General features: G+C 43.1%; 2 protein-coding genes across 3 annotated transcripts; one reads left to right on the top strand and one right to left on the bottom strand.

Annotated features, from left to right (window-relative positions):
• Window positions 1-26,261: 26,261 nt before the first annotated feature.
• On the top strand, window positions 26,262-42,228 carry foxp3 (forkhead box P3). The gene is made up of 10 exons (XM_031892184.1): window positions 26,262-26,430; window positions 28,090-28,188; window positions 29,122-29,257; window positions 30,588-30,753; window positions 34,045-34,132; window positions 34,501-34,581; window positions 34,753-34,912; window positions 35,579-35,655; window positions 37,290-37,391; window positions 41,899-42,228. The coding sequence occupies exons 1-10, from the start codon at window positions 26,296-26,298 to the stop codon at window positions 42,022-42,024; spliced, it is 1,170 nt and encodes a 389-aa protein (XP_031748044.1). The 5' UTR covers window positions 26,262-26,295; the 3' UTR covers window positions 42,025-42,228.
• A 3,027-nt stretch (window positions 42,229-45,255) lies between these two features.
• Window positions 45,256-61,051, bottom strand: ccdc22 (coiled-coil domain containing 22). 2 transcript variants are annotated; one of them, NM_001004994.1, is given in 18 exon segments: window positions 45,256-45,605; window positions 45,607-45,634; window positions 46,435-46,509; window positions 46,595-46,654; window positions 46,736-46,831; window positions 47,080-47,187; window positions 47,458-47,559; window positions 49,098-49,214; window positions 49,374-49,493; window positions 49,565-49,681; window positions 51,061-51,126; window positions 51,867-52,073; window positions 52,273-52,442; window positions 52,530-52,608; window positions 53,896-54,002; window positions 54,270-54,402; window positions 57,670-57,847; window positions 60,811-60,984. In NM_001004994.1, coding segments are annotated over 18 exon segments (1,815 nt in total). In that variant the 5' UTR covers window positions 60,861-60,984; the 3' UTR covers window positions 45,256-45,603.
• Window positions 61,052-61,269: the final 218 nt, after the last annotated feature.

The following is a 61,269-nucleotide window of genomic DNA, read 5'->3' as shown; positions in this document are numbered from 1 at the left end:
CATGACCCACGTTTCTTATAAGCCACAGGTACTGAATTACAGGTATGAGATCCATTAATCGGAAACCCATTATCCAAAAAGCTTTACTTTTTCTCTGAAATAAAAAAACCAGCACCTCGTGCATGTACTTAATCTCTAATTAAGGTATAATTAATCCGTATTAGAGATAAAACCATTCTATTTGGTTTATTTAATGTTAACATGATTTTTTAGTAAAGTAAACTAAAGTATAACGAATCAAATTACAGAAAGACCCCTTATCTGGAAAACCCCAGGTCCTGAGCATTCTGGACAACAGGTCCCATAGCTGTATCTTGGTCTTGACTGATATACCTTGTCTCCCTTATTTGAATTGTTTTCTCAATAAAGTCTCGAATGCATTAGTAGCTGTGATCTGAATTCTTTTTAACAACATTCCGCTAGAGTCTGTGTTGTTGGATCTACATGTAGTAGAACCCACAGATATGTATGAGGCCTAGAACGTGGTTGAGTGCATGGCTGTTTGTAGCCAGGATCAGATCTGTACCTACAGATGTCTTTGACAAACAATTCCTTTTTTATTGTGGTTTTCAGGCATTTTTTATCCATTTGAAACCCCAATTTGGCTTAAAACAGACTATGTCCAGCCATGTTGATTATAGCATGGGTTACATTAGAATATGTTGAGACGGTGTTGCGCACTACACCTTTCCACTGCCAGTAAATAAAATATGGACTCCAGAGGTTCTTTGCAAACAGGAACTGAACAATTTTATTTGTAGGGAAATACTCACAGCATCTGAGGTAGTACAGTCATAAGCAGAGCAAAGCATTGTGGCACCACTGTGGAGACCAGCTTGGGGTGTTGAAGGATGTCCCTAGAGTTTCCAACTCAAATAGCCCGGATCCCATGCAGTAGATCTGGATCAGGGATTTAATGTAGCCTGATTCCATTTTCAAGGCTGTGGTCCCTTCTCCAAAGCAGCAGAGCATATGGGAGAACTATTTCCAGCCATCTTCCCCCGGTTGGAGCACACAAGCTGATCTAACTAGCTAATCTGAACTGTCTCATGTTTCTAGAATGTGCAATAAATGGTTCTTTCCCGTACTCTAACTAGTCCTCGATCATGGGGTCCCTGCTCCCCGAGTTCACTAGTGGTTATGGTCCCGTCTAGGACAAGATTAATTCTGGGCCTTGTTGATCCCAAGCTTCCTGTGCAGGAAGTAGTCATCAAACCTATGGGCCAATAAATATACACATATGCTGATAACAAAATAGCAACATATATTTCTGCCTGGTAACAATAAAGAACTAGAAAGCATAGGGATTAAAGCCATAGGAGCTGTTAACCCTATGGGTCCCTGCGTGTTGGTTAGAAACCACCTAGTACTCAAACAAATACCTAGCAAGGAATGGAGATGAATGCTTTTAAGATTGTCAGACCAGTTGGTGCATAGGTCATGGAAGGACACCACATCAATAAACTTGCACTTCTGCCTTCCTCCACTGAGGTTTGTCTACTGGAGATGACCAATGATTTTGTCCCAACTAATGTGGCCAGGGTGAGATATTACACTAGAAAAGAATCAGTCTTTCACCCTAGGCCCACATTCACAGTCCAGAGCTGTCAACTCTCCCTATAATCCCAATGCCCAATTTAGTGGTCCCTCCCCCAGTCTCCCGAGACTCTGAGCAATTCCAAGAAAAATTCCGTTGTGCACATCCACAGTATATGTGAAGGTGTTTTTGCACATGCACAGTAAGCTTTACAAGGCCGGGCCGCTGTTTGCGCATGCGCAATGACATCATAAAATGACATCATTAGGCCGCCCAAATTTGTGGCACTGCGCTTTGAGTGGCACAGGTCCCCCGGGTTATCCCAAAAGTTGACAGCTCTGACAGTTACAAATTGACTTATTCTATATATATATATATACTGTAAATATTCATGACCTGGCCCAAAAGCCCTTTAGCTACTGGTATTTGGTCAACACCAGTGAACGTATGATATATATAAACATATTTAGGGCATATTCATTTCTGGCTGTTGCAAGTATTGGCTTAAATGTTCCTCCATAAAAAATTTGGGAAATGCAATTAAGTCTTAAAAAAGTTGTGCTATCAGAGAATAATAAGGGTGCCAAGGGCTGTATCTTATCCAGAACACTCATGGTTTTCATCATTCCAGCAGCACAACACAAATCTTTCCAAAGATGGTGCCAAGAAAAAAATATAAACAGTGACCACGTAACTAGGGTCATTGACAGTACAACCGAATCTACTCGGTGTGAAAATAATTGTCTTTGGCTGGATTTGGATATGCCTGTGGCGAAAACCTATTCATTTCTGGGGGAGTTTGTAAGCCCCCCTTTTTCACTGAATTTAACATATGTACAGAGAGAGAGAGCATTGTGGGTCGTTAGATTCCTTGAGCCCAACAGAAAAACAGACGTGGCAGGGTGAGAATGGGGTGTCCAGGGCCCAAGGATAGCCAACCCACCGGCCCAGTCCCGTTCTCCTCCTTTATGTCTCTTTGTCTAGTTTAGGCTTTTGGGAAATACCATGTGAAGGAATTTCCCCCCTTTGTGCCTAACTGGAGAGACTTCATAATGTTTTTTTGCATCAACTAGCAGTTAGGCAGGTTATATATGGGCATGAAAGGTTGAACTTGATGGATGCGTATCTTTTTTCAACCTAACTTACTATGTTACTATGTGTATACCATACACATAGTAACATAGAAAGCCTTCTTTTTTATGGGAGGAAATGGGTGGAAAGTTTGATACCTCCATAGTAACTAATAGAAACCATTCAACATGTGGCATTAAGTACTGTGGACATTGTTACCAGGGCCACCATCAGGAATCCTGTGGCCCCAATACTCTCAGGGAGAGTCACTGCCCATCTTGGTCCCCTGGATCGTAGACCCAGGTAACTATAATACAATTATGTGGCCCCAATTCACACTTAGCTACACCCCTGATCTGTTCGCACAGCACCAATGGCATACCCGTGCTGTGCACATTCCCTACAAATCCTGTGACTACTGTCACATGGCACCTGATAAAATTTCCACCGGTTCCTCTGTGATGGTAGCCCTAGTTATATCTCTATTTCAAGTTTAAAGAAGTTTGATCAAGGAATTAAAAGCAAAATAAATATCAATTCATCTCTTACCGTTTTCATTATTTCCATAAGGCAAAAAAAACAAAAACAAAATGAAGGTACAGAAACGAAGGCTCTTTAGAGTTCCATTGAGCAGCTTGCAAAGACATAGATACATTTATAGGTATTTGGCCTGTGGGCTTGTGGGCTAACAGATAGTTGGCTCATTTGATAGGAAAAAGTCTGGATAAAGCCAGTCTAGAATGCTGTTCTTAAAAGTTTTATCTGATAAAGCACATTGCTGGACCTTCCAGCCAGAAATAATATGAAATTCTCCAGCAAGATGTGGAATACATTTTTTTTCCTTAGGCTTTATTGGAAATTAGTCATGTTAAATACAATCCAGGAAGGGCATGAGTGGTGTGAAAGAAATTGGAAAAAATAATTCACCAGAGAGAAGAGTTCCTCAGGGGAAGGTGCTTTAGAAACAACAAGGAATGCTGTAGGCCTTATTGGCATGCAGTATACTAACTTATATGTCCTAACAGCAGACATTTCTATGGTTATGGCCAGTAAGAATAATATGGAACCTGATGCCCATGCACAGGATGCACAATTATAGACCAGGAGGAGGGAAAGGGAATGTGAGGATGGCAGTGACATTTAGGAAGTGCAGAATGAAAAGTGAAAATAATTGCCTGCCCCACCTCTATGCCTTAGGCATGGATGCGGGGCAGGCACACTATCACTGACAGCTCAGATTTTTAAATACATTTATAAAAGGTATGGATGTTTAAATAAACAAAAAACATTTGGTTTAATGTTTAATTTCTGTCTAGGAGACAGAGCCCCTTTAAGGCAAAAAGTGTGTTCTTTTTGGTTCCCTCTTTGAGTGCTCCCCTTTTGCCCCAGGTTCCCGGCAGTGTGTGGATATATACAGCATTTGTTATTCACATAATCATCTGCATGTGTTTTAAGAATGGAGCACAAAAGTAACAAAAACAATAAGTCCAATTTAAAGGCGATGTTGTACTGAGTTTCCCCATGTACTGTATCACCTACTGATATTTGTGTACTTTCATGTCAACTAGGTGATAAAGCAGTTGGAAATGATTTAGTTTGCCAGGGAGTACGACCTTCTTTTGTTTGGAACATTCCCTGACCCCAGCATAACCAGGAAATACAGTGAAAAAATATACAAATAAAATAAAATATACATAGAATCCGTTGATCTTCCATTTCCAAGTCTCAGATCCTATCTTATCCATTTACATTATAACAAGAAGAAACCCCTCCTTTGTTTTTTCTACCCACCATTCACTATATTTCCATGCTTTAATAGTCCAATTTCCTTTAAAATGTGGTGTATTGATTTGCCTTTGCCTTTAAGGCAACAAGTGTGTCTTTCTTGGTCTCCCAGTTGCCCAGGTTCTCTTACCTCATGATAACAGTTCACATTTTACTATATGTCCAGGAGTACACTAATCATTTAACCCAACTCTTAGGCTAACTGGCCTTCAGACTGGCCTGTGTGTAAGGCTACAGAAACAGAGTCGGACTGGGCCAGACCCGAACCCCCCAGGGCACTCCTGAGATCCACCAGTCTCCCTCTCCCAACATGCAGCAGATAAGTTTCACTTAGGCGGGCTCCGGGGAGGGGGTTGGAGGGTGTTGGGGGCTCCTGTGGGGGGGTGTGAAAGCGGCGGGGGCCATTGGGTGGTGCAGGGGTGCCTGAGGCAGAAGCCCTGGTGGGCCCCGCACCCCCCAGTCTAACCCTGTACAGAAAAATATATTCAAGCTGCTTTCAGGCTTTCAGGGAGCAGACCCTTTGAAGCTGTTCATTTAAAAATGGAGCTTCTACTGTCTACAGTAGGGGATCCACGGCCTTTTTCACTTGTAAGCCACACTCATGTGAAAAAGTGTTGGTGAGTCACACAAGCATGAAAAAGACCTTTGGGGATGCCAAATAAGGACTGTTATTGGCTATTTGGTAGCCCCGTGTGGACTGCTGGCCTGCAGGAGGCTATACTTGAAGCAAAACTGTGCCTCTGTGGTTTTTAGACTTGCCTCCAAGCCAGAGATTAAAAAGGGCACCTACTTTGAGGCCACTTGGAGCAAGATCCAAGGGGTCAGTGAGCAACATGTTGTACACAAGCCACTGGCTGGGAATCACTTGTATGCAGGAGAACATCCCTTTAAACTGGTGACCTGGTGCAGACCTGGATCTCAAAGAACTACAAAGTTAATTATTATGGATGATTGTTGATAACTATATTCCAACAGTTTGGTGTGCAAAGCTGGCAGAGATTTTAGGGAAATTTACAAATGCTGTTAGTCATGGGCCAAAAATATTGCTTTGGTTCTGTTCTGTCAGTGTGAGATCCAGAACCATCTGAACTCTGTAAGTAATTGCCTGTCCTTCTCTGCTATGCTAATGGCTGCTGTAGAATTATAATGGTTATATTTTAAAAAGTGATCTCTAAAAAATATATGTTGCTATGATACTGTGCGTTAAGCCATTTGAGTAATGGGAAATTTTCTCTTATAATCAGTAGTTTTGTGCGATGGCTGGCAGCACACAGAATGTGTTTAAGGCGTATGTTTTCTTTTATTTTAGAATAAGAATATCATTAAATGAGTATCGACTGGCTCTGTATTTCTGTGGTACTAAGTATGAAAGTGATTTCTAGATCTTGGTCCAGTCTGCTGTAACATTTTAGGTCTGGGTGCAGCAATCTGTGTCCCTTGATCGGGCAGAATGGGTTGAGGTGACGTCAGCTCTTGGCTTTAAGATGAAAGGGCTCTCTTGAGATGAAAGACAGAGTCTGAACCTAAAAGGGCTACCAGAGCCCAGATGTTTGAGAAGAGCAATGTGTTCACCTCTACTGCAGATTACATTCAAGCACTGTCCTCACTGTCACCAGGCCAGGGTGCATGGACGTAAATGGGAAACAAGGAGACAACTGCAACCAGACTTCAGAGGTGAGCAAGGTTTCATCCAATCCACTGGGAAGAAAGGGAGAGCCTCTTGTCCATCAGTAAGGTCCTTACAACTGTTGTGGGTGGATGATGGGAACATCTGAACAGGCCTGAAGGAAAGAGACGATAGTCATCACAAATGTATTATTCCACAGTCAGTCATGCATTCCAGTCATTAGATCACACTTTACTCTCAGAAGCTTGCTGCCTTTGACCCTTGCGCTTTCAGTCAGTCTTTAAGTCTTACGTTCTGCATTTTAAAGCACACCTTGTACCTTTACACAAATAAATAAGCCATTCATTAATAGAAATATAAAACACTGGACAATGGAGCAGTTGGAGCAGACCTCTACATACATCAGTGAGCTTCCTAGTGGAAAAAACTTAGGATGTTATAAAAGTCCATAGAGCTGTTTCAGTCTGCCATTGGTGTTTACACCACATTTTATGAGCAATGTGAATGCTAATCCTTGAATGGAGAAGTGTTCATTAGTTTTTTCATCTTGAAAACAGAAAAGCAAACTTCTAATCAACTTTTCATGGCTTCAGATATACTTTGTTGACAGCCTTTATACTAATAAGGTTCAATAATGTCTAACTTGTCCTTTCAGAATGAAGATCGGGGTCTGCTAAATGGACAAAAAAAATAGGATATTTCCCCCCGCTGAATTTGGGTACCATGGAAAACACAGTGTTATTTATAGTACAGGGCAAAATCTTGGTTTATCATTTGTCTATCCTGTCCATTTAATTTGGGAATTGTGCCACAGACATTCATTCATTTTAGTCCTTTTTTGACAAGAGAGGGGAAAAACAATGTTGGGAAGGCAGAAAATTTGAGTTGGATCAACAAACTCTTTGGAACTGTTTCTTAACAGTTCAATTTAGTCTTTGTAGCATAGTATATATATAACAAACCCCCCAAAATGCTACAGCAGTAGAACTTTTTTAAAGAAACTTCAACTTACGTTGATCAGAAGTCAAAAGAAGACTTTGGAATATCTACTTTTGTTTAGATTCTTGTAGGAGATAATGAAAACTTTAAGTGTTAAAGCTACAATCATTTTAGGTCAAAATGCAAAAATAGAAAATGTGAATAAAAATATAATTTAAAGTAGAGAGTATTTGAAGATAAGATGAGTATAGATTCCCTCTTCTGAACTTTGTGTCTTTTTTTATGTGATATTTCTCTTCCCCTGCGGTTTCACTGATATTTTTTAACCTTTCTAAGTGAACAACAGTTTTGTCAAAACTATGTAAAAAAAAAATTCTCAAACATGTCGGTTTTGACACCAAACACTTAAATGTCCAATTCCGTGAGGTCAGAGGCAGAGCCTCTCGCGCTATAAGAAGGGGACTGTGCGAAACGCGTTGCTGAAGTCATCCGACCGTCATCAGGAAAAGAGAAGAAGGTAAGTGCTAAGCGATGGCTTTCTTTATGGTGGGGAAAACGAGAAAATGACACTTTCCATACACATATTTTTATGTTTTATATATTTGATGTCCCTTATAACGCTTTTTAGCTGGTCTTTGTATTTTTATTTTTCATTTTAATTATAGAATTACAATTTTAAATTCTTTATGACAAGTTTAGACTTTTTAAGATATATATTTAAGATATATATAAATATATATATACGAACTAAGCAACAGCTACCCTTAGAATGACAATTACCCCCCCTTCACACTGATAAAGTAGTTTTTCCCTGCAAGTTAATTGGTTTTTCCGCAGTCTCCCACTTTACATGCCACTTCTACGTCCATGGCAACCCCTTACACAGAAAGGACAAACACATCTGCCAGGACATAAATTATACAGAAATCAAAGGAACATGGGGAAGGGCGAATGGGGACTAATAAGGGAGCATAATCTTGTAAAATAGGGAGGTTATAATCAGAAGGCAGGCTGTATGGAAATGAATCCCTAATTTCCATTCGACTGATCAATTGGGGTCTCAAGTATTCATTATTTCACCGATTCAATTTAATCTACTAGGAGCTTAGTTTTTTTGTGCCACCAGCCGATTCTTAGAATCTGGTGGGAGGCACGTCCTTTATTTTTATGCAGATTGAGTTTATGGCGGAGACAGATGATTCCTTTCTCTGCGTGAAAGCACATTTAAGTTAATCTTTAGGGAAATGAATCATTTTGTTGCCCTGATTTATGTGTTCTGGTGGGATATGATTTTTTTTTGTATTCTTAACCACGTCGTGTGTCAAGAGAGAGATTATGACCAATTTGCATCATCATCGTCCTTTATTTATATAGTGACTGCTAGTTATGCAGCACTTTGCAATCATTTGATAATAAACAGTGATTTTAGAATAAATTAAGGAAGAATAAAGGAGGATTAAAGGGCCTTGCTCACAAGAGCAGTCTGGTCTAAAAACACTAGGCAACCCTTACTAATCTCAAATGTGTCCTGGTTTGTTCAGGGAGATATTAGAAAGTGGGGAATATGGTACCACTCAACAGATAGTGGAAGAGAACCATGTTAAGAAGTGCCAAGCCTAAAGAATTGGCACTTTTACAGATATTATATGCTGAAAGTATCAAATCTATGCCTTTAAGAGGGGCCTGGATGAGTTCTTGAACAATCAGAATATCCAAGGCTATTGTGATACTAATATCTACAGTTAGTATTAGTGGTTGTATATATAGTTTATGTATGTGAGTGTATAGATTGGTAGGTGTGGGTTGTGTGTGCTGGGTTTACTTGGATGGGTTGAACTTGATGGATTCAACCCTATGTAACTATGTAACTATGGTCCCCCAGATAAGGCAAACTAGTGCACAAATAATGGAGGTCTGTTTTAAAGACCATAACTTCCCTGGGCTCTGAACATATGGTGTAGGCTTCTCCCAATGTCACAACTATGTCCCCGAACCCCACTAGTTTCATAGTCTCAGCTCTTCTGTCCACCTGTATGGGCTTGTGCCTTATTTTCTTCTTATTTAGAATAAAATGTTCACTGTCTCATTCTCATGCCAGAGGGTGACTCTGAAGATCAGTGGTTTTCATGCCACCCATGTACATTTTGGTGTAGTTGTTCAATGACTAATGTGTTTAGCCGAGTGTTTAGGGGTACCATTAAACGTCCTTAGAAGAATATCCGATATTGCTTGTGAAATATAGGAGAAAAAAAACACACACAACTACATTGTAAAGTTTCCATTATGTAATAGCTATAAAGTACAGACTTACTATAGGAGATTTAATCCTCCAGTTAACAATGCAATAAATGTTTTGTTGTGGAACGGATCCTGTGAATGTGCTGGGCAAGCACATCATTTACTTCTAACACAGTCCTTGTTTTGTTTCATTGTTGGCTTCCTGACCTATCACCAAATAGACACACTTGACTCTCACTTGACTTGGACTGTTGTGAAGCCAATGGGCAATAATCACTACTACAAAGCTTAGCAAGAGTGATAAGATGAGTTCCTCTGAAGCTGGAGGGGAGGCTTTCATTTAGATAGGAAACAGCTTTTCAAAGGATCTCTGGAATATTTATTAAAATGCAGACCCACACAAACCTTTTCTTTATTTAATTGCATATTTTCGTTGTTCTGTAGGGACACAACAACCACGGTGGGTGGAATTTATGTTTGGGAAGGCTGCCAGTAGAAGGTTTTCTATTAGAGAATAATTCTGTATATTAGCCTCCATAAATCTTCATTAATCTTCGCCTATTTAGAAGAAGTCATTACAATAAAGTAAATGGTGGTCATGTTTTTGCTGGTAACAGAGATAGCCATGTTCCTAAATAATAAACAGCTGGGTTACCAAAGTGCCAGCTAAACACATATCTAGATGCAGTTCTATATTATCCTGCAGGCTACAAAGGAAATTGAATTTGGAGATAAGTTTTTCTGTCCAAATTCAATCTTTAGATGTATAAAAATAGTTACACTATTGCCTTGAATACAGCACAAGAGACCCACATTCCCAGGGTAAATTACTCATTTCTGACTCTCAGCCATAGGAAATGTATGTCCCCTGGGAACGTCCCCAGTATTTACAGGGTCATGTGTCCATAAAGCAGTTCCAAGTGTCTGCTTACTCTGTGTACTGGTTATAAAAATGGGTGCTTAATAATACAGGTATGGGATCTCTTATCTAGAAACCATGAAAGCTCTGAATTATAGGAAATCCATCTCAACAATTTCCCTTTTCTCTGTAAAAATAAAACAATAGCTTGTACTTAATGGGAACTAAGCTGAGCCATTTATTAGATATGGGGGAAATGTTTTTAAGTTACAGGTATAGGACCCCTTATCCAGAATGCTTGGGACCAAGGGTATTCCAGATAAGGGGTTTTCCCGTAATTTGGATCTCCATACCTAAAGTCTACAAAAAAATCAATAAAACATTAATTAAACCCAATATGATTGTTTTGAATCCAATAAGGATTAATTATATCTTAGTTGGGATCAAATAAAAGGTACTGTTTTATTATTACAAAGAAAAAAAAGATATCAATTTTAAAAATCTGACTTATTTGATTAAAATGGAGTCTATGGGACACAGGCTTTCCTTCTTTCTGGATAACAGGTTGCCAGATAGCGGACCCCATACCTGTATAATGATCCAAATTAGCGAAAGACCCCTTTGCTAAAGAACCCCAGGTCCCAAGCATTCTGCATAATAGATCCCATACCTGTACTTTTGTTATGGTGCAAGTAATATATGATATACATCAGCCAAAAATAATTTTAAAATCTGGCAAACGCACAGCAGAGAAATAGATTTTAGGTGCAACAATTGCCTGTTTTCAGGATCTATTCAGGGCCCATAAAATAAGGTGACCAGATCACTTCAATTCAGGGACATGTCGAAAAAAGCCAGCTAGCAGGGCTAAACAGATTGCAGTTTAATTAAAATGCAGTCAGTGCTGCCCTGTAACATGTTTTATTAGATGTGTCCTTCAATCAAGTGATCTGGTCACCTTACTATAAAAGAGGTAGAATTTTTAATGAAACTTGGTTATGTTCAACTCCTTTATTATTGAAATGTAATGTGAAATTTCTAAATAACAAATGTCATTTTAAATGCTTCAAATATAAATGTAAATGGAACTACATTTATTTACATTAAATTGATATTTTACATTTCTAAATTAGAGAAAAAACAGGTCCAAAATGGCACGTTTTGTACTGCCCAGTGTGCCGCATTTATACTTGGCCAGTGGCTCTACCACGCCCCCGCTAGTAATCTGTGGATTCTGGCAAATGCCAGAGGAGCTGCTGTAAGGTGCCATAGACCAGTGATCCACAACCAGTGGCTCGTGAGCAACATTTTGCACACCAACCCCTTGGGTGCTGCTCCCAGAAGCCTTAAAGTAGGTGCTTATTTTTATGTGTCTGGCTTGAAGGCAAGTTTTGGTTGCATAAAAACCGGGAGTACTGCCAAACAGAGTCTTCTGTAGGCTGCCAGTCCACATAGGGGCTACCAAATAGCCAATCACAGCCCTTATTTGGCAAACCAAAAACATTTTTCATGCTTTTGTTGCTCCCCAACTCTTTTTACATTTGATTATGGTTCACAGGTTAAAAAGGTTGGGGACCCTGCCACAAACAGTCACTATTTATTGGGCTGCTGGGGGGCTGTTTGGGTCTCTGTGTACTTGGAATGCCAGGGCCTATTTTGAATCCCAGTCTGCTGGGCTGTACTTCTTCTTTAATGAACCCTTAAAAAAATAATTACAATAGAATCAAAAATCTTAAGATTCCTGAGAAGAAATGTGTCAAATTGCTCTTAGAATTCTCACACATTTTCTGACGATACAATTCATGGTACCATGACTACACCGGACACCACCAGATGCGCTTTTACATGTTTGTGCCGTAACACTCATTTTTGCTGCAAGTGACGTGTCCCGGAAAGTACCGGCAATCTAATTTCCCGCAACCCCAACGCTACCTCTTCCGCTGCTCTGCAACCAGCAGCTGATTAAAAACAACCGCAATGACGCCACAAGCAACAGAGATTCAAATATCATTGCCGGTACAATTTCTTAGAAACCCCCCCCCCCCCAAAAAATACCATTTTTGTAATTTACGGGACCAAAATCGGCTATTTTTTTTGGTGGTTGAATTTAAATATGGGTTTAATGTCTCTGCTGTTAGAATTTTAATAAATGAATCAGAATACCAGCTGGAATGTTTCACAGTAAAATTATTAAAGGGGAACTCCACCCAAAAACATGGCGTAATGGCAAAAAAATGCAATTCACATAAATAATTTCAGTGGTTTTAAAGTGGTAGTTTACCTTCAAGTTGGCTATTAGTGTGTAATAGAAATGTCCTATTCCTAACAACTTTGCAATTGGTTTATGTTATTTTTTTTTTTTAATAACTTGCTTTTAAACAGGAGTCACTAAACTCATTAGCCAAATACTATTGCTTTATGAGGCTACAGTGTTATTGTTACTTTGTATTACTTCTATTCCTATGCAGGCCCTCTCCTATTCATATTCCCATCTCTCATTCAAATCCCTGCCTGGTTGCTAGGGTAAATAAAACACTAGCAGCCAGACAGTTGCTGAGATCCCAAACTGTAGAGCTGCTGAGCAAAAGCTAAATAACTACAAAAAACATAACAAATGAAGACCAATTGCAAATTGTCTCAGAAAATCTACATCATACTAAAAAATGATTTAAAGGTAAACTACCCCTCTAAAGTAACTTGTAAATGTCAATTGTGATTGAAAACAGTATCTTTTTATCCCTTTCTGTTGTCTGGTTCTGACTCTTGACACAATCTAACAAGAATCAGTTCTCATCTCTGTTCATCAGCTGGGTTCTGCTATATGATTTCGGGAGTCAGAACAAGGAGTGCAGAGAATGCAAACAACCAGGCAGCTTCTGCTTTCATTGGCTATTACAGTTACAAATAACTTTGAAACAACTGAACATATTTAATTATAAAAATGTTTGCAAGTTGCTTAGTACTGTATTTTTTTAATTGTGCAAGAAATACCCAATAAGCAGTTTTTGGGTAAAATTCCCATTTAATGTTTAGAAGTAAACCTTGTGATATCAGTGTTTTTAAAGGGGCAGTTCACCTTTGCATTAACCTTTAATATGTTATAGTGTGGCCAATTCTAAGCAACTTTCCAATTGGTTTTCATTATTTCTTTTTTATAGTTTTTAAGAAGGTAAATACCTTCTTCTGATTCTCAACAATTTTCAAATGGGGGTCACTGACCCCGGCAGCCAAAAACTATTGCTCCATGAGGTTACAATTTTATTGTTTTTCCTTTTTTTTTTTAATTATTTTTCTACCCAGATCCTCTCCCATTTATATAGCAGTCTCTCATGGTTGCTAAGGTAGTTTTAACCCTAGCAACCAGATAACTGCTGAAATTCCAAACTGGAGTTGCTAAACAAAAAGTGAAATAATTAAAAAAACACAAATAAAGAAAACTGAAGACTAGTTGTAAATTATCCTAAAAATAATATTAAGTGGCTCAGTTTTGTGGTAACAGGAGGGGGAATGTATATATATAAGCACCAGTGTATATAATCCCCAGGCTATCTTTCAAAGCTTAATTAAGTGATAATAAGCTCACCCCGTATCTTTTGTATCCGAAACGCGTCAGGACCTTCTTTGTTTTAAGATCTCTGCAATAAAGACAAGTTTTAGTGGACCAAGGAGTGCGTGGCATTTCTCTTCAAACCGATAGTTGTAAATTATCTCAGAATAGCACTCTCTACATCATACTAAAACTTTAACTCAAAGGTGAACAACCCCTTTAAATGTCATTAAAGATCTGCAGGGGTGGGGCACTTAATTTGGGGTTGTAAAGTTTGCGACTGGACCCATGTACTTAATATACTTGATTTATTTATATACTTATATTTTATATATATACTGTATATATAGCCAGACATCAGTCATATTTGGCCTTTGCACAACCCCATACCCTATCTAAAAAGCCTTCCAACCAACCTAATAAATAGCAGGGGGTTCCATAAGTAAATTTGTTATACCCTATAGATCCCTCCTTTTCCTTACCTTCTCAGCTGCCCAATTCCCTGTATATGAACAGATCCACCTCCTCTCATTTCCGCACCCAGAATGCCAATGTTATTGCCCATTGCCCTGCCCCCAAATGCCATCATCGCCTCCCCCCTAGAGACCAGTATAATGTGGGCCAAAAGGTGGCAACCCTAGTGATATAATTTATCTAACATGAATTACTGAAACTTGTGTATTATAAAAAAAATGATGTACCCACCCAGAGGCACCCTTGGCTGGGGTGCCAGTACCTCTTGGCCTGGTTCTGGTGTTACCCAGTACATCTATCTTAGGACAGTGGCACAGAGGACAATACCAAAAACAAATATACTATGTACCCCTCAGTGTACTCTTGCTCCCACTGCTGCTGCTGTTGTTATTGTGCATCTGGTTCAGATGCTTCTAAGGTATAGCTCCAAGCCCTGTGTCCCCTGACAGCTATAGACAAGGAATGTCCTGGTTCTGATGTTTGTGCCCTGTTTATAAGATTTAGCCCCAAGCCCTGTGCCCCCCTGACAGCTATGGGCAGGGGATGTCCCTGGAAGCTCTTGCAACAGCTCGGCCGGCTCAGATATCTGTGGCTTATTCTCAGCTGTTCGCAGTTGGCTCCACTCACGGAACAAGGTTTTCTTTTTTCAGTCTTTGTAATGACAGATATTTGTATTTTAAATCTAAAGAGCACGACTGATTTATTCAAAGGATGCAGCCCCGCCACCCCCACTATGGGTATGGGTATGTGATTAAATGGTAGTATAGAAAAACCAACCCCTGCCCTAATGATATGGCCTATGATATTTGGCTGTATAAATCAGGAGCTTTGTGTCAGCATCATTATTTGTCTTTGGGTGGCAGCTGAGGTTCAGTAGGGAGCGTGGGGCATTTGCAGGGTTATATATTTAGCACCATGGGAAGGGGTGACAAGGGTGGCTCACTACATCCCTGGCTACAATACAGTGCTGACAAACGTTTGGCCAGTGCCACAGAGTTCAGCTCCAGGAGTAGGAATTGCTACAGCACATTCTCCTTAAATCTCATTCTATCTGGCCTTTAGTCTGATCCCCCCTCCCCAAATCAATGTTCGCTGAGGGGCCCCAGCCCCACAGTTAGGAATCCACTGTCCTAAGGGCTGATATATTTGAGCTAGTTATATCAGAATATAGTAATAGTTTCCTACCAGTGGTAAACCACTTGGAAAGCAGGCCCTGAGACTGGAAGAATTATGGCATGGTTAGCACTTGCATACAGGGGTTGCTATCTGGCCATTATTCACAGATCTAGCCGGTAAAACACCTACCAAGTCTGGGGCCAGTACTACAAATTTACCGACAATGTAGTTGTAATTCCCTAATTTTCAGCCCCTGGCTGGCCCCCTTAAGCGCCGATCTGCCTGAAACTTACCTTTTCTCTGTTTTGTCACCACCCCCCTGCTAGCCAGTAAATTTATTCTTGAAAGGTGACAACCCTAGCTGGTATTCAAAATTTACCACCAATGTATTTATCTGTAAATTTGTAATATCCTGCGGTCTGACCTTGGCCTGCCCCACTTACACTCCCAATGCCCAGTTCTACATCTGTCTTACCCCTTGTCTTCCCTGTTCTTTGCAGAATCTGCCCCATGGTCTGCCCATTATCCCATTGCTCCGCACCTCTGCACCCTACCCCATTAGCAGAATCATCAGTCTAAAAGCACCTAGTCTAACATGAGACAGCAGACCCAACAATTCACCCTAAGTAGTCATGGGGACCCAAAGCCAAAGCCCCTTACCACACTTCCAGTCTGTCTGTTATCTCTCAAACTTGTCCTGATTTGCCCAAATGCCCCCTGACAGCAACCCTGCCTGTCCCCCTTGATGCCACCCGATGACTTAACAATATAGAGAGCTTGGTGAGAACACCAAATTAGATCGGCCTTTAGCTGCTCATGTTTGTTGTCCCTGCCCCACTGGTACTAATTGAGCCCACATATTTTTTTATTGTGGGGCTCAGCAACTTCTTATTGTGCCATTGGATAGTCAAGGATGTATTTAGGTCTCGTGCCACTCTAGGCATCGGAGTTAACAGTGACCCCCAGCTGGCAGAAGTGACATCACATGCACAGCTGTATGTGACATCACTTCCTCTGCAATTAATATTGCATCTGCCCTCTATCCTCTTCTGACCCCTTCACCCCCCCCCAGCTTGGCCACTGGATTTATGCACGAGAGGTTGGTGGCATCCAGGGGCAGCCCCCTAAGCCTGCCACCTTAGACACAGGCCCTCAGGTGCCTATATATAAATAATATTAGCAAAGTAGTTAGTCTTTGCTGCCTTGCATCATTTGGGTCTTATGTTTGCTTCTGATCAAAGTATGTTCTGCTTTTCTCCCACAAACCCCACATATTGGTTTTAGTGAAAGTGACCCTTCCGTGTGTTTATGGTAGGAAAATTAGCTGGTGGGCTCCTCTGGGGGTGGGGGCTGAATTATATGAATACACATTCTCTGAAAATTGCTGCATGCTGTAAAAATAAACAGTACTAAGGGGTTTACCTTTTCTACAGTACAATTTAAATCACAGTGCAGCTGCAATATTCTGGGCAGATGAGGTCCTTATTTTCTTACTATTATTAGTAAGGGTGACAGGTAGAATTAAGCCTGGAAATGCGCAAAATCTTTTTTTTCTGACCACTGATGGAGATATGACCCCTTGAGCCTTTATCTGTTCTGGTTGCAAGTTTCAGTGACCATACCAGGTCAGCAGTGAAATGAAATAGGAATTAGTCTGAATATAGAAAAAGATATAAAAATAGGGGACTGGGGGGGGCTATGGATGCAGATATTTAAAGGGCAACTATACCCTCCATTTCCTGCAAAATTGGGCTCAGTACAGGGAGGCACTGTCTGTGCTGTCATAGTTTTAATAGTGCAGTAGTGCTAAGGCACAAGTGTCGATTACCCATGGGTGGGGGAGCTACAAGGCACTGACTTTGCTGAGAAGAACAGCTTGGCACAGCTTCAATCGCTGGGGGGCAGAGGCAGGCTCCTCTCCGCTACAGCTTTTACTTTGAGCTGGTAATCCCATTCCACAAAACAGGTGCAAAAGATGATCCCTCTTCAGGCCTGGCCTTAGTGAAAGGAAAACAAACAAGATGTTGGGCCAGAGGGCAGCTGCCGCTTCCCTGTCAGTCCCAAGTATAAGAAAACCTTTTACATTTTTACATTACATTAACATTTATTTATAAAGCGCCAACATATTCCGCAGCGCTGTACAATAAGTGGGTTACATACATTGGACATACAGAGTAACATATAAAGCAATTAATAACCGATACAAGAGGTGAAGAGGGCCCTGCCCAAAAGAGCTTACAATCTACAAGGAGGAAGGGTTGAGACACAAGGTGTGGGAATGGGCATGACCAGAGTTGTGAGAGGTTTGGCACAGGGTATTGCTAAACTAGATTAGGGTAAGCCTCTCTAAATAAATGTGTTTTTAGAGATTTCTTGAAGGCAGAGAGATTGGGAGAAAGTCTGACAGATTGTGGGAGCAAATTCCAGAGAAGGGGGGCAGCCCTTGCAAAGTCTTGAATGCGAGCGTGTGAGGAGGGAATGAGAGAAGAGTTGAGGAGCAGGTCAGTAGAGGAGCGTAACAAGCGGGTTGGATGTTACCTAGAGATGAGTTTAGAGATGTAGGGTGGGGCAGAGTTATGGACTGCTTTAAATGTGAGGGTCAATAGCTTGAATTTTATCCTGGATGGTAGGGGAAGCCAGTGCAGGGATTGGCAGAGTGGCATGGCAGAGGAGGAGCGGTTGGAGAGGTGTATGAGCCTGGCAGCAGTATTCATTATGGACTGGAGAGGGGACAGTCTTTGGAGGGGAAGGCCAATTAAATTTCACTTATTCATATAAAAATTGGGTGAAAGTAGATTTGGGTAGAAAAATTTATGTCTAAGTCATATAATGGCAGACTTAGAAATATCAGTACAGGGGAGCACTCACCAGATGGGTTGAACTGCAACTGGATGCTCAGTGCTGCCATGTCTTAACAAACCCCTGATCCAGGCATAACTTTAACCAATATCAATAGATTGTAGACGGAGCACAGGAACATCCTTCCATTAAAATATCACCTTTATTCAGTCCATTAAAACCTTCACAGAGTTAAGCACCTACAGCTTAATGCATTTCATGGCTTCTGATGAAATGGCGAGAAGCCATGAAACGCGTTAAGCTGTAGGTGCTTAACTCTGTGAAGGTTTTAATGGACTGAATAAAGGTGATATTTTAATGGAAGGATGTTCCTGTGCTCCGTCTACAATCTACTGATATTGGTCATATAATGACAGCACTACTGTATTTGCAGTCAAGGATGACTTTGACCCCCCAGAAAAATGTGTTGTCATATTACCTTTTCCCTGTTAACAAGGTATGGTGCCTTCACTCTCAGCCTTCCATTGTTCCCTGATCACTTTGTCGTAATCTTCAGAACTGCTTACAAGAAGATACCATGGTGATAATAGGGGGGTGATTTACTTTGACCCCATAAAAAGGGGTCTTTTCTTAATTAGGATCTCCATACCTTAAAAAAGGACAGGTCAACCCCCCAAAAACAGTTTTTGCCTAAAAAGAACTTTTGCCAGTCTCCTCCAGCAAGACGGGTCTGTCAGTCTATTGGTTTGTGTTGCAATGTTTCAACAGCCTGAGCCACCTGGGCAGAGAATAGAAAGGACAGGTACTGCTTCTAACAGCAATTATATATATATATACACACAAAAACCTCAATAACCATTACAATTGTGTAATGAATGTATATTGCAAAGTTGCTCAGAATAATGTTTTCTTTTATTAGTCAAAAAAAATATATTTTGGGTTGACTTTTCCCTTAAGTGTACTGAAAAATCATAGATCATGAATTAAACCCAATAGGCTTGTTTTGCCTCCAATAAGGATTAATTATATCTTCAAGTACAAGGTGCTGTTTTTTATTACAGAGAAAAGGGAATAATTTTTAAAAATTAGAATTATTTGCTTATAATGGAGTCTATGGGAGACGGCCTTTCCATAATTCAGAGCTTTCTGGATAACGGGTTTCTGAATAATAGATCTCTTGCCTGTACTGCCGAATGTAGTAACTGCCATATTCATAGGAAGGAACATAGTTCTCTGCATGGAGTCAGGCCCAGATTTGTGGAGAAGCCACAAAGGCCCAGGCCTAGGGCGGCAAAAGTTTAGGGGCGGCATGCCGCCCCGCTGCAATTAAATTTTTAAATTTTGCTCCTATATGGAGCAATGGGGACCTTTCCTCACTGCTCCGTATGGGAGATAAAATGTATGCGCATGCGCAGCTGACACGGAGGGAGGGTTCGCGCATGCACTCGCTGTGTGGGGGGGCGGAGGGGGCGGCCTCGGGGCGCCCGCGTCACAAATCCGGCGCTGCATGGAGTATAGTGCAACAAAAAAATGGTGCGCCCATTTTTCGCATTTTAAACGCTGCTCAACACTTAACAAATGACTCCCAGTGTGTATGCCCTTATGTCCAAAACCACCCAATACCAGCCAGTTGTGGGCACTTGGAAATAGCTCAATTGTGCATTCTCCATCTAAAATCTGCCCCAACTATGTAGTTATAGGCGGATTCTACTCATGTCTTCTACTAAACCCTGGATAGCCTCCTGATAATGTACAGTTGCTGGAAATACAGGGCCAGCATTGAAGCAGAGGGGGGGAAGGAAGAGTCATGGCAGTAAAAGTGGGACTTCCTGCAAATGGGCAGCGTTTAATGAGCCTCTAAGTGCCTCTAGGCACGAAATGCGTAGGGATTATTGTGGACGTTATTTGAATAATAAGATCCTTTTTATACTGGGGAATCGTACCCTAAATGGCAAGATACCAGGGCATTACATCCAACCCTATTTTCAGTTTTATAATTTCATGGAGGATTATATAATCTTTCCGGTACCATGAGCCGTATCATAGATAGCACTTTGAGATGGGAGACTCTGCAGCAATAACCTCATTTCTAATTGATATTTACTTAGAGCAACTCCCACGCAGCCTGCCTCCCTCTCACCGACATGCTCACCCGTATGGTTATGTAAGCTCACCACACATGTAGAGCCGACTTCACAGCCAAGTATTAAGGGGCCGAGGTAGAAAGAGGAGCTGGCGTTGAGATTTCCTCAAAGTAAATTACAGGCTCTCCCTGCGGCGGGCATTTAATATGCAGAGGCGGAAAGCGATCTGCCTTCTACTTGGGAAATACTCCTAAAAAGAATCTATTTAAAGATGTGGAACTAGCTAGCAGCGTTCCTACGAGCATCGGATGCTGGGAATTTGTAGCTTAAAGCAGCTTCAGGGTTGGTGTTCTTTCTGATTTAAAGCTACTCAGCCTCCAGAGGTGTCTGTTCTACACCTAGAATGAAATAGTATGCAGCTGTATTATGTTCAGAATCAGATGTGCAACTGGGCATCATATCATTTGGTTTGTTCCATCAGAGGCAGATTGGCCAAAGCATGACTAGCACTTTTGCAGATAAGCAATCACAAAAGGCCTTTAGGCATTAGATGTTCTCCCTACCTTCCTACCTCCGGATTCTGCTGTAAGTCTTTCTCCATCCCCTGGGTGGCCCTAGATCAGTGGGGCTTGCCCATGCGTGGGGCCTGGAATAGTGACAAGGGGTCTCAGCCTGAAGGCTAGGCAGGATAAGCTTTAGGGTTAATGTCTACTTGCTCTCCTAGACCCAACAAAAAGCCCAACTTGAAGGCCAGTTAGAGTTAGTGTGGAGTGTGTGGTGTTCTAGATGTTCTAGGAACTTTGGCTGAATTGCTGGTGCACCAATGCTTTCTTGTATCTATAACCTTGATATGATCAAAGCGGGATCCTGACCATAGGTTGGCCCTCCAAGCCTGAGTGTAAAAAGTCCAACATCTACTGGCTTGAAGGGCTTTATCGGCAGTCTGCCTTCGTCTTGCTTAATGTCTGCCTCTGACAACTGCTGTAGGCCTGTAAAGGTCACCTGATTGACCCTAGAACAAAACAATTGGCATTCACTTAGGAATGTACCAAATGCAGAGTTTGTTACATTTTGTTCTCCACACCTCAAAGGTCACATGACATTAAAAGTTTTAATTTGGTTTGGCTTAATATTAAGGATTCCATTGACTCCGAGTGTTGGAAAAGGTTCAGGGATTGAGCTGAAACTTGGAAACCTACATTTGGTGTATACTGGTCAAGTAATAAACTTGAGTCACTCCATATTTTGTTGTCTGCTGCAGATTAGAGACTTCTAAACAGGAAGTGAGGTGTGCAAAGTAAAATGCCCTCTCCAACATGTGTTTAAAGTGAAACACATAGAATGTACCCACATGTATCAGTTAATTCCCAGTATTTGATTTGATGGCCAGTGCAAAAACTGTACAGAAAGGGCTCTCTTCCTTCATTGACGTGTTGTGCACCCATTATACTCTTCCCTTCTGTCCATTGTCATCCCTAATATTTTTCCACAGATGTTCTTCCGCTCTTGAATTTTTAGACATTTCTCTTTAGGGTCACTATCTTGGACAGGCAGGGGTCCTGGTCTCAGTGGGTAGCCCATCCTGACACATGGTCCAGATTGAAAGGCAAAATAGGTTTAGTTTGGGACAGATTGGAAACTTGTTTGGCACAACAGATCAGAGCATGATGACAATTTTGGAAAACTGGGGGACTTGTTCTTCTTAGCTGGAAGGCCTCATCCTTGAGGATGTACTGGGGGAGGTGGAATAATAACTCATAACCCCTAAGGGATGGGGGTGAGCCTTGACAGCCAAGTAGTATGGGACCCCATGAACCCTCTGTACATATTTACACAGTGATGTATGAACATGCAAAGCTGCTCTAGTTAGTGGTTCTTTGGCATTTTTCACAGAGCAGCCGGCTGCTTCCTATTATAATGAGTCAGTGACTTTCTCTAAGGCAATAATATTTGTTTATGAACTCTAAGAGCACATTTTGTCAGTATCTGCATTGATTTGCGCATGTGGTTTGGAAGCCTGTCCCTCCGACTCAGATTCCTTGTAAGGCATTAGTTATCACAACATATGAGTTTACAAGGATCCTTCTAATCCAGACTCAGAAGAACGCCAACATGATTCCTAATTCGCAACTGCCCTCTAGAGCTTGATGGTGGCATTGTCAGACAAAGCTCCCACACAGGCAGATCTGGCCATCTATGGTTGAACCACCATTTCCTAGGGGGGTGGGGCGACACAACTGATTTCTCTTTGCCTCGTTCCCACAAAACTGCCCAATGCAATAATTGGCTAAACAAATTTATCATTCTCTTGGAACAGAGATTGCATTTTAAGGTGGAAACATAAAGGGACAACACAAGGGATCAGTCAATTTTCACTAGAAAGAGCCTCCCTTTAGCAAAAATTGACCTTAACTTGGAAGTGCTTAGTGTCAGCAGTTATCCCCTTATCTGAGTGTTCCTTTGCATTCCATGGCATCCAGAAGACCCAAGAGGCATTCTACCCAAATGCCACCCTAACTGCCTTTTAGGTTTCCCCTGGTAAATCACCAGCTAGGGCCAGCATTGTATTACAAATTTGTAATGCCCTATAAATGCCTCTCTTTCCTGAAACTCTCTGCTGCCGATCATCCTTTATAACCATGGGGCACCCTCTGCTCCTCCTATAACCCCACCCATTCCTCCTCCCCATTTCCTGTCCTCACTCACCTTTTGTAGCAAACGAAAAAATTCCTGATGAAGGGAGGGAGTGCCCTCCAAAACGTGGATTTTTTTGTGGTATATTGGCATAATTAATGGGGTAAGCTCCCCAGCTGAATTTTGTTTGAGTGCAGTCTCTATTTCTGCTTTGTTCCCACTCACATTTTCCCACCCAGCCCACACATTTCACCATCATTTACATAATAACCATGCCCCAAAATTACATCATGACCTGCCCCCCCAAACCAAAGGTCATTATTATTGAAAGAAAAAGGTGGCAGCCATAACTACCTTTAGGCCAAACCCACATACCATTGCCTTAAGCACACCCTGCAAGGTTCATAGACTGCCAGGTCCATAGACTACCAGACCATGGACTACTGTGTATGACCAGGGCCATACTAAATGGTCAAAAGGGGCATTTGCCCAGGGCCTACCAGGACATGGGGCCCAATACTATACCTTTCATCTTGGCTCAAGCACCCTTCACCAGTGGCACAACAATAATGTAATCTTATAAAAGATTGAATTATTTATAGTTTTTTTGTTCATTTTCCCATTTTGTAAATATGCAGACCACCTCTTTATTGCATACTTTATTACATCTTACTTAATCTGCTTGAGGGTAACATTATCACAAATGTATTGGGATGGCCATAGGGGGCCCACCAATGAGATAATACATATATATAAGAAAGCAGGTAATGTGCAGTTTGACAGGAAAGGAAGCAGCAGGTTGAACACAGATGCATCCCCTACGTGGGCCATATTTCCTGTGCAAAGCTGCAACTATGGCTCAAAGAGAAACCAACATAAAGTAATAAAAGAATTCAGCCCAGACAATAAAGTATGTCAAAATGGAAAATTGACTTCTATGGGTGGGGGAGGAGATTCTGTGGGAAGTGACTTTTAGCAGAAGTTTTTTTTATAGAAGGCACGGTTGTCTGGAGGCAGGTGGCTGTGTCCAAAGTGGATGGGGTGAGTAGATAATGCCTTCAAAACATCACATTTATTTGGAATCGTAGAACATTTTGGGTTCACCCCTTTCAGGTCCAACATTTGATTTCCCCTCCTTAGTTCTCATTAAGGTGGTACAAATTTCTCCCTAATTGGCCTTCAGCCTGGAAACCCTTAGCTCATAACAAGGTTACAGATATATAGAAGCACTGGGATAACAGCCACTCTGCTATAGTTCCAGGGGTACCCAGGGCACAAATAAGCACTCACCCCAAATCTCCCCCTAACTGGCCTTCAGGCTGGGTCCCCTTAGCCCATAACAAGGTTACAGATATATAGAAACATTGGGTTAACAGCCACCCTGCTATAGTTCCAGGGGTACCCAGGGTACAAATAAGCTCTCACCCCAAATCTCCCCCTAACTGGCATTAAGGCTGGGCCCCCTTAGCTCATAACAAGGTTACAGATATATAGAAACACTGAGGTAACAGCCACCCTGCTATAGTTCCAGGGGTACCCAGGGCACAAATAAGCACTCACCCCAAATCTCCCCCTAACTGGCATTAAGGCTGGGCCCCCTTAGCTCATAACAAGGTTACAGATATATAGAAACATTGGGTTAACAGTCACCCTGCTATAGTTCCAGGGGTACCCAGGGTACAAATAAGCTCTCACCCCAAATCTCCCCCTAACTGGCATTAAGGCTGGGCCCCCTTAGCTCATAACAAGGTTACAGATATATAGAAACACTGAGGTAACAGCCACCCTGTTATAGTTCCAGGGGTACCCAGGGCACAAATAAGCACTCACCCCAAATCTCCCCCTAACTGGCATTAAGGCTGGGCCCCCTTAGCTCATAACAAGGTTACAGATATATAGAAACACTGAGGTAACAGCCACCCTGCTATAGTTCCAGAGGTACCCAGGGCACAAATAAGCACTCACCCCAAATCTCCCCCTAATTGGCATTCAGACTGGGCCCCCTTAGCTCATAACAAGGTTACAGATATATAGAAACATTGGGGTAACAGTCACCCTGCTATAGTTCCAGGGGTACCCAGGGCACAAATAAGCACTCACCCCAAATCTCCCCCTAACTGGCCTTCAGGCTGGGCCCCCTTAGCCCATAGCAAGGTAACAGATATATAGACACATTGGGGTAACAATCACCCTGCTATAGTTCCAGAGGTGACCAGGGTATCCAATAATAATTCACCCCAGATCTCTGGGAAAATCTGCCACAATAAAATAACCAGTCACAGATTCGATTTCATCTAACAGCACTACACTGATTAAAGCTTATTGCTGATTGGACACTGTAAGGGCAAATTAACCCAATAAATGTACTGTGGCATCTTCTATGGATTTACACCCCAAAGGCTGCTCCTGTAGTCAAGAGAAATCATCTTATGTGAAGTGCCCCTTATAGCTATTTATTTATTTATTTATTTCTCCTTTACTAATTCATTTATGCCATCTGTTTAATCCAATAAAATGGTAAGCAATGGGGTGGAGCCTATTTATAAAAAATAATATGTTTTATATAGCAGTAGTGAGTAAGGGCTAAGTAGGGCTTATGGAATTGTACATTGAATAAATATTTATGGTCTTTCCTTCAGCCAACTTGTAATCACTGTAAAACATGTATATCAAGTGCTCTATATATGAGTCTGTTTGCACAGTCAGTTATTCCATGTGCCAAATTTCATTAAAATTATGTCATGCAGGGGGGGCGGAGCCTGTTGAGTACAGACAGGTAGCCAGACAGAATGACTGATTCCAGTAGGTGCTAAGGCTTCCAGCAACATGCCTAAATGTAGAGTGAATGCATTAATTGAGCAAACAGAGGTTTAAAGGGGAACTTGGGCTTCTGAACAAACATTTGTTAAAAAGCCCCACACAACGCAGAAACCCCTAATATACCTATCACTGTAATCTGTTCCTTCAAAAAGTATAAATAAATACCATTTTATATGCTGAAATCCATCTGCAAAACAGTTGTTCTCTTTTTGCATAATTTAAATTCCTGGCAGGGGAGGAGGAACTAAAACACTGATGTTGCAAATTGTAACACTGTAACAATGCTTACAGACAGCATGCAGAAACAACATAACCCACAATGCACTGCACTGTGATGTTCCTTTCCCTATTGACATGATGTTGCAGGGAATTGTAGGATTTGGACAGTTGACTACATTTTATTTGAGTCTCCAAGTAGTCAGCCAGATCAGCAGGAGAACAGGGGCCAGGCTTAGTGAACTGTTCCAAACCATATTATTACATTAGAACTCATAAAAAGCTTGTATATTTTTTAATCGATGTATTTTGCAAAGTTGATTAAAATTGTGTTTACTTTTCAAAAAGATTAAGTGTGTTTGGGTGGAGTTCCCCTTTAAGCTATTTTGGGGCCTTTTATGCTTATTTATTTGAGATCCTGGCTTCCAAAGGCAGATAAAATAACATTTAATGAATATATTTGCTGTCACTCAGGATCCAGTGGTTTTTTTTCAGTGAATAAAGAATGAAGTATTGTCCTATTCTCTTCATAGGTTTTTAAGAAGTCAGATGCCCAACCCCCAGAACCTCAAGGCTACAGCAGCTCCCTCAAAGGAGAGTGAAACGCAGCCCAATGGGAAAGAAAAAGAGCAAATCAACCCCTGGTGCCGTAGAGGTGGTGGGGTTATTTCCCAACTTCAACAGGTAATGTGTGTAGAAGAGTCACCAGGCCAGAACATATGTAGGAAGAGAAAAGGGGTTGAAGGTATATGACATTCATTCCATTCATGAAATGTGGATTTTTAAGGAGTTTTTGGATTTGGCCAAATATCGGATTTTCTGCGAAAGATTCAGATAAATACCAAGCTAAAGCTAAACCCACATTTACATATTCCAATCCAAAATGACTGCCTTATCCCTAAAAAAAACCCTGTTGGTTACATGTCTATGAAGATTTTCATTCATCCAGGTCATGGTATATCTAGTATAAATAAATTTAAAGCAACTGGACTTGTTTGGTAATCATTGAAGACATTTCACTACTCATCCGAGCAGCTTCTTCAGTTCAACTGACTGGTATGGGAAGTCCTCAGCATATATACTCTTCCACTAATCCAATCACAATGCTTGGTAATCCTTCCAAGGTCACCTTTCTGAAGAGTTACAAAGTGCCATTTGTGATTGGATTAGTGGAAGAGTATATATGCTGAGGACTTCCCATACCAGTCAGTTGAACTGAAGAAGCTGCTCGGATGAGTAGTGAAATGTCTTCAATGATTACCAAACAAGTCCACCTGTTGGTTACAGAATCTGGATTTTTTTTTTCTAAGCCAATGCTGCCCAAGGTTGTACATGAAGTGTACATGGAAGGGCTCATTTAAAAGGGTATAATATTGAATGTGCGACAAAAAGGACTGTATTTGGCCCATAATGCACCTTGCTCTATTATTTTTGCGCCTTCTGCTATTAGGTGCAATTTTCTTGAGCCCCATTCCGGAGGTCCAAAGATTTGTGCCTGACATAAATGAATGCAAGCCACCCCTGCCAAATAAGAAGTGGAATGTGGGTGGCCCATGGGGATCTACATGCATGTCCCATTAATAGAACACTATTCATAAGGGGATAAAATGTTTGCATATAAGGATTAAATAATTATTGAAAGAGCTTATCAGTCATTGCGCACTGGTAGGGTTGTATTTACATCAACTCCCAAGGATCTGTGCCACTTAAAGCAACAGCTTAAAGGTAATAAATCACTCCCCAGAAAAATACAATTTTCCCCAGCCTGGTGGGCATCCTGTAGTGTACCTATGGGGGAGCAGAATACCCTGTAGGGTTCTGATTGAAGTCCGGTGTCTCGTACAGCACCAGACCATAGCTTTGCCAATAGTCATGTAATTTTTAGCAATGATACTTTGGATGGACTTGGACATAGATGAACTACAAATGGACGTGGAACTTTGATTGCTGCTAGTGCTGATTATTACCTGAAGACCCCGATTGTTCTTTGAAGTTAGTTCCTCTCTCAGATGGCAAAAGGCTAAGTTAACGGTGATCCTTGTGTCCACACAAAATCCACTGAAGAAGCAAATCAAGTGGTTGCTACCAGAAGTGACTCCAAAAGGGTTTTTGATATGGTAGAAATCGACTAATCAGCCATTAATATTAAGGTTTGGAGTTATACTTGTATGCTAAAGCTCAAAACCAATAACAGACAGACTTGTCAAATGGGTTTGATGGTAGGGTCTTGTAGTATCAGTTGAGGTAGGTATGTATGTCTGGACCTTCTCAGCAGAAGAATAAAGTGATATATACCATTACCTTTTCAAACAAGGCACTGAAACAGCACATTTTTCCTCTTAGAACCCTGGAGTAATGGTTAGTCCTTCAGCCAGTTTCAGTCCACCCTCACAGCTGCAGGCTCTTCTGGAAGATAAGAAACATACAGTTGTGTTCCATCAAGTAAGTACCTCACTTTTGCAAAAAAAAAAAAGAAACATAATGGAAAGGGATCATAGAAAAAAACATATATATATATTTAGGCCCTTACATTTAATGAAAATCAGATTTTTTTTATGTTTGGAAAAGCTGAGGTGCCTTCAACCTGCATCAAAGGGCAATGGATGACATGGACACATATTTGGTTGAATCAGTTGCCACGTCAAAAAGTAAACAGACCACTATATATATATATTTTTTATATGTATATTTCAATACCTAGGGTGCATTGTGGTGCATTTACAGCAATAGTAGGTGCCTCATGGCATTAAATGCCAGAAACTTTCAGAGCCACATTGGCTGTCTCTGAGGTCCAGGTGGCCCTGCCTTAGAGCTCTATCCAGCACTATGAGGAAATGATGAGGGGAAGTCATATACAGAGCCCAAATGGATTATTAGGATTTTTGGGTTATCCCACATCATTTCATGACAGCACAGGACAGAGTTCTGGGAGTTCTGCATGGACCTCACAAGCGTCCACAGAGCAGGAGTAGGTCACATCCCACTGCACATGTGGATCCATGGCTTGGATGGTGCAGCCAAGAGGAATGGTGCAAAGGGGATAGGGGTCCTTACTGAAAATCCACCCTCTTAGGTGCAAGGTCTGCTGATAGGTATTTATGCTTTGATGTTTTCATTTGTGTCTCAGTTCAGATGTGCCCATACTTCTAGGACATGTATAGTGATATATAACTAGTGTTGGTTGGTTAAGGATTCTGGAAGCAGCAAGTCAAATACTGAGAATCCAGTCATTAAAGTTATGACCATTTGGATTTCCTAATTGAATTCCCATTCAGATTTCCTAATGGCATTTCTTATAATAAAATAAAATACTTTTTGGGGGCATATTTTCTCAATTCATTACTCTCTACCTATACATTTTTTGTGTTTTTACAGCTCTCAAGAGACACAGCCTCCCAGGCTCCCATAATCCATCTGTCACCGGCATCTTCCACTTCTATACTTAACCTGCAGCCTGCAAGGCTCTACCCTGTGATGGCCAAGCACAAAAGCCAGCATCCCATTGCACAAGGTGACTATACCCATACCATAATAAATTTGTATTTTACTTGGAAATATTATTTGGGGGTAATTTAACACGATTGAAAAGGCAGGTCAGAAATGCACCACAGTCCAATCTCTCCCTACTATACCTGCTATCCCACAGCCACAGTCCCTTCCCAGAGGCTATTATCCCCCCCACTGCTACTATAGGCACCATCTCTCCCTACTATACCTGCTATCCCACAGCCACAGTATCTTCCCAGAGGCTATTATCCCACTGCTACTATAGGCACAATCTCTCCCTACTATACCTGCTATCCCACAGCCACAGTCCCTTCCCAGAGGCTATTATCCCCCTACTGCTACTATAGGCACCATCTCTCCCTACTATACCTGCTATCCCACAGCCCCAGTCCCTTCCCAGAGGCTATTATCCCCCCACTGCTACTATAGGCACCATCTCTCCCTACTATACCTGCTATCCCACAGCCCCAGTCCCTTCCCAGAGGCTATTATCCCCCCACTGCTACTATAGGCACCATCTCTCCCTACTATACCTGCTATCCCACAGCCACAGTCCCTTCCCAGAGGCTATTATCCTACTGCTACTATAGGCACCATCTCTCCCTACTATACCTGCTATCCCACAGCCACAGTCCCTTCCCAGAGGCTATTATCCCACTGCTACTATAGGCACCATCTCTCCCTACTATACCTGCTATCCCACAGCCACAGTCCCTTCCCAGAGGCTATTATCCCCCCACTGTTACTATAGGCACCATCTCTCCCTACTATACCTGCTATCCCACAGCCCCAGTCCATTTCCTATTATCCCACTGCTACTATAGGCACCATCTCTCCCTACTATACCTGCTGTATCACAAGCCACAGTCCCTTCCCAGAGGCTATTATCCCACTGCTACTATAGGCACCATCTCTCCCTACTATACCTGCTGTATCACAAGCCACAGTCCCTTCCCAGAGGCTATTATCCCCCCACTGCTACTATAGGCACCATCTCTCCCTACTATACCTGCTATCCCACAGCCACAGTCCCTTCCAAGAGGCTATTATCCCCCCCACTGCTACTATAGGCACCATCTCTCCCTACTATACCTGCTGTATCACAAGCCACAGTCCCTTCCCAGAGGCTATTATCACCATTGATACTATAGGCACAATCTCTCCCTCCTTTTTTTCTAAATCAAAGTAAGTAGAAGATAATACGCCCTCCGGTAAGAGACTAAAGTCTGTCAAGTGGTAGGTAGGATACACACCCAGAACATGTCAGATCTTTGATCCACCCTGGACAAGTTTGTCCTTGGCAAGCTGATCGCAATCTGTGTGTTTTGCTTCAGGATTCAATCTTACTAGCCTGGGTTGGGCGCCACAGGAAGCGCGGCTGAGAAAACCAGAAGAGGTTATCCTGGGTAAAAATACTTTTACATCCTCATCTTTGTGCCATTCACCACCCATCAATACTGTGAAGACCCAGAAGAAAGCTGGAGGACAGAACAAGGAGAGGTTAGTGCATTGGTTTGTAGCTAATGGTAAGTTAGAACCACTTGTACTCGCTCTTCCCATGATCCTTCACTTTTTCTCTTCCCATAATGCTTTGCTGTTTCTCTTCCCATAATGTTTTCCTTTTCTCTACCCATAATCCTATGGGTAGGAAGAAAGCTGGAGGACAGAACAAGGAGAGGTTAGTGCATTGGTTTGTAGCTAATGGTAAGTTAGAACCACTTGTACTCACTTTTCCCATGATCCTTCACTTTTTCCTCTTTCCATAATGCTTTGCTTTTTCTCTTCCCATAATGTTTTGCTTTTCTCTACCCATAATCCTATGTTTTATCAACTTGACTAAAGGTGACCATACACGGTAAGATCCGCTCATTTGGCATTCATTTGCCGATATCCCCACCTACAGTTGGGCGATATCAGACTAATTCAGTCATTTGACCCTGGGGCCAAATGATTGAATTAGAAAGACAGGTGTAGACACCATCGGTATTAACGAGCTGATGTGGTCACCAATCAGAAGGAAAAATCAAACCTGCCCAATTGAGATCTGCCGATTTCAGGCCAGATGTCGGACGGACAGGCCCATCGTTCGTGCCCATAAATGGGCAGATAAGCTGCCAAATTATCGGTAGCTAGAATCGGCCCGTGTATGGCCACCTAAGGTGACCCCAGCCTTCAAGTTACCAACCAGTTGAATTTACCTGGGCTATTTCAGGGGATGTCCTTTAGTACTTAAAACGGCAATACCTAGGGACATATGAGTTGATGGCTGGACCACTCATGAATGAATTATATGTCTACTGGTCTGTGTGCAAGCTTAAAACAAAGCCTGCTCAATACACAACCAGCGCTCAGTCACTATGATGTGGTGACTGGCTGATTAGCTGCAAAGACCTTTCTGGAATTCCTAATTTGGAAACAGGAGAGGCGGGTGGCAACCCTAGGTACCACACTGCTCAGTTGGGTTCAGATCTTCTCTTTTTTGATGATGGTCTAGCAGCCTCAGTACTATTATGACTGGCAGGTTTACAGAAGAACAAAACCTTGGAGGCCTCTCAAACCCCAGTAGAATTGCCCAACTGCACACCCTCTTACTTCCATGTACATGTACCACAGTAGGGTTGGGGCTTGATATCCCTTTCCGAGCAGTCTTATTCCAGGAGCATGCATAGCTGAAGCCAACCCAGACCTGGCTTCACCTGTGCAAACTTCTGGTTGGCTATAGCAGAGAAGGGGACATAAAGCATGATACTGCACTACTCTTCTTTATAAGGACAAGTACACGATCTGTGTTGTATAAGGGGTCCCCAATGGTGCAGTTCTTGAGGGGGTTGATGGCTTCTGGAGTGGGTCTATGGTTTTAACAAGGCTTTTGTTCTTCTTTATTATGGAATGCCTTTTGAAGACTGGGTACAACAACTAAGGTGTCATAATTCAATTTGAACAGTTAAGTTGAATAAGTAAGTAGGCAGAACTTACCAGGATGTGGGGAAAGCCCATTATAACTTATATTAATAGTTATCCAATACCCAATGAGTTACTGAGGCATGCCAGTATGGTCAGTGTTACCCTAGGTAAGACCTAAGCCTGGCTTGGCAATCTCTGGCTCCTGGCAAAAGCCAGGGGGCTGCTGTATGATGCCATTAAAAGTCACTATTTATTAAAACCAGTCAGTTATTTATCAAAAAATCAGAAGTTAAAAAAGCACGTGCTGTAAAAAGTTGTCGAAAAGTCACGAAAAGCTCAATTTTTTCGACAACGGTAAGCGCAACTTTTTTTACTTGACGCACAAACCAGCTTCAAAATACCCAAAACCCTCAAAGACCACGAAGCAAAGAAAGATCTTCCACTAGCAAAAAGGAACAATTGCCATTGACTTCTACATGACTTTGACAGGTTTTAGATGGAGAGTTTTCAGATTCAGAATTCTGACGGAATGGTCTTATAATAAATCTCTGAAAAGTCCCCACTGGGGCTTTTTCGGGTTCGCGAAGGTTATGGGTTATTAAATGCCCCCCTTAGTGTCAGGGTCTGTTGTGAATCCCAGTTCGGACCTGGGGAGACACCAGCATCACCTAGAAAGCCACTAACCCTCAGAGGATGCTGGGAGTTTACTATTGGTTAACCTTGAATAATGGATAAGCCTGAAACAGGCATCTCCCCCCACACTGCTTAGATCTAGAAGCCAGTGTTTGAAATACAGCAGCCGGGAGCAACTTCATTTTTATTCATCTTCGTTCATATTCGTGCGTCTTCTGAAGCACTGGAGTGTGTCTGCCTTTCGCCTTTTATATATTCATCCATATTCATTGCACAATGGGAAAAAGTGACTTTTTTTTCTTTGTCTTGCTGAGCATATGTATGTATTTCCCATTTTTAACTGCCCAAATTGTCCAAATTAGCATTGCTGACAAGCTATGCTTCCCCTTGGGATCCACCCCTTGTGCCTTATGTTTATTCAGCACCTCCATTGTGACTGTGCAGGATAAAAGTACCCGCTGTGGTACATAGGGGAATCTAGACAAAAGGGACACGTTTTCTGCCTCTCATTTTAGAGGTCATTACCCAGAACCCCTTGCTGTGCCTTCTGTTCCGTTATTAACTCCTGTGTGAATTGCAGACGCCTGCAGACAGGATTTTATTTCATCGGTAGAAAAATGGACGCCAAGTTGTTGCCAAACCCAAATATTTCTTCACGTGTCTTTACTGTCTGTGCGATATTAATCACTTGATGCCTGGCATGGCAGCGTCTCCCTCGTCTCGCAGCCAGGAGACAGTGGGAAGTGGCGTGCTTTCTGTTCATGATAGTGAGAATAGGTAACTGCCCCACCCAAGCGCCTCAAATGTCGCTGCAGGACATAATCCCCCATTATCCACCCCACTTAACATTCCTGGAAATAGTCCTTGTATCATGTACCAGTGCCAGACATGCCTCCTCCTCTTACACACCCACACACACGGCATCTCCTTGCATGAACTCAGGTACCTTAATCACTCATTATTAGACAGCAAGGACCTGCGGTGCAGTCACTCATTTGTAATCATTATTTAGGGCACAAGTTTCCAGACTATGTGGCTGGCCCCCCTCTGGGGGAAGGCGTGGGTTAATGCATTATATAGCAGCCCAGCCTGAAGGCCAGTTAAGGTGAGATTTGGTGTGAGTGCTTATTTGTGCCCCGGAGATAAGGGGCCCAATCATCATCCATCTTTAGTCCCAAACTTCATGTGGTTCTAGTTCATAGCTGTACGGACTATGGAGTGCACTTTCTAACTGCTGCCACTAAATCTCCCCAGGCACCTTTACAGTGACCATCATCTGGATGACAAAAGCACAGTGCAATGCCTTCTCCAGACAGAAGTGGTGCACAGACTAGAAGAAAAGGTGAGTAACCAATACCCACAGCTCTATAACATTGTGTCCCATGTGTACCATGTTTCTGCCATCTGGAGCAACAGTCCCAGTAGGATCCATAAGTCTCTATTATCCCAGTTACCTTTGACATCAGGAAGCTACTTTCTGTAACTGAATGGCAACAGATGCCAACAGTGGAGCTCATCTCATAAAATGGGACATAAAACATACAGACTGAAGCCCACATACCTAGGAGAGCTTAACCACATGAAAGCCCAGCACCCTTGGCTAATAGTTGGCTGGAGGACCACATGGTAGGGATTCCTACTTCATGAAGCAAGGGCCAAACATTAGGCTGGGTCAGCCATGAGAACTAATGTGCTGATTTTTTATTGCAGCTTGCTGTAGAGAAACAGAGACTCCATGACATGCAAAGCCAGATGAGTGGGAAGCTGAACACACACGACGTCACTCCGTCTGTAAGTCACCTGTACCTGCTTCTGATCAGGCTTCCAATGTTATCTGACAGCTAATACGATCCTGGAGGGGGGGGGGGGGGGATTGAATTTGGCAACAGCTGGTGTTTGAGCTAGTTTGTAAGGCTTAAACACACCTTCTGATATCCGTGTCCCCTTTTGTGCCCTGTACAGAAGCAGAGGGAATGTGGCCTTATTCTGCACCCGACCCACCCCACTATCTCGCCATGGTCCAGCCTCGATCTCTCCAGCCCCCTGCAAAAGGAATTCTCTGACACCATCATGGCGCTAAGAAGGCAGCTTTGGGAGGGCAGCAGCCTCAATATATTTCAGAGTTAGTATCTTTTATGTCATTGCAATTGAAACACAGGTTTATTTTATGTTATTCCCAACATAAAACTCACAGGAACACAGTTCATCAACTTGTTCAAAACTTGTCCCTTTTTGGGTAACTTACACACTCTGGAACCTTTTTGGGGTTTTTACCGCTCCAGGCAGCTAATAGATCCCATACCTGTATTCATCATAGTCCTTACCACCAAGGAAGGAACAATTTACAGCAGTTTTTGTATTAGCTGAGCAGTCACTGCTTCCTCTATAGTGACACCCCTGGATGTGCATTCTGCTGCATTGTCCATGCCCATAGTTTCCATTGAGTAGTCCCTGATTTGACATGCACAGCTCAAGGTTATGGAGGCATTTCCCTACTGAATCCTCTGATTTAAGAAAATAGAAGAACAGAAAATCTCCCATCTCATCAGTTTCTTTGTCTCTGCCGAACGCAGGAAAAGACCTTTTGGATAAGGATTTAATACTAAACAAGGTCACCTGATTGTATCAGCCTCATAGTGATTTCCCAGTGGTACCACTGACAAACACTGTCTCTGGGTTTTACACCTTCACTATGGCTGGGCACTTGATTGTCCACAATCCTTGTTTCCTTAAACATGGCACATTCCTTCCATTCCTCCTTTATTAAATGCATTTTTATTATTTGCAGACATGGCTAACTGCATGGAATATTACAAAACAAACAACGTCCGACCTCCATTCACGTACGCCTCACTCATTCGATGGGTAAGTGCATCTAACAAATAGGTGAGACCCTGTGCTCATGTTTGTATACACCAGGGATATCTCATAAGCCACACTCAGATGTAAAATGTGTTGGTGAGCCATGCAAGCATGAAAGACATTCTTTGGGGATGCTACACAAGGGCTTTGATTGGCCCCATGTGGACTGCTAGCCTGCAGGAGGCTCTACTTGGAGTAAAACTGTTTCTCTGTGTTTTCAAAATGTGCTTCCAAGCTAGAGATTTAAAAATGGGCACCTACTTTGAGGCCACTGGGAGCAACATCTAAGGGGTTTCTTGCAAGCCACTGGTTGGGGATCACTGGTATAGAATTTGGAGGGAAGGGAAGGAGCGTGGTGGCATTGTACAATAGCAATACTGACTGGGCTTCATGCAACAGTTCCTTCACCACCATTCTGCAATACCCAAATACATTTTTTCTAAGATATTTTTAAGAGATTATCAATGACTGTAATGTAATGGCATAGCTGTAATGGCCAGTTACCAGAATTCTGACCACACAAAATATTCTCCCCCCAAACACTTGCATTTCAGTGGTAGCTTCCACAGTAGACAGACTAACCTAATATCACCACGTGCAATAAGTGTTAGCTGGAGTGGTGTAAAGGGCACTGGAGCAGTGGAACGTTGTGGGTTTGGCAGATGCCAGGAGAACATTGGAGCAGTGGAACATTGTGGGTTTGGCAGATGCCAGGAGAACATTACCTACCTGAAACAAAAGCCAACAGTCACATTTGGTGGAGAAGGATTAATATTCTGGTGCTGTTTTTTATAATTTGTGTTAGGAGGGCCTCTAGTTTTAGTCAGAGCAAACCTGAAGGCTACAGGGTACAATGACATTCTAGACAATTCTGTAATTCCTTCTTTGTGGAGCAGTTTGGGGGAAGGCTCTTGCCTATTTCAGCACAATATTGCCCCCAATACACAAAGTCAGGTGCATACAGAATGGGTTTGCTGAGATGGGAGTAGAAGAACTTGAGTAGCCTGCACAGAGCCCAGATCTCAACCCAACTGAAACCCTTTGGGATGAATTAGAACCCTGACTGAGAGCCAGACCTGATCCCCATCTCGGGGTTGGACTGGGGTGTGCAGGGCCCACTAGAGGAGGGAGGTCCAGGTTGGAATGCTAATGCTTGCTGGCGGGGATCAGCTCTGGGTCAGATGGGCCCATCCTATTTTTTCATGGTGTTCCAGTCTGACCCTGAACTCACTAATGCCCTTATTGCTGCATGGGAGTAAATCCCACCGCCAATATTCCAAAATCTAATAGGGGCAGTTATAGCAGCAAAGGGAGGGGCAACTGCGTATTAATCCCATTAGTTTGGGAATGGGATGTTGGACAGCAGGTGCCCAAATACTTTGGCCATAGAGTACACTACCCTTAGATGACATATACTGTATGTATAAATGAACTATGCATACAAAGAAGCCATATTGTTTGCATTTTGATGTTATTTCCCCCTCATACTTTCCTGTTAGCCTTAGGGCAGGAAAACATTAACTATATAAAGAATAATTCAGTTTTATTTGTTTGAGGAAAATGAGCCATGAATGAGCTTCTCTGAAGGCTACAAATGTTCCCGTGTCTGAGAAGCAACATGTGTGTGTTTTTATTAGGCGATATTGGAGTCCCCGCAGAAGCAGCTGGCACTAAACGAGATCTACCACTGGTTTACTAGAATGTTTGCCTTCTTCAGATATAACACAGCCACATGGAAGGTAATGTACTGCTTAGTAATGCTTAATAACCACCCCCTCCCCCAGGAAGATGCTGAACATCAAGCATCAAAGCTTTGCATTTATATTAAGTTGCTATTGTCCGGGTTGCATTCAGAAATTGTGGCCGACCTAACCACTCTTCAGTTGTTCCAAACCCCGCCCTTATCTGGCCAAACCCCATTGGGTGTTGGCACCCAAGGCAAGTGTTACAATCTGTACCATCCTACAGTCTCACCAAACCATTGGCCACTTTTAGGAGCAGTTAGTAGCACTTTATAAATAAAGATATACATACATATAGTAAGGAGAGACAAGAATCTGGTTTACTCATAAGCTTTTTAAATAGTTTGTGTTGCTATCAGTGAATACATTTTCTGGAATTGCACTCCTTCCATTCCCAACAGGGGAAAGGCGCCCCTAATTCTCGAGGCTAATCTCAGGGGATAGAAATAGGAATATTTATATATACTAAGGAGCACATTGTGGGAACCCTCAGCCTAGCAGTTGACAGTAAGTAGATTACTTATTAGAGTAGTAGATTTTCTGTGGTGCAAAGTCTCCTAGGAGTATGGCAGCGCCCCAACAATGTATAGAACAAAACAGAAATAGAGACTGCACTCAAGCAAAATTTCAGCTGGGGAGCTTACCCGTTTATCATGCCAATGTACCACAAAAAAAAATCAACGTTTCGGGGGGGGGGGGGGGGCACTCCCTCCCTTCGTCAGGACGAAGGAAAAAAATGTTTTTTGAATTATTTTTTTTTGAGTTCCAGACTTAACAGCTGTCTTTTCCACAGCTACTGTGTGCTGAGGCCTTGGCACTGGGGTATGGTGCAAACTTCTGATAAGCTGGAGATACTGGGGGCTGTTTTCTATGAACCCAGATGCAAGTCCTAGAGCCCAAAGCACAGCCCTTAATGCTTGTTCAAAGAGGAGGTAAAGACCTACCTGCCTCCCAGCACCCGCCCTCTGTGAATCTAGTGCTTCGGAACACAGGCAGTGCATCATGGGGTACACAACTCCATTTGGAGCGCAGACTCTTCTGAACCACAATGTGCAGCTACAGCTATGAACCACAATGTTCACTTATAGCTCTAATCCGTAATGTGCAGTTGTAGTTCTAAACCACAATGCGCAGCAATAGCTCTGGATCGCAATCTTCCATTATAGCTCTGGGCCACAATTTGCAGTTGACCTCTGAACAGCAATGCACAGTTATTCCTCTGAACCTCAATCTTCCATTATAGCTCTGAACCACAATCTCCCATTATAGCTCTGGGCCGCAATGTGCAGTTGAACTCCAGCAACCAAAAGGTTACATTGTAGTAAAAAATCCCTAATTGATCATTTATACATTCATAGTTATATGGTTAGAAGTTTGAGTGTAGATTTTTGCAGGTGAAGGTGTAGGGAAAGTTCCAAAACAGACGAGGAGAAGCAGGAAGTGAAAGTGCCATCGCTGAAAGAAAGGTTAATGCCGTTACAGCAGTGCAGCACAGTGGCAAAGCCAGCAGGAACTAGAAAGTGAAATCAGATAAGAAACACTTCTGGCCTTTCCCTCCTAAAGGGAAACAGGATATTTTAATTACCCCACGTCTGTTAGGGTTCTTAGTGGGGAAACATTTATATTTAGATTTAAAGGGGAACTCCAACCGAACGCAATGGTTTTAAAGTCATGTGCGAATATAACTGCAACTGTATCCAGCTGTTTCTATTCTCAGTGCTGCTGGTTCTGACTCCAGAAACAATGTAACAGACCTGGACGACAACTGACAAAAGCAGAGAACAGAAAGGGATAAACAAACAGTGATTTCAATTGAAATTAGAGATCTACAGTATGTAATTGGCTTAGAATGATATTTTGGATTTTGGGTGGAATTACTGTGCAGGCCGGAACTTTTATTTTATATTTAAGCAAACAATGCCACATGGGTGCCCTACACCCAAAAATGGTTGGTCAGTTTAGATCAAAGTGTTCAGACTGGAGGACTATCATGAACTCCAAGTAGATAGCTTCAGTTAGAATCCAGCTTGGGGTGTTGCTGAGATAGAGAGGGAGCTAGTCATGGAGCAGGGCCCCCATCAGGAATCATGGGGATTACCACTCCAGGGGTCCGGGACCTCCATTCACTAGCCCAATGATCCCCCTTCCTGAATAGTACTACCAATGAAAAAATAAGTCCCCCAGGAATGCACAAATTCGTCCTTGATCTACTATAAACCATGCCTATTATAGCAAACCCCTGCCCACCCCCCTCCAGCCACGCCCCTTTGTGTCATGTGAATCACACTTTCATGTCTCTTGGGGCTCCATCTGCTCCATCTGACTGGAGTGACCCCTGCAGCTCCCTCATGGAAGCCCTTTCAAGGACAGTCAGCAGTGCTTCTGCCATAGAAACTTCCAGTCAAAGTGTTATTTTAAACCACAATATCCAATTAAATGAGAAATGATAGCCTACTAGCCTTACAGGGAATATTCCCCTATCCCAAGTTCACTTACACGTAGACAGTCACGTCAGTTGTTTGTGCCCCGGGCGCCCCGTGCCTTTGAGCCGCAGATCTGTGTATGTCTATGAGTGTTCCCATCTGCTAGTCCATAAGAAAACAAACATTTGTTTATAAGGAAAGGCTTGGGATGCTCGGAAACAACATAAACCCAGAGCATGTGGCTACAATCACTACAGCATCTCTGGCTCGTACACTGTGCACAGAAATTGGCCATTGTGCGCAGTCCTTTTCAGCTGTTTTCGAAGGGTAATTGCCTGGTATTCTTCTAGAGAACCAGGGAGGAAATGTAGCATCCATGGGCCCCACTACTTCACTGCAATATCCTTATGAGGTGTGGGTGCAGGTAGGTTGGGGGAAGGGTTGCCACCTTTTTTTTGCTATTAATATCGGCCTTTATGTTGGAGGCGGTGGTGATGTCCCTTGGAGGGTTAGGAAATGGGCTGGCTAGGCAGGGGAATGGCTGGGCAGGTATAATGGGCAGGGCAGAGGCTAGCCTTTATGTAAAAGGGGGTGATCTGCCACAGGAAAATTCAGAGAAGGGAGAGATTATAAATATACCTACCAATATTGTAGGTATATTTGTAATTCTGGCACTGGCTCTAGCTGGAGATTTGCCAGCCGGCCACATACTGGCTAGGTGGGCAACCCTAGTATGCGGGAAATCATGGGACCTTAACGGGTTTCCTCACCTCCAGCACCCCTGCAGCAACTGCTCCGCCCTGCTATTGTGCCACTAATGAGAAATACAGAGTAAATAAAGGAGTACCTTAGGCTGATATATTGTGGTAAAACTTGCCCTTTAAAACTATACCTAAAAAAAGATGACTTTATTCACACCTGTCCTTATTCAGGTGGAAGAGTACAGTGAGTCAGGCCTGAATACACCGTATACAACAAAACCTGCTGTCCAACATAGGCTCAGTGGCTTCTGGGAAATGGCATCTTGTATTCAGATTTAGAACTTCATTTCAGTCTCCCAGACTGGGAAAAATGTTCTTATGAAGGTGCTGAGAGCCTTAATGAGTGGGAAAATGTTAGTTTAGGATTGAGACTTGTGCCTGACTGACCAAAAAAAAAAAAGGGGTGCTGAATATAGGGTATAGGGGCAAGGGAAGGGCGTGTGGTGCCAAAACATGTCCCTCTTTTTAACAGGTGGATGTATTTTATTTCTCTTTAGCTTTTTCCATGAATTCAATGAAGATATTTCTAGTTCAGCCCCATTGTTTCACCTCTTCCTCTATCACCTGCCATTATCCTGCTGTTGTGTTACAACCGCCTAAAGCCTCCTGTAAGCTGATGCATAGAGGCCCCTAATAGCCAATCTTAGCCCTTATTTGGCACCTCCATGAACTTTTATGGTGCTTGTGTTGCTCTCCAAGTCTTTTTACATTTGACTGTGGCTCACGAGTAAGAAAGGTTGGGGACCCCTGCTCTAAGGACACTGGGAAGGGGAGGGGGGTGATGAATAAACATGGAACTACTGCTTGCTGCTCCTTTCTAGCAGAAAGCAAACATCCAACACTGGTCTCAATCCTAAACTAACATTTTCCCATCAATAAAGGATCTCAGCGTCTTCCCAGGAACACGCTGCCCAGTTTGGCATCCTGAAATTAAGTTCTAAATCTGATTACAAGATGCCATTTCACAGAAGCCACTGGCGATTTCTCTCAGCTTGTGTTGGACATGTTTGTCCGAAAGGGTCCTGGGCCTGGCTGATTGTCAGGACTTTCCTACCTGAATAGGAAAAGGTATAGATAGTCATCTTTAGCTATAGATTTTAAAGGGCAAATCTTCCCACAATATATCAGCCTAATACTCCTTTATTTGCTCCTAATTTCTCATTAGTGGCACAACGCAGGGCAGAGCAGACCCAGCTGCTGCTTCAGGGGTGCAGGAGGAGAGGTGACCTGATAAGATCCCACAATCCCCCACCCAACACACTGTAACGTATGCTTCCCTAAAGGCATTTGTTCTAATCCAAGCTTGTTTTCATCCCCCAGAATGCAGTGCGGCACAACCTGAGTCTCCATAAGTGCTTTGTGCGAGTTGAGAATATTAAAGGGGCTGTGTGGATGGTGGACGAGTTGGAATTCCAAAGGAAGAGGGGCGTGAGAAATTCCCGCTGATACTTAATGCTTCCACTGGCTCCTGTACACAGGTTTCCTTGTGCCAAGTGTTGAGTAGGTCCTTTCTTATTCGTTAAACTGCACCCTGATCCCTTCTCAGACTGCACTGGAACTTGATATCCAGGACAACCAGTGTCACATGAGTCTGAAAAATGGGGTCTGACAACCGCATGAATTTTAATAAATAAACATGGTGAAATTAAACTTGTGTTGCGTGTGCCTCACCCCAAGGTACCACATGGTCTAGCTTGCACATTATCATTATTATATATTATAGTAAAGTGACCAATCACTGTGAGCCTTTTTAAAACATCATTGGTTGCCACATGGTGGTTGCAGGTTATTGTCTCCCCCAGTTTCCCTTTGTGTAGCAACCAATGTCTGAAGAAGGCTCAAGGTAAGTGACTAAGCCACCAAGTATCTCTGTTCACTCAAACACCCTGATTGACAAGCAGCACAGAATGCTGCCTTCTGTTGGCACAAGAAGGCTCGCACTGAGTGGCTAAGCCACCAACTTTTGCAGTTTGCACAAACATCCATTTGTTTTACAAGCAGCACAGTGTACTGCCTTCTGCTGGGATAGAATATATACACTTGTAGTTGTATCATAATTACAATGGCAGGTTATTGTCTTCCCCACTGTTCCTATCTGCTATAGCAGTGCTGTCCAACTGGCGGCCCGCAACCCCCCTCTGTGTGGGCCCCCCCCACCTGTCTGGCTGCTTTGATGGTTTACCTTTATGTAAGATTTAAATGGTATCAGTACTGAGATTAACTGGCCCCCTGCATGTTTTTCACCTCAGATTCAGGCTGTAATCCCCCTGTATTGCTTAAAAATGTAATCCCCTGTGTTGTTCACACCTTTTAATCCCTGCATTGTTCACCCCCTGCAGTGGTCACACCTTGGACTCGGGCTGTAATCACCCCCATTTTTCACCTATTCACACCTCAGACATTGCATGTACTGCCTGGACTATGCTGACTATGTGTATGGCACACACACAGGCAGCATAGGGTAGGCAGATTATGGCTCATAGGCAGCATAGGGCAGGGAGGGTATGGCACACACAGGCAGCATAGGGCAGGTAGAGTATGGCACACACAGGCAGCATAGGGCAGGTAGAGCATGGCACACAAAGGCGGCATAGGGCAGGCAGAGTATGGTACACACAGGCAGCATAGGACAGAGTATGGCACACACAGGCAGCATAGGGCAGAGTATGGCACACACAGGCAGCATAGGGCAGGTATAGTATGGCACACACAGGCAGGGTAGGGCAGGCAGAGTATGGCACACACAGGCAGTGTAGGGCAGGTATAGTATGGCACACACAGGCAGGGTAGGGCAGGCAGAGTATGGCACACACAGACAGCATAGGGCAGGCTGAGTATGGCACACACAGGCAGTATAGGACAGGCAGAGTATGGCAGACAGCATAGTATAGACAGAGTGCTGCCAGTGTGTGCCAGACTCTCCCTGCCCTATGCTGCCTGTGGGAGGTGAACCTGGTAGGAGTTTGTTCTGGGAGTTTGTTAGCAGTTGGAAATAGCCATTAAATGGTCCCTAAGATATGTAATTATGTGCTGGGGGTTGCTGTGCTATTACAATTAATTTACCCTTAACAGCCGTCATAATGGCAATAAATGGTATCAGTCTTCCCAGATATGTACTGTTATATCCTGTGGATAAAATACTTTGGGACCAGTTTTCTGCAACCTAGACTTTTGCATGTGTAGTTGCAGTAGCATTCAATAAGAATAGGTACAGAAATAAAAGCCCATCCCACTATATTAAATAGGCAAATGAATTCACACTGGTGCTATCAGAGCCCCTGAGCAGTAGGGCCAGTGTACCATAAGCATCACCCTTGACCCTTTGCTGCAAGTTTGTCTGCCTCACAGGGAGGTGCAAAATTCTTCCTTTGGGTACTAATGACCAACATAGAATTCCCCTCAGCCAATTAATGACCTTCAATCTTGTCTGTCACCAACCAAGGCACAACAGGTACTACCGGACCCCAATGAATGAATATCAGTTCTGCTGCTATAACAACAGTGGGTGCTGCACAGATGTGTGTCCTTTTTCAACCTAAACTACTATGTTACAAGAAATTCCAAATGAGACACAAATACTGGTTGATTCAGAAGCTAAGGAGGGCCCTATTCATTAAAGCTTACAATCTAAAAGGCAAGAGGGGTGCCCCTGGAACTTTTCTACACTCTTGCAGTGGCGGTACACTTTTAATGACTGAGAAGCCCGGGGAAAGGAAAACTACCACTGGGATCAGATAATCATTTCCAAGAAATCGCTTCATCTAGAAGCAAACACTAGCCAGAAGAGCTGAACACAGGCCTTGTTTCACATGTGGCTCTGTACTGCCCTCTACAGCTCATCTGGAAAAGTGCTATACACAATAAACATTTTTTAAATGGGCTTTCCCCCCCTCTTTTGTGCAACCCAAATGGCAGGCCCTAGCTGCCTGCAGGAGCATTGGGCTCATACCCACAGTATTGATCTGTAGTCCCAGTATGCACCTAGGGAAGGCTTGTGCAAGCCCTACCATTCTATGTACCCCCAAGGCTTCCGACCAATCTGATTTCTGCTGCCTTATTTTCATATGGTGACCGCATTTTTTGAAACACATGAAAACAATTTACCAGCAATTAGATTGGCTTGTAGTGGGGTGGGACATAGAGGAGGAAAAAATAAAATTAAAAAGGTCTGTAAGGATCTGCAGTCTAAAGGGGGGCTTAGGAACCTATTTAGCCATTTTTAATAAAAGGCACAAAGTTTGTCCAGAAGAAGTAACCCATAGAAACCAATAAGATGTTTTCTTTCAAACAGGTGACCAGTAAATTCTACCTGCTGACTGGTTGCTATGGGTTACTGCTCCTGGGCAAACTTTGTGCCTTTTATTACATAACCCCATATATATATTATAAGCCTGTCAATTCAAAGCAGTTGATCTCCCCTCCCTCTGCGATAGGCTCCAAGGTCAGGTGTTAAAAATAATGTGGTTCCGCTGGTACCATCTGGAATAAAGCGGCGTGTGGCTTGCCGGTTTATGGATTAGAAAGAAGCTAAGTTATAAAATCATGCCCTTTTCTGCTTTAGCACTCTATGTGCAGCAGGGTTGTGTAGAGCAACAGCTCCAACTCCTGGCAAACAGTTGCAGCTACAGTATAAATAGCAATATGGCAGCTACATAAACAGTTCAGTGCTCCGTTCAATTTAGATTTTATAGCATGTGTTTATTATAATGATTTCATATTATTAAACTAACATTATAGCTCCTTAGAGTTCCTGAAACATTACAAAAATGCTCTAATCGCATAGGAGCTCACATTATTTTGGCCGCTTTGTTTAAGGTAGAAAAACAGGTGAAATGATCCTCTGTTTGGTAGGTGGCTATTATTTAGTGAGGGAAATGATGGCTGATTTGTGTTACAAGTATAACTGATGGGGTGAGGGGGCATTATTATGGGCTGCGCAACATTAAGCCTCCCTGATTCGGGCCAGTAGCTGAGCATTCTCCTGTTTAATGGCCCTATAATCTTCCAGGATCTTCTGTAGATTACTCAAAGTCTTCTTGGTGGTTTCTGTCTCTATCTGTAGGGGAGGAAAGGGAGCAGTGAGGTGGTTTATCCATGTGGCACACTTTCCTAATTGAAAGCATGGAGCAATGGCAGTAATGGGGGACTTGGTAATGTAGAACAGTTGCCCACCTGGGGGGGGTATGGGTTGAAGCAGTGGCAGGGGCTCAGCTTGAATGCCAGTTGTGTTTTAAAGGGGTTGTTTACCTTTGAATTAACTTTTAGTATGGTTTAGACATTGATATTCTGAGACAATCTGCAACTGCTTTTCATTTTTTATGGTTTTTCAGTTATTTAGCTTTTTGTTCAGCAGCTCTCTAGTTTGGAATTTCAGCAGCTCTCTGGTTGCTAGGGTGTTGTTTACCTTCACAACCAGGCAGTGGTTTAAATTAGATATTGGAATATGACTAGGAGAGGGACTGAATAGAAAGATAAATAATAAAAAGTAACAATTAAATTGTAGCCTCAAAGAACAATAGTTTTTTGGCTGCTGAGGGGAGTGATTCCCACTTGCAAGCTGTAAGAATGTAGAAGAGGAAGGCAAAACTATAAAAATAAAATAATGAAGACCAACTGCAAGGTTGCTGGTAATAGAACATTCTAGAACACACTAAAAGTTACCTAAAAGGTACCCCTTTAAAGGCATGCTGTGCCCCCTTTCAAGATCTTAATGTGGAATATTAGACGCAATATATTGTATTGCACATAGATCCTGGTTATTAATGGCAGCCATGTTGCTTCTACAATCTGTTAAAAGCAATGGTGGTCTTCCCTAGTTACGCATTGGTGGCACTGATTGAATAGAGCCCACATTACCTGTTCCTCTAGGTCACGAATTTCTCTTAGGATGGTCCCAGTATCCTCAATGGTTTGGATCAGCTGACTACAGTTCTAAGGGAAGAAAACAGAGGGACAGAATGAATATAGATAGACTCTAATGGCCAAAGTCCCCTGGGGGTGGTTTATGTGTACTCACCTCGTGGAGTGCCGCCAGGTATTTATACGCCTTTCTGACAGGCTCATCTTTCTTGGCATCCTAATCGAGAAACAGTAGGAGCTTGGTTACGATTTAAATCACAGCAAGAGTGCCAACAAAGCGATTGGTGGTTGGACAAACCTTAAAGACAAGCTCGTCTGTGACAACAAAGGTCCTGTCCACCTTGCCCGTCAGGTTGTTGATCTCTTTCTGCAATTCTTTAGTGTCCGACAGGATCTGGGCAGACAACAAACACCAAACGTCATCAGAGTTTTCTAGTTCAACATCACACACAGAGGTCTTAAATATATCAGCAGTGCCATCCTGCCAGCACAGCATCCCCAAAAAAATATTCTGAAACCATGCTAAAATAAGTAAATTAGAAATCCCATCAACCTTCCTTAAACAGAATTGTGGGAGTTGCAGTTCTTTAACACCATAAGTCCTGCATCTTTGGCACTGTTTTTAAACGACAAGACTGATACCTTAGTGATTTCCTCTTTTTGCTTCTTGATATTGCTCACAATTTCCAGGATACGTTGGGTGTAGGCGGCTCGGGACACCTCCTTTGGGAGAGACTCGTATTCTGACAGCTGTGTATGTAACAGAGGTTAATAGGGTGTTACCACGGCAAGGAGCAGCTCTACATTGCACCTATAGGTCCCATTCAATTCATTATGCTAGTGATAAGATAATGAGGGAAGCCAACATCAACAGCTGACTTCATGTTCATAGAGCCAATCAGAGCAGCCATTATTGGTACAATATGGCTGCCAACCACTCATATAAAGAAGTGAGCACAGAACTTCCCCAGCCTGACCCGAGCATGGGCTACTGCACACCACACAGGCTTTAATCCTCACCAGCTGCTTGTAAAGCTCCTCCTTGCGTTTCGCCTCATCAGCCGCTCCCTGAATCTTCTCGTACAAATCCTTGGCATCTTTCATCCACCGCGACGACTCATCCTGTAGAAATGCAGAATATGATAGGGTGGTAGTTTTCCTGGACAGCAACCTGTGGCCTTCCAACTTCCTGTACAGAGGCTGGTATGGCCAGTAACTACTATTTATAAAATGATCCCCCTCTCCCTCCAACACACAGTGATCCTTGTCTGCTAATGTGCACCATTGCAGCCAGTCAGCAACAAGCTATCATCTGTCTTGTGTGCTTCATATAATGAAAAATGATAACTGATTGGTTGGAACAGCTTACTTCTGTATTAGACCACTTACTATCTGTAGGCCGTTCTTAAAGGGGTTGTTCATCTTTAAGTTAACTTTTAGTATGGTCTTCATTTTTAATTTATTTATAGTTTTTAAATTATTAGTCTTCTTCTTCTGCCTCTATCCTGCTTTCAAATGGGGGTCACTGACCCCGGCAGCCAAAAAACGATTATTCTGTGAGGTTGTAATTTTATTTATATTGTTTCTTTTTATTACTTGTCCTTCTATTCAGGCTCTTTTTTATTCATTTTCCAAACTCTTATTCAAATCAATGCCTGGTTGCTAGAGTAATTTGGACCCTAGCAACTAGATAGCTGCTGAAATTCCAAACTTAAAAAGCTAAATAATTAAAAAAATGCAAATAACAAAATAAAAAACATGAAAATTGTCTTAGGACATCACTCGGTACATCATACTAAAAAGTAATTTAAAAGGTGACCAACTTCTTTAATGCTTCTGTCTGCAGTTGCTTCTATACTAAAAAGGCTTGAAACTAAAGGATAAGTAAGCCTTTTATTTTAAAATTTCCTAAAATTACTCTAAATAACCCCCAGAATAACATACCATACCTTTCTCACTGCATGCAGATTTATTTTGTTTCAATATTACAAACAGCTGAACTGCAGCTCTTTTAGTTACTTCTTACTTCCTTGTCTAGCATGAATCTCTGTCCTCTTTTGCTTTCTGAGCACTCCTCCTCTCTCCGACTATAAAGACCTAAAAGAAGTGCCTACTAGGCATGCTCGCTGCCTCTGCTCCAATCAAAATTTAGGCATGCCCTGTAGGCACCTCTTTGAGGTCATCATAGTCAGAGAGAGAAGGAGGGCTCAGAAAGCAAAATGGGTGGAGCTATCCACAAGACAAGGAATTAACTAAAAGAGCTGTAGTTGAACAGCAGGTATGTTATTCTGGGGGCTGTGCAGAGTAATAAATTTTTTACAGCTTTGTGCACCCTGAGAGATCATGTAAGACAGCAACTGAATTTGTTGGCCTGGGGGATCATATTAATTAAACCCCTGTAGTCTTAGCTTGGAGTAAGTTATTTGCAGCACACCTGGCACTATGCAAAATGACCCCAAACCATCAGGTTTGCTATGCACTGCTGATGAATTCTGATTAAGCAAAATGGGGAGCTCCTGCATCAGACCAAAGAGGTGTAAGCAGCTTCCAGCTCCATCTGGACATCAGCAGTAATGCTATCCACCATCAATTACTAATACTACTAACTCCCCAGAAATCAGCCACAAAAAGTCCCTGTGGGATACCCCATATCTCCATACCTCCTGCTCCTGTTGAACTCGCTTCAGCTCCCTGTATTCCTCACTGAGCCGAACTTGATGAGACTCCCACTGCCCTACAAGATTCGCCATCCTATGAGAACTGGCATCCACCAAGGCCTGCACAGAAGAAAAAGCATCAGATATCCTCAATTTACAGGTTTTTTGGGGGGGAACCACATACATTCTAGAACAATATCTGTCACTGCCCCGTTGTGGAAGGAATGCAAGTCTGGGGCACTTGCAAGGGCATTTGTGGGTATAGTAGTTCTGGGATACCTGTAACTTGACAAGGTTGTTGTCTGCGTCTGGGAGCAGCTCCACCGCTCGCTTCTTTACCCTGACGATTTTCTCTTTCTCCTCGCAGCTCTGGCGCATCTCATTCACCTCTCCCTCCACCTGAGTGAAACCATTCAGTTTAGGGGATCTGCTCTCTTCCCATTTCCCCCGTCTCTCAATTGGTGCCTTACCTGGCTCACAGTCAGCTGCAGGCGCTTGTTGCTCTCGCTCAGCCCTCGGATTTCCTGTTCTATGGAGTCAATCTGCTCCTGCAAGGATGAGAGCTCCTGCTGCTCGGCATCTGTGTCCTGAGGGAGCCGTGGAATGAACACCATTTATACAAAGCTCAGAGATAAGATGCTATGCACAAAGTGGCGGTTCTGGGGCTGCTGCCCTCAATGCCGCCCCCTCTCTCCCACTTCAAGCTTACAACTTTAGCGCCGGAGCGGGTCCAGAGGGGGCCACATCACTAGCGCAGAGAGCCACATTTTCTTTTTAAAAAACGAAAATTCAGCTTTTAAAATTACTAGAGCACCCCTGGCAACTGGCCCCTCACTGCTGCCTGAGGTAAGGTTGGCTAGTGGGCACGTGTAGCTCAGAACAGAAGACAGGATCAAGTTACACACATCTGCATTGCTACCTACAGCCTACAGGAAGGGGAGAGAGATTTCAGTGATGTCACTGTAGTCTTCACACTGCTGTAGGCTGCCAGCACCATATTTCAGAGAAGCAAGCAGGGATCTGGGAATTTAGATATGCAGTAAGTACTTAAAAAGAATGCCTTTAGACTTACTTTTAATTTATATTAACCTTTCCTTGTCCTTTAAATGGTAGAACTGAGATTAACTGGCCCCCTGCATTGTTTACACCTCAGATTCAGGCTGTAAACCCCTGTATTTTTTCTACATGTAATCCCCTGTACTGTTCACACCTTTTAATACCTGCATTGTTCACACCTCAGACTCAGATTGTAAGAACCCACATTGTTTACATCTTTGACTGTAGAAACATTACGAGCATTATGTCACTGTATGTACTGTATGGCACACACAGGCAGCATAGGGCAGTCATAGTATGGCACACACAGGTAACATAGGGCAGGCAGAGTATGGCACACACAGGCAGCATAGGGTAGGCAGAGTATGGCACACACAGGAAGTACTCTGCCTGCCCTATGCTGCCTGTGTGTGCCATACTCTGCCTGCCCTATGCTGACTGCGTGCCATACTCTGCCTGCCCTATGCTGCCTGTGGGAGGTGAACCTGGAAGGGGTTGTTCTGGGAGTCATTATATGGTCCCTAAAGTGTGTAATTATATGCTGTGGGTTGCCGTGCTACACACAGAGAAGAAGGAGCCATATGGATTTAAGGGTGTGTCTTAATAGGACATAATATAATTCTTTCTGATTATCCCTACAGTGAGCACCAACCATTTGGGTTTTTGCTGCGCCATTACCATTAATGTGGGCATGGTTTTAAAAGCTCTTGTGATAACATGGGTGTAGTTTGAAGTGGGTGCAGTTTAAACTAGGGGAGTGGTCAAAACTGGTTGCTATTAGCGGCCCTCCGCCATGTAGGCCAGAAAAATTCCAGCCCTTGGTATTGCATAAGTTGGACAGCACTGCCCTAGTCTATGTATATTCAGCCTTAGTACCCTCCATCACTCCACAGCCATTAATGCTCTTTACCTGGGCATCTTTCTTGGGGAGAATCTCAGCTGCTCTCTGCATCTGTTCCTTTAGAGTGTGAGGATCCTGAAGGTAAAAAACTGAATTTAAAAAAAATTAAGGTATAATTGATCAGGGTGCTTTTCTAAATACTTTTGCAATTTATATTCATTATTTCTTTTTTTTCCGTTTCAGAGCTATTTAAGTTTTTATTAACTGCTAATATAATGAATTTTGTAACAACAGTGCCACCTGCTGGTCAGTTCCTGTCACTGTACTGTCAAAGTGATAAACCTTCCGAAGAAAAATAGAGAAGGGTTCTGATGTTGCTCTGCTCAGGAAAGAGATTAGAAGCCTCAGATGCACATCCCCATCTCTTTCCTGAGCAGAGCAACATCAGAACCCTTCTCTGTTTCCTTCTGAAGGTGTATATATTTGACTGTGCAGGCAAGAACTGACCAGCATGTGGTACTGTTGTTACAAAAGTCATTACATTGGCAGTTAAAAACTTAAATAGCTCTGAAACGGAAAAAATAATGAATATAAATTGTTTACAAAAGCACCCTGAGCAATTTTACAATAATGTTTTTAAGCTTTACTTATCCTTTAAGTTTTAAAATTCAAAGCTTTCCAACTGCAGAATTGCATAGCTGGAATGGATCCCATGCATTATCAGTGCCCCTTATATCTCCTGGGTTTCCCAGTAATGACAGGGTCTGCTTCCCCTTGCTCTTAACCATTCTAAAGCAGAGCACACCCAGGGTAATGAGTGGGCAGTAACAAGGCATGCTGCATGATACCAATAGCAGTTTGGCCACAGGAGGCACCTGTTGGTAAGTGAACCTCTGGGTGCGAGTGAATCTGGACCCCTTCTTCTGGTCAGAGCCTCCATCCAGGTTGAACGCCTTCAGCATGTCGGTAAGATCCTGTGAAGAGCTGGACGGCAAATGATTTTCAGCGAGAAGTTGGGCGCACTGCCGGAGCTGCTCCTGTATACGCTTCTGCAGCCGCTGCCGTTTCCTGCTCCGGTAATCCTATCGGTGGGACCGCACAGACATTAGAGAGGGGAACTATCAGTTTTATTAGAGATCTGCCTCAGGGTAGTACTGTGCAATGGCTAGCACAATAATACATTGCAGTGCGCTAAAGGGGACGTAATCCTAAATGATTATGCTAGCACCTGAAATCAAGTGGAAATATAAAGGCAGAAACTCCCCATTATCCGACACTGACCTCTGGGGACAAGCGAGAAGCCAGACCTTGACTCTTCCACTCAGCATCCCACTCCTGCTTGGCGCTGAGCTCGGACGTGTTCCTTTCCAGCAGGGAAGCAGCAACAGAGGGCAAATGAGGCAACTGTGAAGTGACAGAGGGCAGGTAGCACTGCCAGTACTCCTTCCTTTCTACAGGGATACAGGAGGAAGACTAAGAGGTAACTTGGAACTGCATGCGTGTGTTTGTCAGGCTTCTGCTCCTCATTCCACACTTACCGTCTGGGATGGATTTCAGGGTAGGGTCAGTGGCTAACGACAGGGGCTGAGCGTGAAATCTGTGCAAGCGACAGGAATTCTGCAAGGGAACCAATGTGTTATTGAGAAGGAGAAAGTTGCACTGAGGCCTAAAGACCGGCACCATATAGTTCCTACCCTGTGTGAGGCCCAAAAAGAAGCATATTTCCTACTCTGCCTTAGGCCTACAGAGCAGCACTGGATAACTACCACCCTGCATTGTATATTTTCTACCTTGCCCGAGCCCTAAAGAGCAGTACTATATAACTATTACCCTGTCTGATGTCTGTAGAGCTGCATTGTACAGTTCAAACCCTGCCTGATACCGACACAGCAGCACTGGATAACTCCTACCCTTTACTTTATATTTCCTACCCTGCCTGAGACCAACACAGCAGCATTGTGTAACTCCTACCCTGCACTGCATAGTTCCTACTCTGCCTGAGACCAACACAGTAGCACTGGGTAACTCCTAACCTGCACTGTATAGTTCCAACCCTACCTGAGACCAACACAGCAGCATTTTGTAACTTCTACCCTGCACTGTATAATTCCTACCCTGCCCGAGACCAACACAACAGCATTGTGTAACACCTACCCTGCTCTGTATAGTTCCTACCCTGCCTAGGACTAACACAGCAAAATTGTGCAACTCCTACTCTGCACTTTATAGTTCCTACCCTGCCTGAGACCAACACAGCAGCATTGTGTAACTCCTACCCTGCACTGCATAGTTCCTACTCTGCCTGAGACCAACACAGTAGCACTGGGTAACTCCTAACCTGCACTGTATAGTTCCAACCCTACCTGAGACCAACACAGCAGCATTTTGTAACTTCTACCCTGCTCTGTATAGTTCCTACCCAGCCTAAGACTAACACAGCAAAATTGTGCAACTCCTACTCTGCACTGTATAGTTCCAACCCTGCCTGAGACCAACACAGCAGCACTGTGTAACTCCTACCCTGCCTGTGGCCTACAGAGCAGCACTTCTAACTTCTATGCTGCCTGAGTCATGCACTGTATAGTTCCTAGCTTGTCTGGGACCTACAGAGCAGAACTCCATTCTGTAAGTCACTATATAGCCCTATCCCTACGCGGACCTTGGTAAACATCAGAAAGCTCAAAACATGGAGAGCAGCATTCCAGGAAATGCTCTAGTACACAAATGGGTACACAGCGCTCTTTCCCGTCTCAGAGGAAGATGTGTGCCTAACCCTTTCCCAAAATCTGCAGCTTGTTACAAGTTAAGTGTTCTATAAATCATTCCCATGCCACAGCCTTAAACGCACTGCTGGCTTCCAGTTGGAGTAGATAAATACCGCCCCCTAGTGACAGCACTATGTACCTGAGACCTCCGGAGAGCACAGATTCGGCAGGATGAGGGAAGCCAGGGGAGAGAGAGCTGCCGTTTTATGGTGGCTGCAATCTCTCTTTGAAGAAGTGCAGATTTACCTGTAAAAGAAAAAAAAGTCCTTATACTGTGGTGGCACCACTGGCTTTGCCAACGCCATCTCTGCCTCTCCTATTCCCTATATGACAAAAAGGAGTTCTGGGATCACCTTATGTTTCGGTTATCCCAGTAGCCAATTAATGTACTCCCCCTTAGCAGCTCAAGCTTATGCTTGTATATATCATTACAGCTGCTGTCAGACCAAAGCAAGCTGTAGTATTGCTACACCTAAAATGAGCTGCCATACTGCATGCTCTCACACTTCTTACCTGCAGGCTGGTGGGCATCCTCGGGGGAGTCCCTTGGGAGTTTCTCAGCCAGGAAGATGAGAAGTGCTCGGATATCAGGCTCGCTACTGTATAGGAATGTCTGGTACCCCACTTCTCCTGGATACCCCAGATCCTACGAGAGAAATGTATGGATAGTCACAGTAGTGCATATACCGTAATTGCAGTAGTAGCATGTATACTGTAGCTACAGAAGAATCATATATACTGTAGTTACAGTAGTAGCGCGTATACCATAGATACAGTAATAGCATATATACAGTAGTTACCATAGTAACGCGTAGTAGTTTCAGTAGTAGCATATATACCATAGGTACATTAGTAGCGCATATACCATAGTTACAGTAGTAGCATATATATCGTAGTTACATTATAAGCGTATATGCACCGTAGTCACAGTAGTAGCATATACACTGTAGTTACAGTAGTAGAGCATATACTGTAGTCACAGTAGTAGAGCATATATAATGTAGTTGTGGTAACAGAACGTATACCGTTGTTGCAGTAGTAGCGCATACACCCTAGTTACAGTAGTAGCACATACAGTGGTGTGAAAAACTATTTGCCCCCTTCCTGATTTCTTATTCTTTTGCATGTTTGTCACACAAAATGTTTCTGATCATCAAACACATTTAACTATTAGTCAAAGATAACACAAGTAAACACAAAATGCAGTTTTTAAATGAGGGTTTTTATTATTTAGGGAGAAAAAAAATCCAAACCTACAAAGCCCTGTGTGAAAAAGTAATTGCCCCCTGAACCTAATAACTGGTTGGGCCACCCTTAGCAGCAATAACTGCAATCAAGCGTTTGCGATAACTTGCAACGAGTCTTTTACAGCGCTCTGGAGGAATTTTGGCCCACTCATCTTTGCAGAATTGTTGTAATTCAGCTTTATTTGAGGGTTTTCTAGCATGAACCGCCTTTTTAAGGTCATGCCACAACATCTCAATAGGATTCAGGTCAGGACTTTGACTAGGCCACTCCAAAGTCTTCATTTTGTTTTTCTTCAGCCATTCAGAGGTGGATTTGCTGGTGTGTTTTGGGTCATTGTCCTGCTGCAGCACCCAAGATCGCTTCAGCTAAAGTTGACGAACTGATGGCCGGACATTCTCCTTCAGGATTTTTTGGTAGACAGTAGAATTCATGGTTCCATCTATCACAGCAAGCCTTCCAGGTCCTGAAGCAGCAAAACAACCCCAGACCATCACACTACCACCACCATATTTTACTGTTGGTATGATGTTCTTTTTCTGAAATGCTGTGTTACTTTTACGCCAGATGTAACGGGACACGCACCTTCCAAAAAGTTCAACTTTTGTCTCGTCGGTCCACAAGGTATTTTCTCAAAAGTCTTGGCAATCATTGAGATGTTTTTTAGCAAAATTGAGACGAGCCATAATGTTCTTTTTGCTTAAAAGTGGTTTGCGCCTTGGAAATCTGCCATCAGGCAAGTATTCCCTCACTTGTACTGAGAGCTATCTCCCATACCCCTGTATTCCCTCACTTGTACTGAGAGCTATCTCCCATAACCCTGTATTCCCTCACTTGTACTGAGAGCTATCTCCCATACCCCTGTATTCCCTCACTTGTACTGAGAGCTATCTCCCATAACCCTGTATTTCCTCACTTGTACTGAGAGCTATCTCCCATAACCCTGTATTCCCTCACTTGTACTGAGAGCTATCTCCCATAACCCTGTATTCCCTCACTTGTACTGAGAGCTATCTCCCATAACCCAGTATTCCCTTACTTACTAAGAAGCCATCCAACCCCTTCTTAAAGTTATATAATGTATCAGCCAGCACGACTGATTCGGGGAGGGAATTCCACGACTTCACAGCTCTCACAGTAAAAAATCCGAATCCAAATCCGAAAATCCGAATATTTAAACAGAACCTCCCTTCTTCTAAATGGAGTGGGTGCCCTCGTGTCTGTTGGAAGGGCCTACTGGCAAATAAAGCATTAGAAAGGTTATTATATGATCCCCTTATATATTTATACATAGTTATCATGTCACCTCAAGCGCCTCTTCTCCAGTGTAAACAGACCCAACTTGGCCAGTCTTTCTTCATAACTGAGACTTTCCATACCCTTTACTAGCTTAGTTGCCCTTCTCTGGACCCTCTCTAATTCAATAATATCCTGTTTGAGCACTGGAGACCAAAACTGAACATACCATAGTTACAGTAGTAGCACACATACCGTAGTCACAGTAGTAGCAAATGTATCGTATTTACAGTAGCGCATATCCCGTAGTTACTGTAGTAGCGTATGTACCATAGTTACTGTAGTAGCGTATGTACCATAGTTACTGTAGTAGCGTATGTACCATAGTTACTGTAGTAGCGTATATGTACCATAGTTACATTAGTAGCGTATATGTACCATAGTTACATTAGTAGCGTATGTACCATAGTTACATTAGTAGCGTATGTACCATAGTTACATTAGTAGCGTATGTACCATAGTTACATTAGTAGCGTATGTACCATAGTTACATTAGTAGTGTATGTACCATAGTTACATTAGTAGCGTATGTACCATAGTTACATTAGTAGCGTATGTACCATAGTTACAGTAGTAGCACTATACCATAGTAACAGTAGTAAAAAAAAATGTATAGTAGTTACAGTAGCGCATATACCGTAATTACAGTAGTAGCATATACACTGTAGCTGTATATAAAGCATAGTTACAGTAAAAGCATATATAACATAGTTACAGAAATAGCGTATATAACATAGTTACAGTAATAGCGTATATAACATAGTTACAGTAATAGTGTATATACTGTAATAATGTATATACTATATAGAGAGTAGTAGCATATATACCGTAGTTACAGTAATAGCATATATACCGTAATAGCGTATATACTGTATTTACAGTAGTGGCGTATATACTGTAGAGTAGTTACAGTAATAGTGTGTATACCATAATAGCGTATACCATATTTACAGCAGTAGCGTATATACTGTAGTTACAGTAGCTGCATATATACCATAGTTAAAGTAGCATATATATATCATACTTACAGTAGTAGCATATACTGTAGTTACAGTGAGCATCATATATACCATAGCTATAATAATAATATTTTAATCCTTGTAGAGTACTGTTGGGTAATTTTTTGGTTTTCACCCTTATTGTCACCCCCAGCACCATATGCAGCGTTCTGCATAAGTGGGTCACTCCCTTTCCCACTGTTGCTGTGTCTCATCTTTACAGACAAGGAGGATTTAATTCTACAAAAAACTACAGTTAGTATAGAGTACACCACTATATCTTTCTCAACATGGAGAGCATCAGCCATTCTCCCATAGTTCAGCCACTGAGTTCACCAGGGTACAAAAGGAGAAGCAGAGTTCATTGAGCTCACCTGGCAGGCCTGGGCCAAGCTGGTGCCAATGCGGAAACGGGCAGACATGCCTGGGGGTAGAACATGGCTGAGGGTGGCACCCAGAGAGGGGTTGATCACGCGCAGACATCTCACAACTGCCTCCACAATAAGCTCTGTGTTGAACTGACGGATGCTCTGTACGTCCTCTGGTACCTCGCTGCACAAGGGAAGAAATGGCATCAGCAGTTGGCACCCAGAACATTTTTTGTTTTGCAACTTGCAAAATAAATAAAGCCCAGTTGAAAAGCTTCTAAGCATTGGTCCAACTGTAACTTACTAAGAGTAATATAAGAATATAAGTATATAAGAGTCAATATAATGGGGAACTTCACCTCCTCCATTCACACATAGACTGGCTACTTGTCTAATCACGGTTGCAATCCTGTTACAGGTGTACTGTGGTATTATGTGCCCCCCGCCCAAAGGAAAGACCTAATGCGAGGGGGGGGTGTACAGTCTATAGGGGTCTCAATATACAGGCAGCATACTTGAGTACTTCATATCACCTGACATATCACTTGATCCAAGGCTTGCTGGACTTATGCACAGTGCATAGTGACTTGCATGCAGCAAGCAGGTCATCTGATCCTGCCCGCCTAGGAAATGTCACATGACCCTCTACTATTTGCAATGTCATGTTAAAGCATAGACATAACTGTATTGTAGGGGTGCAAAAGGGGCACAGTGGCCATGGCATTACCAGTCATATTACCAGGCATAGTGTGTGTGACAGCAGGGAACATGGCATTACCAGTCACAGTGTGTGTAAGCCAGTAGAAAACATGGTATTACCAGACATATTGTGAGAGTACCTGTAGGGAGCCTGATATTATCATTCATAGTGTGTGTGTGTCAGTAGGGAGTATGGCATTACCAGGCAGGCATAGTGTGAGTGTGCCAGTAGGGAGCATAGCCTTACAAGGCATAGTGTGAGTGTGCCAGTAGGGAGCAGGGCATTACCAGGCATAGTGTGAGTGTGCCAGTAGGGAGCAGGGCATTACCAGGCATAGTGTGAGTGTGCCAGTAGGGAGCAGGGCATTACCAGGCATAGTGTGAGTGTGCCAGTGGGGAGCAGGGCATTACCCGCCATAGTGTGAGTGTGCTAGTAGGGAGCATGGCATTACCAGGCATAGTGTGAGTGTGCCAGTAGGGAGCAGGGCATTACCAGGCATAGTGTGAGTGTGCCAGTAGGGAGCAGGGCATTACCCGCCATAGTGTGAGTGTGCTAGTAGGGAGCATGGCTTTACCAGGCATAGTGTGAGTGTGCCAGAAGGGAGCAGGGCATTAGCAGGCATAGTGTGAGTGTGCCAGTAGGGAGCATGGCATTACCAGACATAGTGTGAGTGTGCCAGTAGGGAGCATGGCATTACCAGGCATAGTGTGAGTGTGCCAGTAGGGAGCATGGCATTACGAGGCATAGTGTGGGTGTGCCAGAAGGAAGCTTAGTATTACAAGTTAATGGTTGGGTGTGCCAGGCATAATGTGCATGTGCCAGGTAGGTGCATAGTATAACCAGACATAGTGTGAATGTGCCAGTAGGGAGCATGGCATAACCATGCATAGTGTGGTTGTGCCAGGTGGGTTCACGGCATCAGCCATAGTGTGTGCCAGTAGGGAGCATGGTATTACAAGGTACAGTGTGACTGTGCCAGTAGGGTTATGACATTACCAGGCATAGTGTAAGTGTGCCAGAATGTAGTATGGCTTTGCAAGGTACAGTGTAAGTGTGCCAGTAGGGTTATGACATTACCAGGTACAGTGAGAGTGTGCTAGAATGGAGTATGGCTTTACAAGGTACAGTGTGAGTGTGCCAGTAGGGTTATGACATTACCAGGTATAGTGAGAGTGTGCCAGAATGGAGTATGGCTTTACAAGGTACAGTGTGAGTGTGCCAGTAGGGTTATGACATTACCAGGTATAGTGAGAGTGTGCTAGAATGGAGTATGGCTTTACAAGGTACAGTGTGAGTGTGCCAGTAGGGTTATGACATTACCAGGTATAGTGAGAGTGTGCCAGAATGGAGTATGGCTTTACAAGGTACAGTGTGAGTGTGTCAGTAGGGTTATGACATTACCAGGTATAGTGAGAGTGTGCCAGAATGTAGTATGGCTTTGCAAGGTACAGTGTAAGTGTGCCAGTAGGGTTATGACATTACCAGGTACAGTGAGAGTGTGCTAGAATGGAGTATGGCTTTACAAGGTACAGTGTGAGTGTGCCAGTAGGGTTATGACATTACCAGGTATAGTGAGAGTGTGCCAGAATGGAGTATGGCTTTACAAGGTACAGTGTGAGTGTGTCAGTAGGGTTATGACATTACCAGGTATAGTGAGAGTGTGCCAGAATGGAGTATGGCTTTACAAGGTACAGTGTGAGTGTGTCAGTAGAGTATTAACATTACCTGGTATAGTGTGAGTGTGCCAGAAGGAAGCATAGTATTACCAGACATAGTGTGGCTGTGCCAGTAGGGTGAATGGTTTTACCAGACATAGTGCTGATAGTGCCAATAGGGAGCATGGTATTACCAGGCATAGTGTGGGTGTGTCAATAGGGTGAATGGCATTACCAGGCATAGTGTGGGTGTGTCAATAGGGTGAATGGCATTACCAGGCATAGTGTGGGTGTGTCAATAGGGTGAATGGCATTACCAGGCATATTGCTAATAGTGCCAATAGGGAGCATGGTATTACCAAGCATAGTGTGGGTGTGTCAATAGGGTGAATGGCATTACCAGGCATAGTGTGGGTGTGTCAATAGGGTGAATGGCATTACCAGGCATAGTGTTGACACTGCCAATAGGGAGCATGGTATTACCAGGCATAGTGTGGGTGTGCCAGTAGAAAGCATGGCATTATCAGTCATAGGGCAGGTGTCCCTGTGATGAACATGAAATGACCAGGTTTAGTGTATATTTGCCAGTAGGGAGGATGAGATTACCTGACATAGTGTAGATATGCCAGTAGAGAACATGGAATCAGTAAGGAGAATGGCATTCCCAGGGTAACTGGTATTACCCAGTCATAGGGGGGTGTGCTAGTATATTTTATATAACAGTGCTCTGAGACCAATAAGAGCACATCACATGATCCGTGTCCCAGTTCAGGGAGGCTGCTGGGTACTTACGTGCCACAGGAGCGCAGAGAGTGAATGAGGATGCGATCCACCTCCTCCATAGTCCAGTCGGCACCGCCGCTTGTTTATCCCCCGGCCGTGTATCTAAATGCATGTATGTGTGGGGTGAGAGTGCGTTTGGCTCTGTGTAGGACCCTGACTGTGCCCGCCCTGTTACACTCCAGCTTCTTCCCTCTGTAACACTTACTATGGCACAGGAAGCCGCTCGCCTCCGGACTTCACTTCCCACAGTGCACCGCGCAGGCTCCCACAGTAAGGGATGCTTCAAAGCAGTGGCTGGCTTTCATGAACCGGAAGCGACCTTGCCGCGATGCATGCTGGGAGTTGTAGTGCGGAATCCGTGGGTGATAATCAGCTGATGTGCCCAAATACGAGGAAAAGCTGAGGCAGGCAGATTGGGAGTTTGGGGTCGGAGTTATATAGCTGTTCATACTTCAATAACCCAGTTAG

This window comes from Xenopus tropicalis, chromosome 8 (genome assembly GCF_000004195.4).
Source record: "Xenopus tropicalis strain Nigerian chromosome 8, UCB_Xtro_10.0, whole genome shotgun sequence".
Classification (NCBI taxonomy): Eukaryota; Metazoa; Chordata; class Amphibia; order Anura; family Pipidae; genus Xenopus; species Xenopus tropicalis.
This window is presented reverse-complemented; position numbering and strand designations above follow the sequence as displayed.

Bases quoted from the DNA above. Each gene is read 5' to 3' on its own strand.
- ccdc22 (XM_012968233.3), bottom strand. From the start codon at position 60,860: ATGGAGGAGGTGGATCGCATCCTCATTCACTCTCTGCGCTCCTGTGGC. The intron at 52,074-52,272 runs GTCAGTGTCGGA...TCCCACCGATAG, and splicing joins CTTCTCGCTTGTCCCCAGAG to GATTACCGGAGCAGGAAACG. The intron at 47,560-49,097 runs GTATGGAGATAT...GCATTTCTACAG, and splicing joins GAGTTCAACAGGAGCAGGAG to GATGAGTCGTCGCGGTGGAT.
- foxp3 (XM_031892184.1), top strand. From the start codon at position 26,296: ATGCCCAACCCCCAGAACCTCAAGGCTACAGCAGCTCCCTCAAAGGAG. The intron at 34,133-34,500 runs GTGAGTAACCAA...TTTTTATTGCAG, and splicing joins TGCACAGACTAGAAGAAAAG to CTTGCTGTAGAGAAACAGAG. The intron at 34,582-34,752 runs GTAAGTCACCTG...TGCCCTGTACAG, and splicing joins CACACGACGTCACTCCGTCT to AAGCAGAGGGAATGTGGCCT.